A 72089-nucleotide genomic window follows, 5' to 3' on the forward strand; every position below is an offset into this window, starting at 1 on the left:
GTGCCGATCTGAATCAACGGAGTCGCGAACAGGCTCCGAAGTGCCGATTTGAATCAACGGAGTCGCGAACAGGCTCCGAAGTGCCGATCTGAATCAACGGAGTCGCGAACAGGCTCCGAAGTGCCGATCTGAATCAACGGAGTCGCGAACAGGCTCCGAAGTGCCGATCTGAATCAACGGAGTCGCGAACAGGCTCCGAAGTGCCGATCTGAATCAACAGAGTCGCGAACAGGCTCCGAAGTGCCGATCTGAATCAACAGAGTCGCGAAAAGGCTCCGAAGTGCCGATCTGAATCAAACGAGTCGCGAACATGCTTCGAAGTGCCGATGTGAATCAACCGAGTCGCTAACAGGCTCCGAAGTCCCGATTTGAAAACTTCGAGCAAAGAATTTAAAAAATACATTTATTTTAACATATTAAAAATAATTAAGAATGGTCTTTCTCTATATTATATTAACAGCCTAACTTTTAACGAGCAATGCACCATAAGATCACATTTAAACTATAAAAAACACTATGTATTATTATTTCAGCCTATATTAATAACCTCTTTGTATAAAAACAGAATACATTTCTTACCAAATTCATTCAACACGTTATTAAATCATAATTAGTTTTTAAACACTGACAGCAACTTTCAGAGCTGATTTCAAAATTACTGCGTTTATAAAACAACTCTATGAAAGACTCAGATCACGTATCTAAAAATAAATCGCTATAGTAAAAGAGAAATAATAAGAGGAGTGAAGTTTCCTACCGTTCTGCTGTGTTTGGTCATCACGCGCATCTGCTGTCGACACGCGGTTATTGATAATGATGCTACAGTCAAAAATCAGAAATAATTCAAACTTATCAAAATAAAATATATAAAATAACGGTTTCTATTTTAATATCATGTGACACTGAAGACTGGAGGAATGATGCCGAAAATACAGCTGCACATCACATGAATAAATTACACTTTCATGTATATTAAAAAAGAAAAAAATTAATAATATTTCAAAATAAATTCCTGTAAAAAAACATTAAAAATCATTCTGATCCCAAACTCTGACCGGTAGTGTGTGTGTGTGTGTGTGTGTGTATAAGCCCACTAACACATAGGCAAGGCAAGGCAAGTTTATTTATATAGCACATTTCATACACAATGGTAATTCAAAGTGCTTTACATAAAAGAAGGTAAAATAATGGGCTTATGTTATTGATTTACGTGATCAGTCAATCTACTGATATAGTTAGGAATTAACATGATTTCCTGCTCATCTCAGATTAGGCAGAATACAGTATATAATATAATATAATATACACTCACCTAAAGGATTATTAGGAACACCATACTAATACTGTGTTTGACCCCCCTTCGCCTTCAGAACTGCCTTAATTCTATGTGGCATTGATTCAACAAGGTGCTGAAAGCATTCTTTAGAAATGATGGCCTATATTGATAGGATAGCATCTTGCAGTTGATGGAGATTTGTGGGATGCACATCCAGGGGCATGAAGCTCCAGTTCCACCACATCCCAAAGATGCTCTATTGGGTTGAGATCTTGTGACTGTGGAGGCCATTTTAGTACGGTGAACTCAATGTCATGTTCAACAAACCGATTTGAAATGATTCAAGCTTTGTGACATGGTGCATTATCCTGCTGGAAGTAGCCATCAGAGGATGGGTATATGGTGGTCATAAAGGGATGGACATGGTCAGAAACAATGCTCAGGAAGGCTGTGGCATTTAAACGATGCCCAATTGGCACTAAGGGGCCTAAAGTGTGCCAAGAAAACATCCCCCACACCATTACACCACCACCACCAGCCTGCACAGTGGTAACAAGGCATGATGGATGCATGTTCTCATTCGGTTTACGCCAAATTCTGACTCTACCATATGAATGTCTCAACAGAAACAGAGACTCATCAGACCAGGCAAAATTTTACCAGTCTTCAACTGTCCAATTTTGGTGAGCTCGTGCAAATTGTAGCCTCTTTTTCATATTTGTAGTAGAGATGAGTGGTGCCCGGTGGGGTTTTCTGCTGTTGTAGCCCATCCGCCTCAAGGTTGTGTGTGTTGTGGCTTCACAAATGCTTTGCTGCATACCTCGGTTGCAACGAAGTGGTTATTTCAGTCAAAGTTACTCTTCGATCAGCTTGAATCAGTCGGCCCATTCTCCTCTGATCTCTAGCATCAACAAGCCATTTTCACCCACAGGACTGCCGCATACTGGATGTTTTTCCCTTTTCACACCATTCTTTGTAAACCCTAGAAATGGTTGTGTGTGAAAATACCAGTAACTGAGCCGATTGTGGAAAAACTCCGACCAGTCCGTCTGGCACCAAAATCAAAATTGCTTAAATCACCTTTCTTTCCCATTCTGACATTCAGTTTGGAGTTCAGGAGATTGTCTTGATCAGGACCACACCCCTAAATACATTGAAGCAACTGCCATGTGATTGGTTGATTAGATAATTGCATTAATGAGAAATTGAGAGAATGATCACATGAGTGCATTCCTCTAGACACACTTTATAATGTCAGTGAATTATTCAGAAATCACAAGTACTCTGCTTGACATTGTTCATCAGACATTTCATCTTCAAGAAATGAAGATAATTTAAACCAAAGACAAAAAGCAAAACGAGTCGGGTCAGTTGGGAATCCCATTCACATGTTTATTTTCACATATATTTTTAATACTACATGGAATCATGTGCTTGAAGTTGGTACAAAAAAGGTACAAAACACTATAAAATAAAATAAATATATAACAACATCCTGCTACAGTTGGAAAAAGGTCTACATTTAAGATCATCTCACAAAAGTTTATCAGAAGAATGAGACAGAATATCATTAATCTTGTCATATATACAGTAACACCATCTCAGAAGTCAATGTGCATCAATAAACATCTCACAGAGAATGAAAATTCAGATTAGAACATGTTTCATAGAAAAATATCAGTGAAAGAGAAACAAGATAAGACCACATTAATATTATACATTCAACTCTGGATCCACTTTGGAGCTTATTCTAGCCAGGAACATAACCTGACCTTACAGTTACAGTGAATATTTATATTTCTCAATACCCGTTTTGGTACTACAGTAAAAAATAATGTGCTTTGAAAGAAAAGTCAGCTATAAATAAAGACAAAGATTACATTAAATGAAATATGTTACATATTACATGGAAATTATTTAAATGCATACAAATATAAAAATAAATTGTATTTTTTGATCACTTCAAGTACCGTACTTGATTCACTTAAAAGTGGACATCAGCATAGTTTGACAACCATAAACAACATACCACAATATCAATGGCACAACATCACAGATATAAAAATACATCCAGCTCTACCCGTGAAAATGTGCACCAGTCTCTGCTGCTAATAATTACACAGACAAAGAAATGGCCATCAGAAATGATTCATACCATGAAAACCTGCCCAAAGAGAAAAGTTGAGTCAGATCTTTAAAACAGTGCAGTTCAATGTTAGTTGATCTCTTCTTCTTGATGGTCCTCATTGTTCTCAGCTACGTTTCTCAGAGTTTCCATTTCATGGGATTCTCCAGTTTTCTGGGTCATATCTATACTTGTATGAGTTGTACCAGGAGTCCCATTATCTGTCGACATCTGCAATAAGAAGAAAACATGTATCTCAAACATTATTTATGTTACATCTTTCTATTTCTTTACTTTGTCCAGTTTAAAATGTCAGTGTATTTAAAATGATTGTATTAATAAACTAAATTCATATGTAATCATACAAACTCACATGAGAAGCCTTCTGAGACTCCGTTCTGGCAGCTTTCCCTGAGATGTGAGAGAGAAAAGGATTTGAGGATCAGTCTCAACTGATCACCCTCACTACAAAACAGCATGATGGATGATTCATACATAGTGATAAAATCCACTTCAGGTCATACTCACAAACAGACAAAACCAGCAGTGTTACAGTAAAGAGCCACTCAGACGGAAGGACAACGATTCTCAAATCTCCCAGCAGACGCACACCATGAACTGTGGAAGGAGATTCGTTTTCAACAAACAGTATGTTTTGATCCTACATGACTTAATGAATCTCGTTCAAATGTTTTGTTCTCTCACCTGCTTTCATTATCAGTTCTGTCATCAGTGCAGCCGAGTTCACTAAAACAAGACCAGCTGATCCATACAGCAACAATATCTTCCTCATCTGAAGCTCTGTAGGGCAGAGGGAAACATTTTTGTAGTTCATTAAGGAATTGTTTATGAGTGAACAAGTCAACAAATTCAGACTAATTATTCTTAGTTTGTCTGAAACTATTGCTGGGTATAATAAACCCCGGCAGAATCACAACACTCATCCAGACCTTGGGCTTTGTGGATGAGAATGAAACAAGAAGACTGAAAAAACAACAGATGAAAAAGAAAGAAGCTGATCGGTAGTTTACTTTCATAATAGTCTGGGACTTCAGAAAATGCAAGCACCCACAAGGCTTGAACAAATCCTGCCACACAGACCGGTCCTGCATCAACTGTAAATCAAAGAAAAGGTCTTTATTAAAAAGAAGCAAAGTCTTATTTATTGCTCATGTTTATTATAAAAAGAACTACAAATGATTTCATATTCAACAACCAATGTTTAAAATTAATAATTGAAAAAAATTGATTAAACTGTTTACATGTTGTCATATTTGAAATTTTAGAAATATATATGCGTACCTTTTTCATTTCTCAAGAGCATAATGTAAAAACACCCCATTACTCCACTCATCACAATCATCATCAGCCATATTATTATATATAGACAATGTAGAGCTGAAAAGACGAAAGAAACCGTGAAAACATGCTAAGAATCAAAATAGTTAATAATTGAGTAAAACCAAAAACTGTGCTTGTGAAACATCTGATACAGATGGAAACACTGATTTTCTATTGAGGACCACGCCTTGAGAAACACAAATCATTTTTGACTCGTTATTGATGTACAGACAGAGACAGAACCAGCTCTGAAACTTTTAGGTGTATATTCAACATTACTTGAAAAAAAAAAACCTTAAAAAATGTAATATGCATATAGTTAATCTTTTATTGTACACCCATCTACTTATTAATTTCTGCAGTTGTAATACAGCAAAACTTTGATTCTCATACTTACAGCGTTGAACTGCAGTACGTCCAAAACAAAAGAGATAAAGCAACCAATGAAGTGCTGGAAGAGCCGTAATGATGAAGACTAAAAGAGAGAGAGTCAGATAGAGTAAAGAATTAAACTGTCACAATAACTGTATGACTGTCATCTTCTTTCTTTTCTATTTATGGTGAAGTGTGTGTAAGAAGCAGACAAATCTGAATCTTCCTCAAGCATGTCAGTTAATTCTCAATCAGTCTTTGCTGAAGTCTAAAATGATCTTGCTCACCTGCACCGGAGGCAAAATGAGTGTAGAGCAGGAGGGCGAGCTGTAATGAAGGCAGCCCTGAAAAGCCACAAGTACCCACAAACTGTTGATCTTTACTGAACATCTTTCTGCTTGACTCTCCAGAGCATGACATCACCTTCTCTTTAGCTAACTCTATTAAAAACAAAATTATAAAAACAAATATGTGAGTTCAATAACACTGCATATCACCAATAAACAAAAGTCTTAAAAGTCTAGTGATGCTTGTCAATTTTGAACAAATGTAAAATAATCTTATATGGACGTAAATCATCAAGAACTATGCTGTGAATTACTTTTTATGATCATAAATTGTTGTTTAAATGATGGTAAAAATATTTTTGTTATTTTAAAAAGTGTACTAGATTGTACTGAAAATAATTGAGAGTTAAAACTTAAGTTTCCTTTAAAAAACAATGTTCTGTTTTCAAGAGTGCATTACTACAAGATGAGGATGATGGATAATGCTCCACAGTGGATGATCACTCACGTGTAATGAAGAGGAGACACATCAGGACAAGCAAACCAAAGCTGGATGAGCTGAAGACTGTGCTGATGTTTGGAAAATGTTCAGCTAAAAGTACTGACAAAGATAGATATTGATTTAAATAAATATTCATTCCAACACATGACAATTAGCTTGCAGGATGAACAATAACCAATAACAAATACACTACTTCAGTACTCCAACTGACAGACACACAACACTCTTTGGAGTCATTTCAGAAACAATACAGCAATGAATGAAGGGACCTTATTTAAGAAAACTGCTGTAAAATGTTTAGTATATTACTATAGTATATTTTACTGTTCTATATTATATTTAAACTTAATCAACGTGCAGTGTAAAAAAAAAAGAAAAAGTCAAAATAATTTTTACTTAATCTCAATAGTTAAGATAATTTTTTTCTTCTTCATAATTTGATCAATTCAAATACATTAGATAAATCAACTGGATAAACTAAGGATAAATTAAGTTTAGTTTTCTGGATTATTTACAGTGTGGATTTACCTGAATACATCGCTGCCATGAATGCTGGATGATCGACATGTGAAATCATGATATACTTCAAGATTTTATCTGCAAGAAAAGTTGTAAAATCATGTAAAGCACTAAAACAAATAATAATAATAATTTTTGTCTAATCCTTTTAGTTTAATGTATAGATATGACAAATCTCAGTAGACACAGGTATTATGTAGAATCTGATTAGCAGAGTGTTACACAGCATTTTATAAAAAAAAACCTACCTGGCAAAGCTGTGGCTAATGGTTTCACCCAAAACAACCTCAGAGGCCCCAGAACATAGAGCATACAGCAAGAGACGGTCTCATACAGAGAACCTGAAACACATTGTTTTGGTGATGAAAAAGAACTCCGAAACGTACAAATATATTTAGTGTAATCATCTTAAATCAATTATCTCTTAAGTTCAGTTCTTAAGACAGAGCTGAAATAACTTGTACAGTCTATGCTAGATTTGCTGTAGATAAAGTCCTGATGAAATACCTTCAATAACAGACCATATGATTGAAGCCAACAGCATAGTTATAGCCGGGCAAAGGAAAAGACAAAATTGAAGACAAAGCCTTCTGTCTACAGTGGAGATACATACGGATTCCAGTTAGAAATTACAATTATGTATAAATAATAGTAATAATATTAATAATAATAACTGCATGCATTTTTGAAGCCTATTTCTCCCAAAAAAAAAATCATTTTTAAAAAAACATACCTGTATTTCCTGTTGTGGAATAAACGAGCCAGGAGAGAAGTGCAGATCCAGACGCAACAATACAGAGAATCAACACAGTTATGTGTAGCCAAGAGAAACCTGTTAAACACACATCAGTTACACAAAAGTGTATGTAAGTTGACACTGAACGGCTAACTGGATCCCAGGCACTGAATTCTGGGTAATATATTTAGAATGTGTTGCTGCGGTTACACTCTAGAAAACAAGGTCTGATTAGGTTTCTAGAGTGTTCTCCACTCAACTCAACAGGACATTTTGTGGCAAAAAAAAAAAAGTGCTACAAAAAGAAAAGAGCAGCAAAGAACCTTTCTGGCGTAAAGAGGTGATTGAAAAAGAAATCCCTTGAGGACACTGGTTTACATTGGTCTTTTTGTCCATTTATCAAGTGATACAACAAAGTTTCCAAAATTATTGATTGTACAAAATTATTTTTATCAAATAAACTTTTTTTCCTACATTATCATAAAATCCCTTTATGATGTATCCCTTTAGATTTAGGAATAAACATTTCTTCAAACAGTAAAGAAAAATGTTTAAAGCACAAGCTTGTCATGTTTACGCCGTTTTCTTATTTATCAGTTACTCACCCAGTCTCTCCAGTTCTACAGTTGCATTGGCTGAAAGTCCTCCAGCAAACACTTGACACATGTAAACTCCTTTATCCTCAGTTCTGACACTCTTCAGTCTGAGAGAGAAGTTTCCTTTGGGGATTTCAGCAGTGAAGAGCTCAACTCTGTCTCTGTATCGCTCATGTGAAGAATCTGATAAAGTCTTATTGTTTTGGAAGAGCAGAACCAGAATATCTTCATCTTCATCTGTTTTCTTCCATGAAACTTCTTCAATGTGTTCAGGTGTGATGTGAGAGTCTACAGAGCAGTTCAGAGTGACTTCCTCACCGTCATATGAAGATACAGACCGATCTGATCCTGATGCTAGCAAACGCTCTGAAAGAAAAACAGTAGAGATATTACACAATGAATAGCCTAGGTTTATTTTAAATTCTGATGTAGGATTGAAATGATTCACTCACCAACATCTTTTATTTCAACTAAAGTTTTGTCAGCGAGCTGCTGACTGTAAACTTTACATCTGTAAACCCCTTTGTCTTCAGCTGTCAGATCATCCAGACGGAGAGAGAAGTTTCCATGTTGAATCTGATCAGTGAAGAAATGAGCTCTATGTTGATAATCTTTGTGCTGTTCCTCTGGTCGACTCTCACCATCTTGATACAGATGAACCAGAGTCTCCGAGTCTGTTCTTTTCCACACAACTTTCACTTTCTCTAAAGGCGTCTCAACATAACAAGGTAAAATGGCTGAACCTCTCAGAGGAACAAACAGAGGACCAGAGGGACCTCGAACCTTAAACCCCAGGGTATCTGCATGTTTGAGAGAGAAAAATAAATATAATCGTTGTTAAAGATAAAAAAACAATATACCTCAATATAATTAGTAACATTAATTGTGTTACAATAGGCTAATAATTTAGTATAGAAATACTGGTGTATATGTCAGCGCATTTAAGACTTTAAGTGGTTAAAGGGGTCTTAATAAATTCTTATGCCTATAAATTCTTCCCCCAAAAGGACAATAAAAAACATCTGACATCTCAAACGTACGACATCATTTAACAACAACACACGCGCTACCAAAACCCGGAAATATGACGCAGAGGCATTTAAAACATTTAAACGTTGAATTGTTCTTTTTAATGTTGAAATGTTAATAAAGGACACGTAATTACCGTGGAAAAAGCATTTTGTTTTAAAATGCCATATGACTGTAAAGAGAGTGATGAAAAAATACAATATACATTTTAACAACCTGTTGCAGTGAATAAACAAATAAGTACATACCGTCAGATATTACGAAGATGAGCATCAAAACACAATGAAAGAACATCTTAAAATGTATTCTGAAGAAACTCCCATTAGGAATATTTTGGTGTAAATGATAAAGAAATGACTAACGTTACTTCGGACCTAACTCGACGTTCGTAACTATTCTGCTTTCTGTTTTGCAATCTGATCTGATGCAACCTGGGGAGAAGGAGTGGCATAAAAGAGCAAAACAATGTCGCGTGATCACGAGGAAGTGTGATGTCAAAGAAGAATCTGTGCAGTTTTTAAAAAATGTTTTTAGTAAGATTAAAAAGTATCTTTAAAACTATGCCGTTAGATTTTATTAGTCTATTACCACCAAAATAAATATAAACATAATTCTTTATATTGTATATCTGTGATGTTATTATATTGACAAAGTCATTACAATCGGTAACTTATAATATGGAACAACATTCGATTGACTTCAATTTTAGTCCATCTAGTGTTCTAGTGGTTCTAGTGGTTCCAATGTGTAAAAAAGGCCACCCCTTGAAAGTGAACTCTTCCGAACCCTCCCGCCTGTGTTCATGATTTGGACTGTTCCTAATCTTTCCGCGGAGTGAGAACCAAGACATTATAGAGGCTGGATGTGTTGATATGTTTATAGTTAATATTTCATAGTTAAATTAGTTAGAAGTGGCCCGTTTAAGGATTGTGTGGATATATGTGTGCGTGCAACTAATCGTAAGTACATTTACATAATTAAATGTATGATAAGTTCACAAGCGAGATTAATGACCGCTACCGCGGCATTCCGCCTAAATGTTTACATTTGTTTATTATATTTGCACATTTTCTTGTTGACAAAATGTTATATTTCCCCTGTGTTTTTGTTTGATAGAATATTTAATGTTATTGCATATTAGGCTATAATGCATAGACTTAAGACGCATCTCAGGGAACATGTTCGGGCTTGTTCACCGGACGAGCTAGGCACGTGAGCTAGACGCACAGTGCAGTAGTGCGATCATTTAATAGAACTTTGAGTTGTGTTTGTATATATATATATATATTATATTTAGATAATTTACAATGCTGTTACTTATGAGTATTTAAGTACTGCTGTAAAGATCTGTTAATTTGTATTTATTCATTTATTCATATTTGTATACTGTTTTATATTTACAGAACCACACACATCTTTGCACAATAAATCACCCTGAAGTACATTCCTGGTGTGAGACCTAATGTTCTGACCGGACACCCTGTAGCCGTTCTATAAATCCGAACCAAGAGTAGTCAGCAGTTTTTTCATGGTCCTTCGAGCCGGATTTGTGGATTGCTACAGACATGTCTCAACCAGAAAGAGAAGCCCCTGCTGTGCGGCCGAGGAGACGAGTTAACCCTCCAGCCTACTTAGAAGACTTTGAGCTCAGTGGACCTGGGTCTCATCAACAGCAATCACGGTCACTTACCTGCCAGGGAGTACTGGAGAATGAACCAAGTGTTACAGGTCATTCTAGATCCACTTCACCAGTGAGCCAAGCATCAGAACATTCTGAGTGGATACTGACTGACCAATGGGACTACACTTCTGAGAAGCTGAGAGAGGAGAATGCAGCATTGCAAAGGCAAGTGAAACAGCTGCCAGAGCTTACAGCCTTGTTAGAGGAGATGAAGAGGGAGAACGCAGCCTTGCAACGACAATCCAGCCAACTCCCTGAGATCATTTCAGCATTCCAAGAGATGCGTCAACAGAATGCTGCGTTATGGCATGAGCTTCAAAGCTTGAAATCGAAGCAGAGCTCTCCACCCGAGTCGGTCACTCCACAGATGCCATCACCACTCTCTCACTCTCCAGCAGTTAACTTTCAGACTCCACAGCCATACCGCCCAATACCAGCTCCACGCTCTAGGTTGCCACCATCTGCCACTAAGAGACTGCCACACCCAGCTGTGCCAGAGGAAAGCTCAGAGTTTACTGAAGATCTGAGAAACATGAACATTTCTTCCTCCCCTCGTGAGAGACCCTCCTTTACAGCACATTATAGTGACTCAGCTCAGTTCAGGTATCCCAACACTTCCTCATATTCCCAGCCACCTCAGCTGCCTGAGTCCGTGGTCCCATCACAGGAAAGGAGGAGGTCAGCCCATGCAGAATACAGCTCAGATCATGTCTTACCCTCAAGTACCCAAGAGAAAATCTACAGAGGACCAGCCCCTACCATCCCCTGCCTAACGTCTTCTGATCCTAGGGAGTTTTCAAGACTGAGAATTGCATTAGAGAATATCCTGCCTGAAGATGCCACCGAACGTTTCAAATTTCAAATCCTCACAGACCATCTGAAACTGGAGGAGGCCCTCCTTGTGGCAGACTCTTACAGCAATTCCAGATTTCCCTTCACCAACACTATGAAAGCTCTGGATAAGATGTATGGTCAACCCCACCAATTAGCACTGCAACGAATCGCTGAGCTGATGGATGGAGCTAATATACGCAGTGGAGATGTAAAGGCCTTCAGGATGTTCGGACTGCAGGTGCGTTCGCTTGTCAGTATGTTGCAGCAGCTTGGCCACAAAGGTACTGTAGAGCTGGAATGTGGATCACATGTGTCTCGACTCCTGAGTAAACTGCCACATGACCTCAGATCAAGTTTCAAGCGGTACACCCACCCTTTGCAAGTCTCTATTCCTACTTTGCTGGACTTCGCTGATTGGTTGGAATATGAGCTTCAAGTACAGGAAGACAATAGCCAGTATGCTTGTTATACAAGGCAGGAATCTTCAGTGCGTGGCCGAGAGGTGAGAAGAGAGTCTAAGCAGCTTCGCAGACCAACTACCATTCTACTTGGTACCGACAAGTCATATTCATCATCAATGTCGTCAGCCACGTCTAAACCAGCTTCAGTCAGAGAAGAGAAGGTGAGAGCTTATTGTCCATACTGTGATAATAATAAACACTATCTGAATGGCTGTGACAACTTCAAGCTTCTTAGCAAAGACCTGAAAATAGACTGGATAAAGACAAAGAACCGATGCTGGCGTTGTGGTCGTGGACATCAAGCAGCTAACTGCACACTAAAGACTTTCTGCCCAACCTGCAACAAGAAGCACCTTATGGTACTACATGATGTCAATGACCAGGTCAAGCCATCTCAGCCAAGTGCAGCTCCTTCCAGTGCAGTTTTATATGTTGACCGACCAACCTCCGGAAGTAAAGTACTGCTCAAAGTGACTAAGGTTCTGATCAAGAATGGCAACGTGGCAATGGAAGCTTACGCCATATTAGACGATGGATCTGAGCGGACCATCATTCTGCATGATGCAGTGCAGAAATTAAGACTTGTGGGGGAGCCAGAGGACCTTGTACTTCGTACAGTAAGACAGGATACCCAGGTCATTCACGGGGCGGCAGTGACTTTTACTGTGTCCCAAACTGTTAACCCCAGGAAAGCTTACAAGATCCGTAATGCCTTCACAGCCAAAGCACTCGGTCTGGCAGAACATACACACCCAGTTAGTGTCCTGCAACAGAAATTTAAGCATCTTGCAGGGTTTCCTCTACAACAGCTGGACAAGGTACATCCTGTTCTTCTCATTGGCTCTGATTGCCCCCACCTCCTCACACCCATAGAACCAGTCCGACTGGGGCCCCCTGGTGGGCCAGCAGCAGTAAGAACACGTCTGGGATGGACACTGCAGGGTCCAACTGAAGAATTGAGCAGTCATCTTTCCCCTGACCAATGCTTCTTCACCTCGCTGCAGCCTGTCAATGATCTTTATGCAAATGTGGAGAGACTGTGGCAAATGGATGTTCTACCCTACCAGAGTGAAAAGGTGATTACCAGATCACGCCAAGACAAAGAGTCCATTCAGCTTCTGCAAGAAAACACAGTGAGAGTGGATGTTAATGGTATCCAGCGATACGCTACTCCTCTGCTCCGTGTCAAGAACATGCCTCGCCTCTGTGCTCCAAAGGAAGCAGTCCTGCCACAGTTGAGAGGAATCGAGAAACGGCTGGAAAGGGACCCTGTTCTAACTGCAGCATACCAAGAGGAGCTGGCCAGGTTAGTGCAAGCTGGTTACGTTGTCAAACTTAGTCAGGAGCAAGTGGACAAAACAAAGGAAGCCTGGTACATCCCGCACCACATGGTGCAGCATAATGGGAAGAACAGGGTGGTTTTTAACTGTTCATTCTCATATCAAGGACACAACCTGAACGAGCTACTGTTACCTGGACCAACACTTGGTCCATCTCTCCTGGCAGTCCTTCTGCGTTTCCGGGAGCACTCTGTTGCCATCAGTAGTGACATCCGCGGCATGTTCCATCAGGTACGCCTCTTGCCACAAGATAAACCTCTGCTGAGATACATCTGGAGAGACATGCAAAGAGACAGAACCCCAGATGTCTATGAATGGCAGGTACTGCCTTTCGGGACCACTTGCAGTCCGTGTTGTGCATCGTTTGCTTTACAGAAGCATGTTCTAGATCACAGCCAGCCTGGAGAGGACACACAAGTTTCAGTGGAGAAGTCATTCTATGTGGACAATTGCCTCCAGAGCTTCGCTTCCCGTGACATGGCCAAGAATCTGGTAGACAAACTCTGCAACCTTCTAGCATCTGGTGGCTTTGAGTTACGACAGTGGGCAAGCAATGACCCTTCAGTTATCAGCCATCTGCCAGCTGACATTCAGTCACCGAGTAGCATCCTCTGGCTCAGCGAAGGCCACCAAGGAGCTCAGGAATCAACACTTGGCCTGCACTGGAATTGCCAATCAGATACCCTCTCTTACAAACGACGCAAACCAGACAATGAAGTGCCCACAATGCGAAGCATCTACCAGATCCTTGCCAGCCAGTATGATCCCCTTGGCTATATTGTACCCTTCACCACTCGAGCCAAGGTGATAGTGCAGAGGTTGTGGGACAAACAAAGGGAGTGGGATGACCCCAGACTGCCAGAGGACCTATTAGACTCTTGGAAACACTGGGAGAGTGAATTGGAAGATCTGCAGAATATCAGTTTGCCCAGATGTTACTGCAGCAAGGAACTAGACTGCTCTAGTAGCATTAGGCAACTTCACATATTTTGTGATGCCTCAGAGAAGGCGTATGGATCTGTGGCATACTTAAGAACAGAGAACCCTCAAGGTGAAGTGGAGGTGGCCTTTGTAACAGCTAGGTCTCGTGTTGCTCCCAAGAAACAGCAGAGCATCCCTCGTCTTGAGCTGTGTGCAGCACTCACAGGTGCACAGCTTGCTAAAGTCCTGAAGGCAGAGCTAACGTTACCACTCAGTAGTGTCACACTGTGGTCTGATTCCACCACAGTGCTAATTTGGCTTTTGTCAGATTCCTGTCGCTTTAAGGTGTTTGTGGGGACCAGAGTGGCAGAAGTACAGGACTTGACTGAATCTGACACCTGGCGTTACGTACAGTCATCCGACAACCCAGCAGATGCAATTACAAGAGGAAAGTCTCCCTCTGATCTCAACAAAGACAGCAGATGGAACCAAGGCCCAGCATTCCTCAGACAAAGACCAGACAGCTGGCCAGAAATGCCACCACTAGCTCACATAAGTGAAGACGGTGAGCTGAAAAGGTCAACTTTCTGTGGACTGTTAACCTCTGATCTGTCACTGCCAGATCCTCATAAATTTTGCACATTCACAGACTACTTAAAAGCTCTTATACAGCCATCATCAGAAAGCTCTCCCTTCATTGCAACTGCAGAAAACTACATAGAAGCTGAGCTCACAGCCCTCCGACAGATCCAGGCAGAATCATTCCCAGATGAGATATTGCACTTGAAATCTGGTAAACCTCTACCAAGCAATAGTCGACTGCTTTGCCTAGCCCCAGAACTAGATATCAGAACCAATCTCATTCGTGTTGGCGGTCGCCTATGACAAATCAGTCAACTAGACGAGGATACCATTCACCCCATTGTCCTTGATCCACATCACCCACTCACCAAACTAATTATCAAAGACTATGATGACTGTTTGCATCACCCTGGACCAGAGAGGGTGTTTGCGGAGCTCAGGAGAAAATACTGGGTGTTAAGAGGACGAGCAGCAGTTAAACACCACCAACGCCAATGCGCTGAATGCCAAAAATGGCGGGCTAAACCGCATCCCCCCAGGATGGCAGATCTCCCACCTGCCAGGTTAAGAATTCACCAGCCAGTTTTCTATTCAACAGGTATAGATTGCTTTGGTCCCTATCTCATAAAGTTTGGACGCCGAAATGAGAAGCGTTGGGGGATCATCTTCAAGTGTATGACCACCCGTGCAGTGCATATTGATCTCCTCACAAGTATGGACAGTGACTCATTCCTGATGGCCCTTCGTCGCTTCATTGCTCGACGAGGGAAACCCTTCGAAATCCTGTCAGATCAGGGAACGAATTTCAAAGGTGGTGAAAGGGAACTTCGGGATGCCTACACTGCTCTTCAACCTGAGCTCCAAGCTCAACTGGCAAGCCAGCAAATTAGGTTTACATTCAATCCACCTAATGCCCCACATTTTGGTGGATGCTGGGAACGGGAAATTCGATCCTTGAAAACAGCCCTACAAGTGACACTCGGAGCACAGACAGTCACTGAAGAAGTATTGCGGACTGTTCTCATTGAAATTGAGGGGATCCTCAATGCCAAACCTCTTGGTTACATATCTTCAGACATTGCTGACCCTGACCCAGTTACACCCAACATTCTGCTGATGGGGCGGCGGGACGCCTCACTTCCCCAAGTGACATACCAGGATTCTGAGCTTCTGAGTCGACGGAGATGGAGGCATAGTCAACTGTTAGCTGATCACTTTTGGAGGCAATTCATCCATAACTACCTACCCAGCCTTCAAACCAGACAGAAATGGATGTCAGAAACAGACAACCTACAGATAGGTGAAACTGTTATGATTGTGGATCCACAGCTACCTCGTGCACTTTGGCCTGTTGGAAGGATTGTTCAAGTTTTCCCTGGGAAGGATAACAGAGTCAGATCAGCTGAGATCAAAGTGAAAGACCGAACTTACCTAAGGCCAGTGACCAAGATCATCTGTCTACCTCCTTTGGCTGAATGACATTGCAATACTTAGTAAGGCCCTTGTTGTTCAAATTCACCTTGTGAATTTGGGGGCGGCTGTAAAAAAGGCCACCCCTTGAAAGTGAACTCTTCCGAACCCTCCCGCCTGTGTTCATGATTTGGACTGTTCCTAATCTTTCCGCGGAGTGAGAACCAAGACATTATAGAGGCTGGATGTGTTGATATGTTTATAGTTAATATTTCATAGTTAAATTAGTTAGAAGTGGCCCGTTTAAGGATTGTGTGGATATATGTGTGCGTGCAACTAATCGTAAGTACATTTACATAATTAAATGTATGATAAGTTCACAAGCGAGATTAATGACCGCTACCGCGGCATTCCGCCTAAATGTTTACATTTGTTTATTATATTTGCACATTTTCTTGTTGACAAAATGTTATATTTCCCCTGTGTTTTTGTTTGATAGAATATTTAATGTTATTGCATATTAGGCTATAATGCATAGACTTAAGACGCATCTCAGGGAACATGTTCGGGCTTGTTCACCGGACGAGCTAGGCACGTGAGCTAGACGCACAGTGCAGTAGTGCGATCATTTAATAGAACTTTGAGTTGTGTTTGTATATATATATATATATATATATATATATTTAGATAATTTACAATGCTGTTACTTATGAGTATTTAAGTACTGCTGTAAAGATCTGTTAATTTGTATTTATTCATTTATTCATATTTGTATACTGTTTTATATTTACAGAACCACACACATCTTTGCACAATAAATCACCCTGAAGTACATTCCTGGTGTGAGACCTAATGTTCTGACCGGACACCCTGTAGCCGTTCTATAAATCCGAACCAAGAGTAGTCAGCAGTTTTTTCACAATGTTATAGTGTTATAGTGGGTCATAAGAATGCCTTGTCTTCAGGAAGATCAGGCCGAGAAGATCTTTATGTTTATGAGGACACAAATGTTTGTATGACACAGGTATTACAATATGAAGGTGGTTTATGAGGACACATTCAAAAGTCTTAAAACTAAATTAATTTTTTGATGAAAATCTAAAAATACACAATGTTTTCTGTGAGGGGTAGGTTTAGGTGTAGGGAGATAGAAAATACAGTTTTCAGTACAGTATAAAAACCAGAATGCATATGGAGAGTTCACGTAAACCACCAATCCTAACATGTGTGTGTGTGTGTGTGTGTGTGTGTGTGTGTGTGTGTGTGTGTGTGTGTGTGCGTGAGTGAGAGAGAGAGAGAGAGAGAGAGAGATCCTGGTATTCACTACAATAAGGGGACCAAAGTCCCCACAAACATAATAATACCAGTAAATTTTGAGCTCGTGGGGACTTTTAGGAAAACAGCTTATAGAATGAAGTTTTGTGTGCGTTTCAGGGTTAGGGGATAGAAAATACATTTTGTACAGTAGAAAACCCATTAGGCCTGAATGTCCCCATAAAACATGGAAACTAGTGTGTTTGTCTTCTCTTCAACAGTATAAAAGCTGAGGAGGTGAGGAGAAATAAGACACAGATTCAGAACTGGATGGAGCTTCTGGCTTTTCATGTCATTCAGCACTTCACAGATCTTTACCATGGTACACCTGAACAGTAGACTATAATGCTGTTTGGACTATTGTAATACTTTACTGAAATCTGAAAACACTTTTCAAATAGTTATGTTATATAATCTGTGATGAAATAAACCATTTTCCTTTAAATTCAGCAACATGAGTTGAAAAATGAAAGATAAAAAAAAAAAAAGTATTTATGCAGATGGCAGATGTTTATATCCAAAGTGACTTGCATTGCATTCATTGTGTACATATAACAGTTCATGCATCAAATGCTGTTGAGCTACAGAAATGAACACTGTTATGCAATTGCTTTTATTACTTTAGGGAAAATAAATGAAAAAGGGAGTTGTGGGTCCCTCTGTTGACCATCAACATTATTTCAATAAAATAAGCATGATCTTAAGAAGGCAGCATCATTTTTGTGCAGGGGTAGACTGTACCATATAGAAAATCTGGTTTCATTGCAGATTGTATATTATTGCACAGCTTTAATGAAGTTAGATAATATAGCAAATCATGCTGTATTACTAATGCTTTGCTAATGATTGCTTATTTTGTCGTGAGATTTAACTTATCACCCAAGTCTAAACTTGGAGATGTCCACCAAAGCAAAGACTAACTTTCCCATTAAGTTGAATATTCTCTGACTGTTTAAAACACCCAATGTTTTATTTATTTAGTTTTAAAAACATTTAAAATTGTGTGGACATACATGAGACATTCTTTTAAAACATCTGACATCTCAAACGTACGACATCATTTAACAACAAAGGAGTCACGCGCTACCAAACCCGGAAATGTGACGCAGAAGACATTTAAAACATTTTAACGTTGAATTGTTCTCTTTAATGTTGAAATGTTAATAAAGGATACGTAATTACGGTGGAAAATGCATTTCGTTTTAAAATGTCATATGACTGTAAAGAGAGTGATGAAAAAATACAATATACATTTTAACAACCTGTTGCAGTGAATAAACAAATAATAGGTACATACCGTAAGATATTACGAAGATGAGCATCAAAATACACTGAAAGAACATTTTAAAATGTATTCTGAAGAAACTCCCATTAGGAATATGATGATAAAAAAACTTCTACAATCGGACCTCACACAATGTGCCTAACTATTTTACTTTCTTTTTTGCAAACTAAAACAATCTGATGCAACCTGGAGAGAAAGAGTGGCATAAAAGAGCAAAACAATGTCGCGTGATCACGAGGAAGTGTGATGTCAGCGAAAAGATCTGTGCAGTTTAAAAAAATAAATAAAAATGTTTTTAGTAGGATTAAAAATCTTTCTAAAACTCATTTTAAACTGTGCCGTTAGATTTAAATGACTTTTAAACTATTACCACCAAAAGAAATACAAATATAATTCTTGATATTGTATGTACATCTGTGACGTTATTATATTGATAAGGTCATTACAAACAGTAACTTATTATATGGATTAACTTTTTTATTTTATTAAGGATTTTCAAATAATACAAACACTTAACAATCAAAACAATCAGACAAACACACAGACAAACAAAAAACAACAACAAAGTGCTGAGAATTAAATAACACATAAATAATATTCATCTCCACCATCTTAATTCAAACAAAAGTACGTCAGGAAAGGAAGAGGCAAAGCTCTCTTAAAATAAAAGTTCACAGTTTTTGTTAAAAAAAAGAGTGAAGGGGTTCCCAAAGTCTCCTTAATTTGTCTGACTTGTGATTGGGATCATAAGTTATTTTCTCCAGAGGAAGAAAGGCAGACAGCTGGGATATCCACATAATAATCAACAGTTGGAAACTGTGGCGTAGACCACTTCAGTAGAATACATTTTTTAGCCAAAAATAAGAGGACTGTAAACAAAGGTTTAGAATCAGAGTCAAAAAGATCCTTAGGAGTGTCATTCAACAAATAAAGTGAAGGAGATGAAATAAAAAGTTTCCCTGTTATCTCCTGGGATGCAGAATGAACCCCTTTCCAGAATAGTTGAATGTGATATATGGATTAACATTTGATTGACTTAAATTTTAGTCAACTAAAAAAAAGGTGTTGTTATCGAGCCATAGTGTTCTAGTAGTGGGTGATGGGAATGTCTTTAGAAAGATCAGGCCGAGAAGGTCTCCCTTTCGTATTACAGAAAGTCTCAGGCAAGAGAATTGTAAGCCACAAGAAATGGCCAATAGTGATATAATATGTTTAAAAGAAATGTTCCCTTTGAAATGAACATTTAGCGTGCATTAGTGAAATGCCAATGACTTAGGAAAGTTCAGAGATTCATATATATGAGATGAGCACTTTATCTGAAGTATTATATTAGACAAAGAGCTCCCTCATATAGTTTATCAACATTTGACAAGTGTTTTGCAGGACTTTTTTCAGTTGTTGTGCATTTTAATTACAGTGCTGAGCATACTCTTATCAGCAGAAATTGAAGAATAACTGAGGTGTGAGCTTGATGACTGCAATCACACTTACTGTCATAGTAATGTTAAAAAATGGTTTTCTGAATTCATTTAACCAACATTAGCAGCAGCCAGAGTCCAGAGATTTGAATGATGTCAAGAGAAAAGTAGTGCAGTATCCAGTATGTGATACCATAAAAACTCATAAAAATGTGTGTGTCAACATGGCCAAAAACTTGCCTGTTGTCACATTGGAGTAGATAGTCAGAGAAGAATTGTGCACTGGTTTGGGTGGTTTATAAATTTGCATAATGGCATGAATGGTATGACACAGGTTTATTACAATATGGAGGTGGTTTATGAGGACACATTCAAAAGTCTTAAAAACATATATATATATATATATATATATATATATATATATATATATATTTTTTTTATCTAAAAATGCACAATGATTTCTGTGAGGGGTAAGTTTAGGTGTAGGGCGATAGACAATTAAGTTAGATACATATAATACATATAATATAGCAAATCTTGCTTTCTATGAATGTTAGTAAAAGAAAGTTGGTGCATAAATTAAAGAAAACCTTGCCAGAATGTTCTGAGAACAATCACTATTATCTGGGTATATAGCAAATTTCAGTTACTTGATAGTTTGCATCACTGCAATGTGAACTATCAGGATGATGTTGGTATGGATCCTCTGTCAGTTTGACCTTTCTCAAAGCCCTGCTTTTCTTCTTCTTCCTGTATCTTCTGCTCAGATCATCCTGCACTTTATTTGGCCATCTTTATGATGCCTTTTCTCCATTGATCTGTGGAAACTCCACAGTTGTTGTCATGAGTCTGGGCCCTGCATTTCTCCCTCACATCACCAGAGGTCAACATCTCCCGTCCTCCCAGACGCCACACACCTGTCACTTATTACACCATCAGCTGTTCCTCATTGTCATGGACAATTTAAACACCACACTCCCTGGCTGAATTGTAACTGTAAATATAGCTGCAAGCAGCAATTACGGGGTTCAAGCACTTTAAGGACTTTGAGGTGGTCTTGGCCAACCTGGATGGCAGGGTGGTGGGAGTGTGGTGTATGACTAGTCCATGACAATGAGGAACAGATGAGGGTGTAATGAGTGACAGGTGTGTGGAGTCCGGGTGGTGACCTCTGCTGGTGAGAGGGAGAAATGCAGGACCCAGACTCATGACAGATGTGTTGGCCTGTATTTCATAATAATCAAAACATAATCCCTATGCTGACCTATTAGAGAGGATAATAAAAGTAAAATATTACTTTGATAATGCAGCTCTGATAAAAAGGGGTTGTTATTTTTAAACGTAAAATTAATTATGCCATAAAAAGCCATAATTATAAAATAAGTTTAATTAATGACAGAAAAAGTTGAAATTATGAGATACTAATTCATAAATAATAAAACATTACTTTGTAATAATTGTGACTTTTTGTCTCATAATTATTGAACTTATACAATGAGTAGGCCTTCAAAATTGGATATGAGGCACCAAAAAAGTGGGCTCCATCAGTGTAAGAAACCAAAATCTTATTTTTTAATCCACATTGTCCAGATGAACACATTCCTGGTGCAAGGAGAGTGTGCATTTTAGATGCACATAACACTGCAAGTTTATGCACATTCATGAACAGTAGTTTGTTTTCAAAGGCGTAGGGGTAATAAAAAGACCATAACATTTTACAATTTATGATCCGTCACTTGGTTCAGCTGGGAATGATACCATGACACATTAATACACTTAAATGGTAATAATTTTGACTATTTATCTCATAAATTATATTTTTTTTCAATCAAATTTTATTTTCTCGTATCTTATGATTTGATAACTATGGCATAATTTAATTGTATTAACTTTTTCATTTTTTTTTTTACTTTAAGGGAAAAAAGTAAATCTAGTACTAATTACATAGTCAGATTTTTGACATTATTTTATAATCTTGACATTTATATCATAATTTAAACTTTTTATCTCATGTTGTCTCATCTCATAAAGTTAACCTCTTAATCTCATAAATAACTTTTTTTTATATATCATATATGATTTACTAAGGCATTTTATTATGTGGTGGAAATGTACATCCATTCTTGTTGAATGAATAAATACATTTAAAAATAAAAGCAGAAAAGCTGTGTGAGTGATTCTTACGCAAACCAGCACATGGATCTTTCTTAAAAGTCTAAATATACATCCTCAGACGCATCCACTTTAGTCAATCAGCACCTCTGAAACTCATTATTATGCTGTAAAATGTTCTCTGCCTCACAAATGTTTCTTGCCTTCCGGGGTTTGAGTTCAGTGTGTGACATTTATTATAGCTACCTGGCCAAGCTACCACTTATGTAATTTGTGCAATTTCGTGTAAGTCTTAAGAAAGTGTCTGCAAGGATCACTGATGAAACTGGGCTTTCAGATTCTCACAGACACAGAGACGTCATGGCGTTCAAATTGAACATTAGTGAACAACATGCTCTCATAAAGCCTGCCAGTCACAAACCCCACACATCAACCTGTTCATTACTGAAGAAAGAAACCGTTTTGAACTAAAACCTGACTTACTATCAGTTATCAGAAGAACATTTGCATTTCACTATGTATAAGGCAACCAAAAATATCCATGACTGTTTTTACAAAAAAGCACATTCTCAATACCAGCCATACAACAGAATCAGATGCATTGTTTTAATTTGGTCTCGGACTACAGTAATTAAAGATCAAGCTTCTACCTTGAAAATGCTGAAAACCATTCAGAATGGGCACAGATTAAAATAATTACATTGCTTTTGATCTTAACTGACATTGGAGCTATGTGAACTAATAAAAGAAAAGATAAAGCATTCCTCTTTAACCTCATTTGCTATAGGACTCTGCAGGTCTATATTGTGCACCTGAAATGCAGGAATACACACCCTTGTCAACCAGTAAAATATGCCTTTAAAATACACAAGCAATAGAGTTTTTTAGTTTGGCACACTGGGTCATTCATCCCGGCAGTAAAGATTTACAATTGAGCCATTTGACCCTTTTAAAAAAAGAATCACTGAAGAACTTATACAATGAGTAGAACTTCACAATTGGATATGAGGCACCAAAAAAGTTCTTTGGGTTCCAAAGAAACCATAATCTTTTTCTGTAATGTATTAATTTTGGTACAAATTGCAAAGAGAATGTTCATTTTAGATGCACATAACACTGCAAGTTTATGCACATTCATGAACAGTAGTGTGTTTTCAAAGGGGTTATAAAACGACCATAACATTTTACAATTTATGATCTGTCACTTGGTTCAGCTGGGAATGATACCATGACACATTAATATACTTCCATATATCAATAAGTTCACCATCAGGGGCAGATCCATGCATGATTGGAAGCTTAGGTCAGAAAACAGACTTGTAAGTGCGTGTGACGTATAAAGTCCTCTGCTTTTATTTGGTCCTGTATGCGCGGACGACCAGCCAAACCCATTTCAGCGCGCGCGCGCGGACAGAGCAACACCTCTCCACCTGAACCCAGCTGCATTAGTCAACCGATTTATGAAGGAAAACACTGCTAGTGTTTTTGGACATTTATTAGATGCTTAAAAACACATAGCTGTTTAAATAGTTGGCCCAATAGTTGGATGTTTTAGTCATACAAAGTTGTGTTTTCTCAAGAAAAAAGAAAAAAAAAAGAAAAGAAAAGAGGATTGTTTGCTCACCGCAACATAACGCTTTATAGTGAACCCGTTTAAACAGGAGGATGAAGATGATGTGCTGGCTCCTGATGTTGGATCTTAGACAGAGACATCCAGTCATTCATCACTGAAACGGAGGAGAGTCTGATCAGTTAGTGAACGCGCTCCTGAAACCAGAGGACCATGCACTGCGTTTGAGGTAGGACTGTACACATACTTTCACTAAACAATGAGGGAACATATTCATAGTTTAATCTTGTGGCTTCGCTTGACATTGTTGGTGGTCATGTTATCAACATTGAATCCAGTCGATTTTTTTTTTTTTTTCCTGAAAACTTTAGCTAATGCAACAGCATCATGTGCTTTGGTTGGTGTGACCATCTCAAACAACTGCAAATAGAATTAGCATTTTGTTAATTTAAATATTGTAAACATTCTGTTAATTTGTGCATAAACTCTGTGAATTACAGTGCCATTTCCATATATTATAATATAATTATATTATTCTACAATTAAATATTTTATTCGATTCAGGCTATATCTCCTAATACAGAATTTCTGTAAGGAATTTCCATGGGCAATTTATTGGGCGCAACGTCTCGTGCATTGGAAGTTGTCATGGAATTATTATAAAGTTTCATATATATTTTGTACTAATTTACTGTGATCAATAATGCATTTATGATATGCAAAACTATAATAAAGTGACAATCCTTGCCATATTTTTGTCGACGTATCGCCGAATACGCGCTCGATGGTTACTCTACAAGCGAACGCGATTCACTGCGTGTCCAGTGAAAATTCGCGCGCTGAATCATTCATAGTTATGGAAGCGTTTAAAACCGTATACCTATAAACGAATTTGACCTTTTGAGAATTATTAGAAGATCAAACCAATTTGCAAAAAGAGATCTGCTCACCGGAGATGATTGATAAGCTGAGCAAGAGAGAACACGGGCTCGTGATTAAATAAACTGTCATATAAGCAATAGAAATAGAAGATGGAAAATTAGTGGATGTTCCGTGCACATCAACACAGCCTGTCGCGAGCACGCACTTGTTTAATGAGAGCTCGAGGCGTAGAAGGCAAGTTAAATATTCACCGCAGCGGAGAAAATGCGACTGTTCAATAAGAATCAGTGTCCACTGAACTGTTTGTACTCATAACACTGACATCGTTACCCTTTATTTCGATTTATGGTTGGGCGCATTTCTGAGGGAGCGCTTTATTTGTGCAACACACTGTGTCGTTCTGCTCACTTTGCACGTCTCATAACCAGCGCGAGAACTTAAAGTCAAGGTCATGCAGAACAAACACAGTTTAAACAATGATTTCATGCTTCATGGAACGACAATGCGATATGAATATGCATGTTTTTGAAACAATAAAATACCAGTTAACTGGAAAAAAAAAAAAAAAAAATCCTTTCACTTTTAGTATTGGGAATAAAGGGTACTTGTCCAAAGTAGTATGGTATAAACTCTCTGAAAGGCAAGCCCTACACCAACTATGCACTCTATAAATAAATAAACGTTTTACCCCAAATAACCATTTTTTTATTTATTTATATTAACTATTCTGAATTGGGAAGGTATTGATATTTAATACTTAATATTTAATACAGAGTTGTTTAGTTCATTTTAAATATGACAATCTTGTTTTAAATACATTGTTAAGGCATTTCTATGCACTAAGAAAAGCTGTAAAAATAAAATTTATATCCATATTGATTTTTGCCATATTTTGAATTCAGCATTGCATTGTGTTAAAGGAATGTCCAATAAACTTAGCAGACAATGTTAGATGAAATCATTATTCTATAGATTTTTATCCTTCAGTATGTGCATAAGAATCAAGCATGCAAGTTTAATTTCACATTTTAAAAGTCATGCTGCTGAGATAAAGCTCTATTTTGCATTCTCATTTTCTTCTTTTTAGGCCTTTGGTGACACAAAAATCAACGGTTCCTTGTCAAATCAGTGCCTGCATTCAAATATGGCGACCCAGGGGCCCATGTGCAACACCTCAATCCCAGACTATACAAACCAGTCCAATGAAACCACAAATTTTTCCCTTCAACAGAATGGGGACTCGATGTCCGAGGAAGACAGCACGAAGGTCCTGGCCGTAATCTACGTCGTGGTGTTCATCGTGGGTTTGACGGGAAACTCTCTGGCCATTTTCGTGGTCCTGCGCTACACCAAAATGAAGACGGTCACCAACATGTACATCTTAAACCTGGCAGTGGCCGACGAGCTGTACATCCTGGGAATTCCATTTCTCACCACCCACAACGTGCTCGGTTACTGGCCCTTTGGCAACTTCCTCTGTCGTATTGTGATGTGGGCAGACTCCATCAGTCAGTTTACCAGCACATTCTGTCTGACAGTAATGAGCATTGATCGCTATTTGGCTGTGGTGCATCCCATCCGCAGCACGAGGTGGCGGCGGCCCAGTGTTGCCAGGGTGATAAATAGCATGGTGTGGGCCCTGTCCTGTCTGCTGACACTGCCAGTCATCATTTACTGTGACGTTCAGCCGGAGCTCAACACCTGCAACCTGAGCTGGCCTGAACCGCGTGACATGTGGTCAACCGCTTTCATCCTCTACACCGCCATACTGGGTTTCTTCTGCCCACTTCTAATCATCTGCCTGTGTTACCTGCTCATTGTGATCAAGGTAAAGTCTGCTGGTGTACGAGCGGGACTCTCCAAACGCCGTAGTTCTGAGAAGAAAGTGACAAGAATGGTGGTGATCATCGTGGTGGTGTTCGCCCTCTGCTGGCTGCCGTTTTTCTTTCTTAACATCTTCAACCTGATCAGCACCCTCCCGGAGAACGGCCTCGTCTCCGGCATCTACTTTCTCACCGTCATCCTGACCTACGTCAACAGCTGCGCCAATCCGCTGCTCTACGGGTTTCTGTCGGACAACTTCAAGCGGAGCTTCAAGCAAGTGCTGTGCATCCACAGGGTCAACGGGGTCAGCGAGGTTCACCCTGTTCACGCCCGACTCAGCAGGTCCCAGCAGAATGAGCCCTTCTTCTCTCCAAGGAGCTCTGATTTCAACGAAAATGTGCAGAGCGGTCATGTAAGGGCCTTTCATTCTATATATTTTCATGACCAGGTTTATGAATCACGTGCTTAATTTGCAAAATACAAGACTGAAGCTTAAAAAAGTTATAATAATTGAGGGGAACAATAGCAAGTGCACAGAGCCCAGACGCCACTGTAAAACAACATTTATTCATTTTAACAGTTATTATTGAGAGCATATGACTAAAGAGGGAAGGATGATCATCAGTTATGGTCATAAATGTCAGGCTTATCAGAACAAACAGCAGAGAACACCAGCAGTAGAACATCACTAAATCTTCTCGATTCAAACAGGTCTGACTCATCACACCTTAGTCATCAGATTATGAAACATTATCCTCGAAGAAGAGATACAGAACCATAAACACAAAACAACCAGGTGCATGTTCTTTTCTCAGGCCGCACCAAACACTCCAAACATTCAGATTAGTGCACAGTTAGATGGCTGGGAAACATGGAAGCTCGAGCCTTTGAATGTTGGTGATTTATAGGGCCTTAATAAACAACATTTCTGAGAAATGGTCAGTATTGCATACTGAAGGCATGATTTCACCTGGCTTTTCTGTACATATACATACCTGTCAAGCTCCAGTATCCCTTACATTTTAAGACAGGTGTTATAGCCCAAATGAAAACACAAAAGGGTATATATCAAGAGTATTTATTTAAAGGCTTATTTGCATATTTTCTGTTAATTTAACATTGCCTGTCTTTACATTTTATTTTCATTCCACACATTATTTTCATTTCATATTGCTTTTCTTTTACAGTTTATCTTTTCATTTCACATAACTTTTCTTTTACTCTTTTAGTGAGTTGTTGAACAAATTTGTTGCAGACTTTGCATTCTTTAAAAAAGTAAATACGCTGTCCCATTTATCACGGTATTTACACAAGGGTTTTGGTTTTTTGGCAGGTGTGCCTTCACTCTCTATTGTAGCATCCCTCATCCGTCTCTGTTTTTCCTTGTTGTTGTTGTTTTTCCCGCGTTATAACTCATGTCATCTGACCTCACACACCCCTCGCGACAGGCTACTACAGGTGGCAGTTATCGCGAGACTAGTGATAGAGCTCAGATTGGGAATGTTTTTTTTTATTATTATTTTATTAATAACGCAGGTTAAAATAAAAAAAAATAAAAATTACAATGCGGGAGATTTACGGGAAAATACTGATACGGGAGGACGGCGGGAAAGAAGGGTAAAATACGTAACTTTCCCGGCCAAAACGGGATACTTGACAGGTATGCACATATGCACATTAAAAGCAGATAAGAAGACAATTGAATACTTCTATTAAATCTGAACTGTTAAGGCTTTATTCTTTCTGTGGTTTTTGGTTTCTGAAATCCTACACCTATACCTCTTCCTTTACAGTCCATTGGTTTGGAGACCGAGGCCAGTGCCAAAACAGAAATCCACCAACTTGGACCAGAAGTGAGCAGCCAGTCCATATAAACGTTGACAGTTGGATGGGTTTCATTTTTATTTTTTACCTTTTTGTTCTGTTTGAGTCAGCTGTCCAATTAAGTCAATACGATTGGACTTGTGGTAAAAAAATACGGCTTTATAAAAAGTTCTTCTTGTCTATGCCTAGATCAAACACTCTCTGGAGCAGAAAGACAATACATTTTCATATAAATATCAATCTGTGATGAGAAGATATCAGTGATGTTATATATATGACTGTAAATATGTATTATAATGGTATTTTGTTCAGCATGACTGAACGAACCTGGGAAACTGTTCATCCACGACCTTTGGACCAATCTGGAGAGAGGAAGTGGTTTCTGCTGTTACATTGTGATTTATCATTGGTCACTTGGTGGTGGTTCTGACTATTTTCACTCTCGAACAAGCTCTCATGGTGGATTTCTGGATTTCAATGCAGAGTGATACACAAAATCCCAGACTTACATTTCACCAGGGATTTGGTGGAAATTCCAAACAGCTGATTTATTACAGGCAGAATGTCTTATGATGGATGAAGATAGCTGCAGCTGAAGCAATGGTCAACACATCCTGAGAGCAGGAAGGAGCTGCACAGGCAGAAATCAACATGTTTTTCTTTAGTCGAGGTTGATATAATGCACCTGTATTATGTTACCTTTGTCTTTATGTTGTTTGTATCATTCCTAATAAACCTGAACTACAGGATTACAATACATTGCAAATCAAAACACGGGAGTCTTGTGATATTACTGTAGTTAAAGACATGCATGTTATTTGATTTATGTATACAGTAAACAATACTTTAAAGTTAATTGCTTTAAACAGAGGTCCAGACAAAATGGTAGGAGGGGGTTAGTACATAAACAGAGCTAACCTTACAAGGATAAAAAAGAAACAAACACCTAAATCTTTCTTGGTTTAAACAATAACATCTCATGACTTGTTTGAGATGGGGTTTTTTTTAAATCATGGAGAAACTGTTTTATTCTTGACTCACCTCAACATCATCTGATCCTATATTTGTGTCCAGAACCAAAAGGTCAGACTTTTCCATACTTAATTGGCTTTAGATTTACAGAGACTGTACTCATTAATAGACACTTGTGTATATGGGCCAGTTTAGCCAATTTTCAACTATAGCCCCCGGCAGGTACAGTGAAAAACAAAGAGGCACGCAGAGGGGAGAGTACTCGAAACAAGATCAATATACAGACCGAGTGTTACATGGACAAGAAAGAAAAATGATGTTTCTTTATCAGAACAAATTTGGAGTAATTCAGCATCAACGTCATGCAGAGTCCAAACAGCTGATAAAAACATCACAATAATCTACAAGTAATCCACATCTCTCCAGTCCATCAATTAACATCTTGCAAAGTGAAAAGTTGCATATTTGAAAAAATAATTAAATACATGATTTTAAATTTAAGAAACCGCTTCTTGTTCAGAACTGTTTCCGCATGTAAATAGTGCTTGATCTGTGAATATTCATCTCCTGATTCAGATTTGAGGACACAAATTTTTCAATGAAGAAACAAATATTACAGATAATGTTAAAATGCCTTAATGATAGATTAGTTTTTTCACTGCAGATGATCCATTGGTGAGCAAGTGATGGCATGCTATTTGACCAAATCTGGTCTGATAAAGTAACAAAGTCACTTTAAAAAGTTTTTTTTGTGTGAACTATTTCTTTAAGAGTGGCTCAGGAGATGTACTTTTTCAGACTAAAGAAATTGATTCCAATTGATACATTGTGTGTTTCTAAAAAAGCACACAGACCAGATCCCTTTCACTGCTTTTATTAAATACTATGCTGAAGTGTTTCAGAAAGAAAGAAATAAAAAAGAAGGTTCAACAACTGCGAGCCATTTCTATTAAATGATTTCTGTTGCACTTTGGACTCTATAACTCTACTGAAGGCATGCAAATCTATAAATCATACCGTCTTTACAAGTGCACATTTTAATCTTCTCTTTTTTTCTTCCCTTCTCTTAAATGTTTCATAATGCCAAACAATGATCCTCAAAATCACTGTTTATTGTTCATGTATTATCAACAGGCTCTGGAGGTTAGGTGTTTCTCTTTCTCTCTCTCTCTGGTCATATGCATTCTAGTGTTTGTTTTGAGTTCAGTCACTCATTTGCCACAAGCTTTGGTGGATTGGCTAAGTAAAAAAAAAAAAAAAAAAAAAGCCAAAGCCTTGCCAAACCAGTTTGTAAGTTTAAACAGCGTGTCATTCCACTCTCTCTCTCTTTGTCAACATGACCCCCCACCACCTTTCTCTCAAATTTGCCGTCTCTACCTGTATTTACATGTTTACTGACAGTCCTTCTCTCAGGGTGTAGGAGGTCACCAGTCCTTTTTTATATGTCCAAGCACAGGACAAGGCCCAGCATGCACTGAAAAAAGTGCTTTAAATTGACACAGTTTACATCAATCCCACAAATCAGTAATTCAACATCTTTTCTCCTTTTGGTTTTAGTACAATAAGTCTTCGTTTCCATACACTTCATGTAATTAAATAAATTATTTGATGTGACCAAGTTATTTTCACATAACCCCCACAAGCCTGCTAGCGTATATCACACAGGCGCATGCTAAATAGGCATTTCCTAACAATTAAATTAGAAAATGTCATACTGTTCATGTCGCCCCTCTCTAAAACACATAACATGACATTTACATTCAAGGTTGAATTTACATTCAACATTCACTCTCCCAATTAAGCTGCATGCAAGGCATGCTGGGAGTTATAGATCCCCTGCCCCGGTCAGTTCAAATAAAATAAAATAAAATAAAATACTCCAAAATATGAATTTATTTAGATATACCTAGTAAGAAAAAAAGAAGAAGAAAAAAAATCTAAATATAGGAGGATTTTCCTCTTACATAATCTCTGTGTGAGGTGTTGTTGTTGGTTCGTCCCATGGTGAGGTAATATGTGAATTAAGACTTGCTGAGTGAAGCAAAACAGTTGTAGACATGCAAACAGCCTGAGAGGAGACTGTGTTGTTCACACACCTAATGAATAAGTAGTATATAAGTATGAAAAGCCAGGAATAGTTTTCTCAAAAATGAAAATCTTCTGAAATTTTACTCACCCACAGGACATCTAAGGCACGTTTGTGAGTTTGTTTCTTCATCAGATTTGAAAATATTTAGCATTTTATCACTTGCTCACCAATGGATCCTCTGCAGTGAATGGGTGCCGTCAGAGTCCGAACAGCAGATTAAAGCAGTTTGTTTCTAAAAACATGCAGCTTCTTGCTTCACAAGATGGAGTACAACATGGACCGGTAGGGTGTGGTTTACTGTTTTATCTGTTTGGACTCTCATTCTGACGGCACCCATTCACTGCAGAGGATCTATTGGTGAGCAAGTGATGTAATGCTACATTTCTCCAAATCTGATTAAGAAACACATCTACATCTTGGATGGCCTGAAGGTGAGTGAATTTCACCCATTTTTATTTAAATTTTTGTGTGAACTATTCCTTCAAGCATGTTTAGGAATGATGAGTTAATGCAAACATAAAATGCTTGTTTTATTTGTCATGCTTGATTTTTAAGAATTTTTTTTACATGAAGAAAGGAAGAAAAATCTGAAGCTTACAGACACAGTAAGGCTGGTGAATTCAGACTCTCTTTAAAGTGGAAGAGGAAACGCCCTGCATGAGAAAACTGTTTTGTCACCTGAACCCTCTTGCACACAAAGACAGGTATGTGAGTGAAACAGCATTGCACAGACTCCTTTAAGTTCAGTTGTATTTAAATTGGCTAATTTGGTGTTAAGCCCCGCTGAAACAGCATTTTCAAGTTCCATTCAACATTAAAGACATTTTACCATCCCTTCATTTCACTTGAGCAGAAATGGGACTGTAGGTTATTTTGGGAAGCTGTTAGTAAATTGCATTTGCCTGAATGGATTGAATCGGAAAACCAGTTGAGCGGTCTAGTAACTGGCCTTTCCCAAAATCACATTTGGCATTCATTCTCATGCTGCAGAATTCACCGTGAACTTTACCGAAAGGTCAGAAGACCGTATGTGTATGTGTCTCAGGTTTCTGTCTATTGTATACAACGTGATACTGACTCCACTAATCAAAGTAAAAGATCAAAGTGGTTTAAAGACCGTTTATGCAAATTGTTCTGAGAAAACTTAGCTATTTTCCAAGCAGTATTAGTACACATTATTAATAAAGTGGCAAATACCAGAAGGTCATAAATCAATATGCAGGTCCAGTGAGAGCTGTGGCACTTCCTGGAAACAATTTCCCCCTCAAAGGAAATAATCCTATTATACTTTGTCTGAACTATTTGGCCAGTGCATTAAGGTCTACACACAGGTGATTAAATTGTTACGGAAAATGACAGCTATAAATTCAGGGCTGGAAAGGTTTGCAACAGAGCATTAGAGAAGCACAAAAAATAACTAAATTACTGACTGCAGCAAGAGGTGGGCCCACTTAAAATGATTTAATCCTGGACTGAATGGTCTGATGTGAAAAACAATGAACTGTTGAGTTTCCATCTCAACAAGAACTGAAAGATCATATGCCACTGTTTTTCCTCTCAAAAATGTATTCAAGCAAGCAAATGTGTTAACAAACAAAAGCAATTCTAAATATATTTCTGTTTACCACACTTACTATTTACACTGTAATGGAGTCTATACAAATGTAAGCAGAATAAAAATGTGTTTTATGTAAACATTACTGTCTTTCCATGAACTTGAATATGCAATATCAGTATCATGTTTGTTTCGCTTGTAAGAAGTGTATTGCATTATAACCATTTTATCAATAATAAAAAAATATTATAATAATTCTGTGGCTTTCCTGTGGGCCTTTATATTATTAATAATTTAATTTAATTTAATTTAATTTAAGCTAAATATTTAATTAATAACTAATGCTTTTTAATTAAATAATTTAATTTAAGAATTTCAAGTATGCATTTAAATTAAATTAAATTAAATTAAATTAAATTAAATTAAATTTCTAGTGAACATTGTGAACATAAAAAAAGTTAACCTTGGAGGCTGACAGTAACTATCTGACAGTGACATCTAGTGGCCATCAAAAGATACATATACATAGACATAATGTACATAAACATACATAATACATAAACTGTAAATTAAAATATATTATATTTTGTTGTTTTGTATTGGCAATTTACTGGAAGATAAAGAATTGTAATTGTCAGTTACTGATTTAGTTTCCACAGTTACTCTTTATTTTAAGGACCACTTCTCACTATTAACAAGTTGCTTATTAGTATGCATATTATTAGTTGGCAGTTTATTAGTAAAGCACATAATGCATTATTCTGCATGACCATATTTTAGATCCCTTCATCTACCGCATACCTACATTTAACAACCACCTTACTATTAATAAGCAGCAAATTATGAGTTTGCGAGAAGACAATTAAAAAAAAAGAGTTTTTTAGTCTTATCTCTGACTTCACAACACAAAAATCATTTAAAATCATTCAAAGTGGAAGGGAAACAAAATATCTACATATCTACAAATATAGACTGATTATTCTCATCTGCTCATAGCACAGACATAATATTCATGCACATTATACAATACTGGTATAATACTGGAATAGATAATGTCAAACAATGTGAATATTGTAAACAATATAAATTCTGTTTCATCTTAGAGTAGGCTTTGTAAAATGCCATGACAAGGCTGGAAAGCATTAATTATCTGTTTGTTGGTTTTTACTGAAGAGGAACTCTTTTGCAGACAGACAGAGCAGTCCGAGTACAGGATAAACGTTAAAGACTGTTTCTCGTGTCTGTGTCTGTGAAACATCAGGATCAGCTGCAGACAGATTCTTCATTTCACGAGTCTCTGGTGTATTCTGTGTTTAAAACAAGACGTTATTTGTTACAAATCATTACTTCACGCTAAAATGTCTAAGCTTATATTGCAGATCAGCCGATAAATAATATATAATTATTACATTACCATGAGCTGAACTCTTTGATGTGAGCTCTTCTGGTTGTGTTTAGATCTGTATTTAGACAGAATTACAGATAAATGGATACATACACAGCTGAATGAACTTCATATATACACATACAGCACAAACTGTGTTGAATAAAAATCTGAACTTACCCAGCTATAACAATCCTCCCTATGTGACAGTAGACATTAATAAAATGTTAATAACTGACAATCATAATAATGAATCAAATCAGAATCACAGCAAATAAATCATATTCTGTAAGTATTTTGTACAGATTCGATGGCTTTTTGAATCAAATGTTCCTAAAAACCTAAAAATGCATACAAATCCTACTAATGTTTCACTATTTGTAAAATAGTGCTCACTGCTGGGAAATTTGAAAGAATTTAATCTTTCTCTGTGACACTATACTGACACTTTTGCCTTGCATCATTGGCTTATAATCACAGTGCAAAAGCAAAATAATAATAAAATATAGCTGCAAGCAGCGATGGCGGGCTCAAGCCGTCAGTGCAACGCCACCCCGGTGGCATCGGGAAAACTGTGCCCAGCGGGCATAAGCATTTACAGTAACCCTCTGGCAATCAAATTTTAAGGGATATGGCAGTTAAAGGGTTAATCCGACCCGTCTAGACTTTGAAATCACATACACAGAACAATATATATAACTTTAGTAACACTTTATTTTAATATATATATAAATGTATAAGGTGTACATTGTAGCTGACACCTAAATTAACACATTAAAATTGTTTTATGACTGCAAGTCTTTCTCCTCAAATGCTATTGAGCTTCAAATTTGCTTTTGAGCCCATGTGAAAAAGTAGCATAATTTACATATGACTTACAGTTTGTTTTAATAAATATCAAACATTCAATTTAATGGTGCATTATAGCTGTCACCTAGATGAACAATTACAGTTGTTTTTATGACTGTAAGTCATCCTCTTCAAATGCTACTGACGTTAGAAAATTGTATAACAATATCACATGTAACTTAAGAGACGGTCCCTAAATTTGAGACTCTCGAATGTCCAATGTCAAGCCAAATTTATGCCTGTTTTTGTTTTGTTTTTTACTTTATTTTTCTTTTCTCTGTGCCGGATTGCTGATGACTTTTACCCGGGCATAGATGTCCATCCATCAATTACGAACATTCATCCGCAAATGTCCGAGCGGTCGCGAGCGCGGATGGGAGAATGGCGCATGTTTTATTTTACTGGGATGGTGCCTCCTCTGGGAGTTGGTGCCCTACGAAGACTGCGTATTCTGCATATAGGGAGCGGCGGTACTATCTGGAAGATATATTCCTCAAACCGTCGTACAAGAGGAGGTGATGCTAGTACTTCAAGCATCTCTCAAAACCTATCTGTTCATAAAGCCTATATATAAAGTCTTAATATAGTATTCCACAATATGTTGTGCTATTCTAATATTATTGTGGTTTTTTATTGACATTGTTATTTGCTGTTATTTTTTGTTTTAATATTGTTACTGTTGTTACTTGTTGTACGGTGACCTTGAGTGGTTTGAAAGGCGCCTTAAATAAAATGCATTATTATTATTATTATTATTATTATTATTATTATTATTATTATTATTATTATTATTATTATTATTATTATTAGCTGTACACTTGATAAAAAAAATTAAATATAAACTTATGCAATTGTATATATATGTATATATAGTGTACAGTTTTCTTTTATTGCATCTTGAAATAAATGTTTCTGAGTTCTGTGTTTGTTTATTTTTTTATTTTTATTTGTTTATTTTTTTTAGGAAGATTACAGCCTTTAATCTCCTCAAAATAAATGTGCATATAAACCATGAACAATTTAATTATAGCTGTATTTATAAAATGCTTACTAATGACTATTAATTTTGGGAGATGGCTATATAAAGCAGCAACAGTTGATGTTGAGGCCTAAGATATTTCTTAAGCTGTAATGATGAAAAAACAACAACAACACAAAATTGCTTTTTTTTTCTGCTGGTGATTAAAGAGATGATTAAGTCTCCCTCCCTCTCTCTCTCTCTCTCTCTCTCTCTCTCTCTCTCTGACACCAAGCCCATCCCCTCTCCCACACATTCACACAAACTCAGCACACACACTTAACACACAAACACACACACACACACACACATTACCCACAGTGACAGAGGGACAGAGTGACATCAGATGTATGGTAGTTTTTTAATTTTCTATCATCCATATAGTGTTGTATAGTCATGAAACTATGCATATTTCCTCAGCATGACTTCTATGTGTACATTTTGTTGAAGTGTTTAGAAGCTGCACTTTAAAAAAATAAAAGACATTTACTGGTTACTTTTTTACTGTTATTTCAAAAAATCACCACGACAAAACCATTCAAGCTATCCAAAATTAATTTGCATCTGTTCTGTAAGATAAATTCTTTAAACAGTGGTAAAAGAGGATGTGGTGCTGATCCTTCAAGAGTCACTCAAAACGTGTCTGTCCATAAAGCCTATAAAGAATTATTCTTAATATACAGTTCACAATATTTCAGCTTGTTATTCTAATAAAGTGAGGGTCATTTTATCAGTAAATACATAAAATTCATATTATTTTTCTTTGAAAGATTTCTATAAATGATTTAAATCATACTTGTTTCTACAATAATTATTTAAAAGTAATCCTATACCTCCATCTGGTGGCCATTATTGGTACTAAGAATTGCAAGCTTCATTTATAAGTTATGATAGTTTTAATTTTATGCTGGCTCTTGAAAATGATAAAGCTATTAAACTTACTGTGCTTCCTTCAAATGATAACTTCTACGTATATAAAAAAATATGAAGAGTTTGGAATGAAAAAAATTAAAGATATAGTAAAATAACTATTGTATTTTTTTTATGTTACTTTAATAAATCGCTATGGCCACACCATTTAAGCTATCCTAAACCCATTCGCAATTTAACATCTCAGTATATTGGCTTCATGTTAAAAAAAGTTTGGTGTGAACTACTTGTGTCTTCTTGGAGGAGTATGAAATCATTTACAGGCTGATTTTATCATAAATCCACAATAGAATTTCTGAGTTCTGTATCAATCAGTGTTGTTGTTTGTTTATTTTTATTTTTTTATTTTTCATAGGAAGATAACTGACCCTTTACTCTCCTTTTTAACAAATGTGCTTATAAACCAAAAACAAGCTATTTATAGCTGTATTTATGAACTGCTTACTACTGACTATTAATATTGGGACAAGGCTTTATAAAGCATGAACTGACTATTTACTTTTTGAGTTTGAAATTATTATTTGCAGCACAAATAAGGTTTTTTAGGATTTTTAAAAATCCCTAAAACTGTCAGAAAAGGATAAGGCCTATTTCTATGTGAGTGGCTACATTTATTTGTTTTTATAACTATAATGCATAAACTATGAAATTATACAAAATGTATAAAAAAAGTACAACAGTTATTGTTTTCCAATGTTTTTTATTAATTTTTTTTTTTTTTTTTTTTTTGGATTTACATTTAAAAAAATTAGCCTACTGCAATCATTCTAAACAGCTTGAATAAAACCTGTCAATATTTATTATAGACCACTGTAACTGTGTATAATCTAACAAACAAGTTTATTATGAAAATAAAAGTGTGTACACCAGAAAAATTGGACGATAAAGAAATTGCTAACAATAGTATAATAGATCATGTTTTATGTTTTTAGGCGTTTAGATGCAGAAATGGACAAATAAAATGTAAAATAAAATGTAATTGATTTAATTAAATATAGATTAATTCTTGTTAGAGCAAAATAATAAATACATACGTACACACATTAAAAAAGCAGCCAAGATGAATGAGTTTCATTTTTTTTATAGATTCAAATTGAAGACAGAAGCAGCTGGTATATGCGGTCACTTAATATTCAAATCCAGTAGATCCACTTCAGATTTATTTCTCAACAGTTTATGTTCAATTGGCTGTTTTCGTTCATATTCGCCAAGCTATTTTGAAATAATCTTGTCCGTGATGTGTTCGTTCGTACGACGAAAGGCAGAATCCTGCAGCTCGAGAGATACATGTTATTCTGCCAGTGGCGGTGTCAAATAGTCTTTCACACTTAAACGAGTCACAAACACCTGCATTTAGCTCTTGCAGTGTTACAATGGGTTTATTGTGTGCATTTGTGGTAATATTTTATTTAAAAAAGCTCTTAAACAAGAATAAATTCGTTTGTTTTGAGCTCGACACTGTAAGCGCTGATCGGAGCGGTGATTTCAGATAGGCAGCCACAAATATTTAATTTTCACACAAACAGTTCAAAAACATCTGAATTTAGCTCTTGGTGTGTTCTAATTGGTTGATTGTGTGATATCGCTGTAATAATTTATTTTTAAAAGCTTTAAAACAGGAATAAATTCGTTTTTTCTGAGCTCTTTACTCCAGACGCTCGTGATCACAGCGGTGATTCATCTCTCCTATTTCTCACGTATCTCTGGCCAGAAATTATTTATCCATGAGCCCTGAACCGGTAATAATCAGATATGTTGGTTTAGCTTGTCAGTGTGAATTAAATCTAAGTATGTATTTGTATTTTTAACCGATTTAAAAGTGAAAGTAAAAGTCCGGTAATTGCACCTGTAGGGGCGCTATTTCTCTCAGACAATGGAAGTCTGAAGCACATATACTCAAACAGAGGGACAGAGTGAGATGAGATGTCTGACAGTTTTTTAATTTTCTGTTATCCATACAGTGTTGTAAAGTCGTGAAACTATCCATATTTACTCAGAATGACTTTTTTTCTGTATGAAAAAAGGTTTTGAAGTGTTTGGAATTTAAAAATGCAGGACAATTAATAATTCCATTTTTATTGTCATTTAAAAAAATCACCATGACAAAACCGTTCAAGCTATCCAAAATCCATTGGCAATTTAAGTTGTTTAAAATGTTTTGGCATCATGTAGACAAAGTTTGGTGTGTATAGTGTTACTCTCCTCTGAGCAGTATGCATTAATTCACAGCTAAATGTAAAAAAAAAATCCACATTCAAATCAAAATAGCTGACTTCCTGTTGATCGTAGCTGATGACTGTGAATTAGAAAGTTGTCCGTGTTGATAAGAACAATTTTTGTACCGAGTTTGGTGTCTGTAGCTAAAACTAACCCCCCCACTTTTGACAAAAGGTGGCGCTATAGAGTGCCTCTTCCACGCCCTTTTAAAAGCTTTTTCCATTGTCTAGCTATCAAGAATACTGATATGTGTTTTGAGTTTCATGTAAATCTGAGGTTGTTATCTGCCTCAAAATCACCATAACAGAATATTCAAGTTTGACACGTTGCCATGGCAACAATATATAAGATATCAATATCCCCACAACAGATTTACATCGGCCATGTTTTGTCATTATTCTGATGAAGTTTGAAGCAAATCGAGTAAAAATAAGATGCTGAATTCAAAGCATTTTGAAAATGACTCACTTCCTGCTGCCAGTTGGTGGCGCTATAACGTTGACTCTTAATAATCACATATATACGATCGGTATCATACATCGAACAAACCGATGAAGTTTGATCAAACTCAGGCAATGTATGTGGATGTTATTAGGCATTTCCTGTTTCTCACTTTTTGCCCTAATTTCAACGCCTCGCCACGGGCAAACCGTTCGAGATATAAAAAATCCCCTCGCAATTTTTCATCCCCAATGTCTTGAGATCATGTTCACCGAGTTTGGTGGCAATCATGTAAAAAACCTATGACAAGTATATCAAATTCCAGAACATGCTTTTTTTAAACAGCCATGAATAGCTGACTTCCTGTTGGGCGGAGCCTTTGACATAGAGCGCGAAAGTTGTTCAGCTCAATGAGATCTACAAGTGTACTGAGTTTCATATAAATATATGCAAGTGTGTGTGAGCTATGGTTCAAGATTTCTGACTGTGTTCCAGGGGGCGCTGTAGAGCCCCTGTGCCACGCCCGGGTCCCAGTCTCTGTGGCGTCCTGATGGCCGCAGATTCCAATGTGTGTGCCAATTTTCAAGAGTTTTTGAGCATGTTAAGGCCCCCAAAAACCCCCGGAAGGTTTAATAAAAAATAAAAAAAATAATAATAATAATAATAAGAAAAAGAATAATCCTTAGGGGAACAATAGGGCTCTTCGCCCCTTCGGGCTTGAGCCCTAAAAAAATATATATAAATACACTTACAGTAAGCATGCATTTGTAAAATCAGCCAACACAAGACAAAAACACTTTCAGAAGGGAAGACAATGAATCTCATATCCTTCATGACACGCTCACCATTCCCTAAGAATTAAAAGAATAACAGAAGAGAAAAGAAAGAAACAGGACATTTGAGAGCAAGTTGGTTAAGCAATATTTAATATTTGTCATATGTTATCCTGCTGTGCTCTGTTCATTTTAAGCATTTGTTTTTGCATTATATAAAATGGTGTGATGTTAAAAGATGTATATGATATCTATAAATGACCATACACACATACACAAATGCATATATACAAATATGGAAATACAAACATAATTGTTTGCAGAAATGATAGATATTGACTTACGTGCTTTCAGGATCAGTTCTGCTGTCAGTGTAACAGAGTTCAACAAAACAAGACCAACTGCTCCAAACATGAACATGATTTCATTACAGAGAGGCACTAGAACACACAGATACAAAAAAAACAAACATCAAACAGAGTGTTTTATTTAACAGTCAATAACTAGTAGAATTTAGCAGTCAATAACTACATGCATTTGTTCCTTGTTGACGCGTCTCAGTCTGTCGTCGTCGTCTCTGAACTCTTGAATGTTCTGCCTCTGATAAAACAAAACACAAATATGATTTGAAAGTCAAATGGATGAGCAGAGAATACGGATTAAGTAATAAAAAATACAGTGACAACATGTTTCTTATCTAAAAACAAACAAAAAATTACCACTGTATTTACAGAAATCATTGCACTTTTAAGGTGATATATGGCAAAAACATTGGAAACACTTTATAATAACTGCGCACTATTAATCATTAGTTAAGCATTAAGAAACAGTTAATTCATCATTTATAAAGCATTAATAGACATTAATAAGTAGTTTACAAATACAGATATAAATGCTTTACTGTTGATTTAAAAGCATATCTATAATGCATTTAATACTTGTTTTTTCATACTTTATTAATGATCAATTTATAATTTCTAAATGAAGTATAGCATTATTTACACACCAGTTATTAAGAAGTTGTCAGTGGTTCATAAGATCACTTAGAAATTGTAAGTAAATGATTAATAAACTATTTAAATGTGCATTCCTACATCTTATTATTCAGACATATAGTAATAGTTACTTAGAGTGTTAATAAATGGTTTATTAACATGTATTTCTACTGTAATTCAGGGTTAATTCAGGTAGCTATAATACATATGTAGTTGTTAGTTAACTATTTTTGTGAGCTCATCTGAAGTGATGACTATTTATGCCTTGTAAAGCTTTTAGAAATGAGATTTAAAGGCTATTAATATTTCATATTTAAGACATATCACAGTTTTCAAATTTTTACATCTTAATACCATATTGTCATGCTCTTTTATAATTATAGTATGGAGTAATAAAATACAATACAAGTCACAAGCATTGTAACGGTGATATGATAATACCTTTCAACATACGTTTCAGCACACGGTTTTCAAAGACCACGGTTATCTTTAGCACTTCGAGAAATAAAATTACAAAGATCCATTCCACGTTATCTGTAAATAAAAACAGCACCTGACATGTCTTACAATGTTTTGACACTTGTCAGTGACTTACAAAACAACATTTCATATGTAATCATTCCCACAACAAATCTACCAAAAAAAAAAAAAAAAAAAAAAAAAAAAAAAAAAAAAATATTAATAATAATAATAATAAATAATAAAAAATAAAATAAAATAAAATAAAATAAAATAAAATAAAGATTAAATTAAATTAAATTAAATTAAATTAAATTAAATTAAATTAAATTAAATTAAATTAAATTAAATTAAATTAAATTAAGACAAAATACCTTTCTCCCAATCAAATATGACTAGATGAGCATAAATCACTAGAATGATATCCAGGAGTGTTATTATTATTGTCCCCAATATTGTCATCCATCTGTGGTGAAGACCTGTGAATGAAAATATGACCTTCTACTTTAGCTTTCACAAATCACATACAACAACTCAGATCTGACACGGATCAATTAAGAAAAGTCAGCATGAAATCAAAATGTAACTTTTATAATGTTCTTAGTTAATGTTCTGCATGTTATTTGTTTTCACTCTGAACAATTAATTCACTCAGTTTTCACAAGACAACCAACAACCAATAGATAAAATCAAGTCATGTCCAGTATCTATCTATCTATCTATCTATCTATCTATCTATCTATCTATCTATCTATCTATCTATCTATCTATCTATCTATCTATCTATCTATCTATCTATCTATCTATCTATCTATCTAAATATATGCTTTTCTGTCTGTCTATCTGTCTATCTGTCTATCTGTCTGTCTGTCTGTCTGTCTGTCTATCTGTCTGTACACCCTGCAAACACCCAGAACACAAGCAATATAAATAATTATATCTGAAGTGTATTTTGCAGTACTTTATTTGGTTGTGTTGTGATCATTTGCAGTGCAGTAATTTGCAGGTGTTTTTTTTCAATTTGCAGTGCATTTCTTTTTTTGGTTGTGTTGCAGCACACATGTTGTCAATTTGATGAAGTAGTTTAATTGATGTGCAGGTGCTTTATTTATTTGCAGCATGTTTCTTTTTTTGTTTGTGTTTTGAGCATTTACAGCACACTTGTTGTCAAATTGATGAAAGTGTTTTTCTTAAATTGCAGGTGTTTTTTCTTTTTGCATCTGTCATGCCACACACCTGGATCACGGAACATAACAACGATCAGAACGTACTTTAAAATGTACTTACATTTAAATCTTGCTTGCGGAAGAGATAAATGTGGTATACAGAACAGCATCGGTTGAACAAATACCACAATAAAAAACACTATCATGAGAAAATAGCAGTCCATTAGTTTCCCATTCAAACAAAACAGTCAATAATCTGTCATTAAGACACATCATTTTATTGATCTGAATGTTTAAATGTTAAAATCACTGAAATAAGAGTCTCAGATTTGTTTTACTTGGGGATCTCTTATTGACTTAATTTACATAACAATCTACATGTCAAAGAGAAATTTATTAAAAAATATATATATATTTATTTTTTAAAATGTTTATTAATTATAAAGAGATCAATATTCAGGTGTTACCTAAAGAGGGAAATCCAAATATGAACATCAACTGGAAAAATTGGGAAAAGGACAAAAAAAATGACAACAAAAAAAATATAAAATCATCAAAGCCTATAAAAAGAAAGAATGAAAGCAAGTATGAAAATAAGATTTTGATATACAGGATACAGACTAACATGATGTGGGATAACTGTGATCTGCTGATTGGTCAACTTTAATGTCTGCCGTCTCTTTGGGCTTAGTCACATGATGTTAAACACCATTTCTATTCTCATGACACTGGAAACATTTTTATCAGAGTGGACACGACAATTGTCAACTCAAGGCTAAAATTCATGCATCAAAACTTAACCTGCAGCAGCTTTGAATGCTTTTATAACTCATTTTCATGTTCAAGAAACCAGTCTGAGATGATTTGAGCTTTGTGACATGGTGCATTATCCTGCTGGAAGTAGCCATCAGAGGATGGATACACTGTAGTCATAAAGGGATGGACATGGTCAGAAACAATGCTCAGGTATGCTGTGGAATTTAAACGATGCTCAATTGGTACTAAATGGCCCAAAGTGTGCCAAGAAAATATCCCACACACCATTACACCACCAGCAGCCTGAAGTGTTTAGACGAGGCAATATGGATCCATGCTTTCATGTTCTTTATGCCAAATTCTGACCCTGTCATCTGAATGGCGCAGCAAAAAAAATTGAGTCTCATCAGACCAGGCACTGTTTTTCCAATCTTCTATTGTCCAATTCTGGTGATCCTGTGTGAACTTCCTGTTTCCTGTTCTTATCTGACAGGAGCAGCACCTGGGTTGGTCTTCTGCTGATGAAGCTCATCTGTTTCAGGATTCGACATGTTGTGTGTTCAGAGATGATATTCTGCATACCTTGGTTGTAACGAGTGGTTATTTGAGTTACTGTTCTTTTCTATCATCTCTAACCAGTCTGCCCATTCTCCTCTGACATCAACAAGGCATTTTCATCCACACAACTGCTGCTCACTGGATATTTTCTCTTTTTCTGACCATGTAAACCCTAGAGATGGTTGTGTGAGAAAATCCCAGTAGATCAGCAGTTTTTGAAACACTCAGGCCAGCCCGTCTGGCACCAACAACCATTCCTCATTCAAAGTCACTTAAATCCCCTTTCTTCCTCATTCGGATGCTCGGTTTGAACTTCAGCAAGTCGTCTTCACCACATCTAGATGCCTAAATGCATTGAGTTGCTGCCATGTGATTGGCCGATTAGCAGTTTGTGTCACCAAACAATTAAACAGGTGTACCTAATAAAGTGGCCAGTGAGTGTATATATTATCTATAGCTAATTTACATTTATTAATGTAATAAATCTGTGCTTACTTAGCCTGCCATTCTAATCAAACACAAACTCTTACCTTCACTCAGGAAGAGACTAGACAGCACAACAAATCCAAAGCATATTCCTGAGGATATACTGCTTTTATTGTTTGTATCATGTTCATGAATTTTCCAGCCATGAGCAAAAAAAACTTTAGAAACAGATAAAAAAAAAAAAAAAAAAAATGTCACACAAGATACATGATGTCCTGGGCAAGAACAAAACACATGGTGTACACATGGTGAACTGAATAGTGTTTGTCAGTCAATTGTCATTGAAGCCATACTAACTTAATCTGAACCAGAGAAAGAGGAGATCATATCATATATACTATAATAATTAATGAAAGTTGCATGCAATAAAGTATAAATTATAGAAGGATGTAATCTGATGATTTGGAAATGAAGAATGTATTAGACACTTGTGAGCTCTGTGTGTCCTTCAGTTAGTTTGAGTAATCAGGGTTGCTTCAGGATTCATGTTTACAGGGTTTTAAAGACAGAGTGGGGTAAGATTTAATGACTGGATTCTGGACAAATCTACTGACGTTAGTAAAACAGGTAATAATTCATAACGCATTTTATGTGTCAGAATAATTAATATGGTTTCTATCGTGTGAAATGTGAATTTACGCACCTGAATAAACAATGACTGTAAGAACAGTAAATTCTCTTTTTATTCTGAAAAACCTGACCCATGATTTATGATTGTCTGTGGAAAGAAAAGTTGATTTTTTTTAAGAGCACTAATGAACTGCCATTTTATTATATTATGTTAGTTCTGTCCTGATTGACTAAATTATGCTGTTTTCTGTTGACAGATATATAACATATTCTTATACGAAAACATGTTTGTGCATCACTGTGCAGATGACAAATGAATCCCACAGATACTTTAGAGCTAAATTGTTTAGACATGCTTTCAAAAATAAAATAAATAAAACCATGTTAAATTTAAATACTTCTCAACATACTCACACTTTACACTTTACAAAAGCATATTTTTAGAACCTTGTTATTATTATTATTATTATTATTTTCTAAAAAGACTCATGGCTTTACTGAATGTAGTCTGCCACAAATATTTTCTACTGCTTATACTCTTCATTTTGGGTTAGGTCGGGGGTTGAACAAACTGTTAAAAAACTAAAACAATAATAAATAATTGCTCTTCAGTTGCTCTTTGATCCTTTGATCCTTTACTGTATTTAACTGCAATACAATTTATCACTAAAAATATTGTAATATTGTAATACTAAGACTTAATATGTTGCCAACAATATACATTTACTAATCTTCTTAAAATAAATAAATAAAAGAATAAACTTTAAATCCTAACATACCTTGATGATTCTTCAAATAGTGCAAAGCCCACATCAACATTAAAGGCCTCAGAATATAAAGAGCACAGCAGGTGACCGTCTCATGCAGAGATCCTGGAACAGAATATTAAATTATGGACTTTAGATGATAAATGACAAAAACTGTGTGATAAAAAGTGTTGAAGAGTGCCATCATTAAATATTACACACAAACACAACACACCGACGTGTGAGTCAAGGATGAGAAAAATCTGTACATTATTATGAACAGAAGACAAACAAAATCTACCATATTATTAAGATTAAATTAATATTATTTAACACATTTACAAACATAACTAAGAACACTAAACTACTGCACTCACCTTCAGTAAAGCCCCAAAGCATGAAGGCAAAGAACAGACAGATGTTTGGACAAAAGACCAGAGAAACCTGAAGTTTCCAGATTATGCTGCTGGTGACTGGAGAGAAGTTGCAGAATAAAACACAGTTAAATTAATAAAACACTGAAACATAGAGATTTAAATCATAAAAATAAGAACAATTAATAAGAACGAGCACAGTTCTACCAGTGTTTTTATATCTGTAGTAGATCAGAGAGCAGAGCAGAAGTACAGCTCCAGATCCAGCAGCAAAACAGAAAAATAACACAGCTATGTGCCAAGAAGAGAAACCTGTGAAACACAAACATCAGGAATAACTGAACTGAATCAACTTGGTGTATTTAGTCATTGTTTCTTATAGAGAAATAATCAGGAGGTTTGCAATGTATTCTTTAAATTAATTCCTAAAACTATCAGGAGCAGCTACTTTAATGTTAAAAGATATTGATTCCTTTTAAATAGAAACTCTTTTAAGCTAGTATAAATATCAATAAATAGCAACTTATAAACACTCAAATGCAAATAACTAATGACACACAGGTTCATACCATATCAAAAGCAGAATATTCAAATGATTTTTGGGTAGAGTTAATAAAAATTGTCACAACAAATGTGTACATTTAAATTGAGTGGAAACAGACATAGTTTACTATTGGTTTTGTTGGTCGACTCACCCAGTTTCTCCAGTACCAGAGTTGCATTGGCTGAAAGTCCTCCAGCAAACACTTGACACATGTAAACTCCTTTATCCTCAGATCTGACACTCTTCAGTCTGAGAGAGAAGTTTCCTTTGGGGATTTCAGCAGGGAAGAGCTCAACTCTGCTTCTGTATTGCTCATCTGATGAATCTGGTAAAGTCTTATTGTTTTGGAAGAACAGAACCAGAATATCTCCATCTGTTTTCCTCCATAAAATCTCTTCAATGTGTTCAGGTTTGATGTGAGAGTCTATAGAGCAGTTCAGAGTGACATCCTCACCATCATGTGCAGATACAGCCCGATCTGATCCTGATACTATCAAACACTCTGAGAGAATAAAAATTATTTAAATTCCATTACACAAAATACATCCAATGTCATTTATATTTTCTACAGAATTCAGGTGACTCTCACTCACCATGTTTTATCTGAACCACAGTCTCTCCAGAATCCTGCTGACTGTAAACTCTACATGTGTATCGTCCCTCATCTTCAGCTCTCAGATTGTCCAGACGGAGAGAGAAGTTTCCATGTTGAATCTGATCAGTAAAGAAATTAGCTCTATCATGATAATCCTGCTCCTGAGACTCTGGTCGACTCTCACCATCTTGATACAGATGAACCAGAGTCTCTGAGTCTGTTCTTCTCCATTCAACCCTCAGATCCTTCATTAGCAAGAGTTCATCAACATAACAGGGCAAAACCACTGAAGATCCCAGATGAGCAAACATAAGAGCAGAGGGACCGTGCACAGTGAATGCTGAAAACAGAGAGAGAAATGACAGCTTGTTTTACAATTTCATTTTAATGTATATGGATGCAAACTTACTGAGATCATAGTGACATATAAAAGCATTTATGGTGGTGCTCCTTACAAAAAAAGATTATGAGATGATGTCAAATGTACTTTCACTTTCTTTTTGAAAATTTTTGTTCAGCTGGTCAAATCATGTAACAAGGAAATACAACCTGAGTAAAACAGAATGCATCGTAGCAAACCAGAGAGGTAGTTTAAATCATGTTCTGTAAAGCTAAAGTACTAGTATAAGAACTTTAATTTCCATAACATACGGGTAATTTATAAGGGGTCTGGAATTGTGAAAGGCCAGAGTCTAATGAAACTTATCTGCTTTCTAACATTTTAGTTTACTAAAATTATAAATTTCTGAAAATCTTCCACTATATGAAATGAGAAATACACCAGAATAAGAGATGTGGATACAAATCTAAATCAACTGCTGAAAGCTAAAAACATCAAGCAGAATCATGTAGAAAATCATTAGTTAAACAGGAAAGATTCAGTTTAAGCTGCTCTTAATGTTAACACTACATTACAAATACTACATTAAAGATATCCATATGTAGGCACAAACTCATTTTAAGCACTTTAGCAGAAGCCTCTATAGCAAACAAACAAACAAACAAAAAAAGATCAAAACAAAATACTTTTTATTTCCAAAACATTAAATGATAATGTTGTAGAGATTAAAATGGAACATAATTAGTCATAAGATTTGTATGCTGTGTTATTTGAATAAAATAATCAGAGAAAATAATATACATACCTTCAGATATTACTGGAATTATACCCACACATATACACATAAACAGGTCCATGTTCATTTGAAATTAGAAATATTTATTTGGACTGTCAAAGGTTTGCTAGCGATAATGAGCATGAAGGTAATGTTTAAACCTGTATTTTTTTTTTCTTCTTGTGACTGACAAAGATTTTTGAACTGCGAAACTTCAGCTTATCCAGAAAAACCAGTTGGTTTGGAAAGTACATCATGGAGAAAAAACAAATATGAAAAGCATCTGTAAAAAGAGCAATCTGAAACTGTACACAATTCTCAGATGATTTTAGAGCAGAAGTTTCACACTACATTAAAGTGTGTTCCTGAATTAGTCACATTCATCTGCTGTTGGATGCTTTACCACAAGTTTAGAACATATTTGCTTCTTAAAACAATCAGACCACTTTCTGTACATACAATATTCTGTACAATATAATTATAGGGGGGAAATGTGTTAAGTCTTTCATGTAGGCAGTAGGCAAGAAGCACAAAACTGTGTATTCCACTTAATAAACTTTAATAACCACCATGAACAAGCAGGATAACATGCATGCACATGTTCTGCATACTTTCTTACTCTTCTCACTTATTTCCTATGTATATATCTAACTCAAGAAGCTTGAGTGCCATCTACTGGTGCACTAATGTAAGGACATCACAAAAGGATACAGTTAATTTAAAGGGGTAATTTAAAGGGGGCATGTTGCCTTGACTATATAAGTGGTTAGGTTGGCTAAGACATTAAATAGTCTTTTGGTGGCTTTTCAGCTGAATTGAAACAGTAACAGAGATTCTGAGGTGTGTGTTCGATGAATACTTTACTGCCCATAGGCCTCAGGAAAGGATTGGTAAATAACAAAGTTAAAGAGAATTAACAAATCACAGACTCTAGGTTTAATTGCCTTTTACGAAACATCCCAACTTTTTTTTTTTTTTTTTTTTTTTTTTTAGGGTCGTATTAGAAGTTTTTTTTTTTAATGTTTTAATGTTCAGAAATCTTACTTTACTAAGTTTTGATCAATTTATTAAATGAAAACATCCCAATATTTTTCAGGTTCAAATTTACTCGCTAATCTCTCAAGGATAATCTTTGGTATCTGCATTAGTTTTGTTCGTTATCTGGCTCGGCTCTGTGTTCATCTTCAGTTCTCTCTTCACAGCAGTTCAGTCAGTGTACTGTTTGAGTACATGAATTACTCCGGGATATTGGTTTGTTTGAACTCAGAGGGAGTGTCAGCCACATTAAAAAAGTTAACAGCTAAAGTCATTTGTGGATTAATGCGTATTGGAGACGCGAACCGGTTTAAACGATTCAGTTCGATTTGGTGAACTATCTATCTATCTATCTAGACAGAAAGGCACATAAGGTGTGAAAATAGCCATACTAATACATATGAAGGCTATAAAAAATTCAAATTGTAAGATCACTGATCACTTCTTTTAGTAATTCTTTCAGCAACTAGTTTGTGAATGCAAAGAAATTCAAACAACTCTTGCACGCAGCAAATCTAATGGCACGACAAGGCTCAAGAAAACCAAACGAATGCATATAAGCATGAAAACAACCTCAGAGCACAAGAAGATCATCTATAGTCAATTTAAAAAAAAGTCAGTGATGTGCAGGACAGAAAGAGCACAAAATAAATGACAAACAAGCCAAAAAGCAGATGACACACACTATGAAGTCATGTGTGATAGAGTCCCTCTGGATAAAGTTCACTTATACTGTATATGCATTTCAACACTTAACCTAAATCAGGTCTGACTGATTGAATAAGTCTTTTCAGCAACCAAAAAGTAATCTCAGAAATAGAAGTCATTATCAGAAGCATATTTGGTTTGAATCTGGTTTAAAATCTCCTCCCTTATTGCTTCCTTTCTTCACCCTCCTTTAGAACTCATTCACACCCATTTCTTCTGTTTCTGAACTCAGTTTCATCGGGTCTCCAAGGAAATACAACACCCAGCCTCAAATCTCACTGACCTCGTGTTTCTGTAGGTAAATTGATCTGGAAGCAGATTGAATCAGTGTGAGAGAGAGAAAGATGAAGCTCCAGAAGAGAGATATCTGTGAAAACTTACGTGGTTTTGAGCCAAGGCAATAAGATATAATCTAATGAGTTCACAGATAAGACAGTTAGACGATATTCATTTCAATGATTCAGTGGTGCATTGTCAGTTATTCCTCATATAATTATACACAGTTTTATGTTAAAATTAAAAATGCATTCAGTGGCTGAGATCTTTGTTTGTATATTGTTTGTGTGAATGGTCAAAGACTCATGAAGCTTATTAGTCTATAACATTGCCCTGCATCATATTTGCTGTATAAAATTCAATACATGTTTCTTACTCATTTTCTGTGTGCTTCAGTTCAGTTTTATTTTTTAAGGAACTAAGAATGGATAAGACCGGAGAAGCTGATATGGATGATCTGGAAACGGTGGAATATCTGGAGGATATGGAGGACATGGAGGATATAGAGGCTGTGAAAGCCACTGAAGCTCTTGAATCTGCTCCAGCTTACCCAGGCCATCCAGCAGATTACACAGGACAAGAAATGACCCACAACCAAGGATACAGTTCATCTCCATATCCCAATATTCATATGGGATACACCTCATACCCAGAGCCGGGAGTTATTACAAACTTTCAGGGAGGTAAGTTTCTTTCGATAAACTGGGTTCATTTCATAACCCCTCGTGTAGTATACTGCAGTCACTCTGACCCAGAGATGATTTTTTAATAGGAGGATATGACAGCTTCTCCCCAAAAACGATATATATATTTTTTTACATTATGAGTCCCCCCCCCCCACCTTGTTACATTTGAGGTGTTACTGCTGACAAGAAATTGCTTGTAAATGTCTCATAATGCAATGTTTTTACCAGATATTGAATACATTAGACATAATATTTAATAAATCACGCATTAAAATAATACTAATACAACCATGTCCCCTTATTGAGAAGAAAATAATCTGTGGTGTCTGTGAATAAAAGCCAGTTGTACACATAATAGATCTGAACTGAGTTTAAACACACACATTGTGGTAACTTATTATTATTCATGAGGAGGCGTGGCCATTACATTCTAAAAACAAGCACTTGATTCATCACTTGATCATATCAGACACACAAAAATGTGAACCTTCATGCTCTACTGATGTTAAAGACTAGTTCACACACTAAATCTAAAAACTGCTTTGTAATGTTTGAAATGTTGGCTTTTGTTGCGGAAATAGCTTTTAAGATCTGAATATGAAAGTCATCTTTTTCTTGTTTCTACTCTTACCTTCATACAGTTTGTTGATGAGTAATGTCTAGTGAGAACAATATATATGACTTCATTGTTTTCTATGATCATTATAATCATGTCTTTTCACAAATTACCCTGTAATTTAAATTATCATTCTGGGCAGATGATATTCAAGCCCATTTTGACAAATGAGTTTTATTATTGATAAAATTAGGTAAACCAAATTTCATGTACTGTCAGTGACAACTTTGACTTTTTTGAAAATCTGTTTCTAAAGCTCCAAATCAAGGGATGTATCCTCAGGTTAACAGTAAGTTAAAGCTCCTTATGAATACTATATTTATAGTCAATCAGTGCACTGACAATCTTTATAAATGTTTTTCTAAAGGTCCAAACCCTGGGATGTATCCTCAAGCTAACAGTACGTTACAGTTCTTAACTATCAATCTCAAACAGTTATTTCAGTAGATAATATTAAAAATGACTGTCTATTATCAATGACTAATATCGGTGCAATAACACTCTTTATAAATCTTTTTTTATAGCTCCAAACCCTGGGATGTATCCTAAAACTACCAGTAAGTTACAATTTTCAACTATTGAGCTTACCCAGTAGACAAGCATTCAAAAACATGATAGGTAAAAATTGATAGCCTTGAATGCACTGTAAGTCACATCTGCCAAATGCATAAATTTAATTTTTTTAATTATGAAGTGATTGTATCTCTTCCCGAAGACTTACAGTAGATTAAACCACTTCATTATGTGTGTAACTTTATGTGCCCTTATGACTTTTTTTTTTTTTTGGATCTTGTTTTATTTACCTGTTTTTGTTTACATGTTTTGTTATTACTTTGTGTTTGTTTGGAACAACAAGTAAATGATGCCAGAATGTTCATTTTGGGGTGAACTAACCCTTTAATACTAATAAAACACTTCATTGGTTATATGAGGAATTCAACTTTATATCTCAGTCTTCCAAAAGCCATTATTCTGCCTTATATTCAAATAATGACATATAAAGAAAGAAATCAGCTTTTCATTTTATCTGGATCATGCATTGTGTTTCTGTGCATTACAGCTGTAACCACCACAGTGATGCACCCCAGCCTGCGTGATTTACCCGCTCAAACCATGTGTCCTCACTGTAAGCACCAGGTGATCACTATTACAGATCACTACTCCGGTCTCATGGCCTGGACGGCCTGTGGCTGCCTCGCCCTCATCGGGTAAAACTCCTCTTTACACCTTGATCATTTCATTGAACTTACTACACACTCTTGAAAATAGAAGATCTTTATTGGCATCAACTGTTTCATGAAGAACCTTTAACATCCATGGAACCTTTTCATTGCACAAAAGGTTCTTTACAGTAGAAAAAAGTCTATCAAAATGTCAAGTTTAATTCAGTTGGTTACTTGTTGCTTCTTTGTTAAGTAATTGTACATTTTACTACTGAGTTAAAAATGCTTCTATGCCAATTTTAAATTTTGCAGTGTAGGATAGTTGAGAGTTTCAATGGGACATGTAAATGTACATAGAAAGTGATGCAAATCCTATCTTTTGTCTGACACTAAGAAGCAGTAAGTGAAAGTCTACAGGACAGACAGTGATCGACTGATCCTCATGTCTTCTTCGCAGGTGCTGGCCCTGTTGTCTAGCACCTTTCTGGATGGATTCGTGTAAAGATGTGGAGCATCGCTGCCCAAACTGCAACAACATCTTGTCTTTCTACAAGCGTCTGTGAACTCAAACCCTCTTGGTCTTTGATTTTAATGGGATCTAATGGGTATAAGATATAGGAATGTGTCTGAATTTTATTTCACACTATACTAATTCCAACACAGGTTTCTAATATATATATATATTTTTCAAATAATTATGCCACTATTACGACACATGTAGTAGGAATATATGGTAAGTATACATTGTATGAAATATTTATGAATATATATATATTGTATGAAATAGAATATTTAAAACTGTTGTAAAAAAGTCTGTCAGAACTCATGCCTGTAAATGTAGATCACAGTTATGTCAGAGATGTTGTAGAGTATTAATATTTTAATGTATCTTTAATATGACAGAGTTTTGATGTCAGTCTGATGTTAAGGTCAATAAATGTTTAACATTTTCAAGCTCTAATGCAACATTATATTACTATGGTAAATCATTCTACTAAACACATTTTATCCTCAACATTTCATAATTAGCCTCACTTAAATGAAGGCTTTCAGGGTTAACAGCTGTTATTATCATTAAATGAAGTTAGCTATGGTTTGAGAAATCAGACTTAGAATTTTGGAACAACTGTTTCAGTGAGGATTCATTTGTAAATCTTAATCTTATTTGTACATCATTTGCTCCTGTAATTTATTGACCGGTGACAATAATATGTCAGCAATGTAGTATCTAAAATCCATACTATATAATGTAATAATATATAAATTATAATAATCAATCTAAAATATATCAATTATACAGCTGTGTGCCTGCAATCTGTATAAGAACCAATAGAGTGTGTAGTAGGCCACCTTAAAAAGATTTTCCATCTGTTGTGTGTCTGTGTGTGTGTGTGTGTGTGTGTGTGTGTGAGAGACACATTTTATTTCAATTGCACTGCTAAAAATTTTATGTCTCATCTTGCTAACTGTTGTTATTAAATTAGTTATTTAACTAATAATCTAAATAAAATTACAAAAGCACATAACAAAATGGAAAAAAAAAATCAAAAAGAAAGCTGTTTGTAAATATTAATATATATGGCAATAGTTAATAACAAAAGCAAAGCAGCAACTCTTATATTAAACAGGGTTTGTGAAAATGACACACATGCAAAGCACTGATTTTTCATTTAGCAATGTCATATTAAACCAGGTTTTGCTCAAATTCAGATCATAATCATAATATTCCATATTGTAATTTCAGTTCTATTTCAATTAACTGACTGTCAAGAATGTACGTACTATTGCAAAATAAATGATTACGATTTCAATACTGGCTCTGTAGTAGAACTGTGTTAGTCTGGACTTTAAAATGAGCTTCACATCATCAGCTTTGAATTTAACCTGCTGACTAAAAAAGTCTTTAAATCCCCCAAAAATCAAGTATTGTCTTTATTATTATCACTCTTCTATTTTCATTATTGCTCTGCCATTTTGGTAACCCATAAAACCATTATGATGGAAGGAGAAAAATAAAATGGCGGGGAGAGACTGTGTGTGTTTGAGCCATAAGGGGAATGGTGGCCACTACTCTGCCGCTTGCAATACTAATTAATCAAACTGTCTCGGGCAGAGAGGTGTAGAAAGGCGTGAGGTGAGAGAGATTATTGTGCCAGCAGACTCACATTGCTGAACCGCATGAACCCAGTGAACCAGACTCACTGCGACTGAAGCCCAACGAGCTGAAGATGGAGCGCAGGTGGCATTAAAGCAGATAAACAGGAACGTTTAATGCCCTAACACACTTAAGAGGTACTGTATCCCAAGTGAGAACAACAAAGACTTCTAAGTTTCCCTATAGAAGATCCTTTCTGAACATATTTAAAATCTATACTTTTAAAAAATAAAAAATCTTCATCCGTATTGATGGTTAAAGATTATTTGTGTAGTTGTAAAGATTATTAGAATATTAAAAAGTTGTTAAAAAATGATTCTTTCAAGAACAGTTAAATGAAAGGTTCTCTGAGGAACAAAGAATGCTTCTTCTCTGGCATCCTTTTAGAACCTTTATTTGTTTTGTTTTTTTTAAAGTACACAGACAACAGCAACCTCTCACATTTTCAGAGGCTTTTGCTCTAGAAGTTATTCCTTTCATTTATTTTCTCCACACGGTTTTCAAAAAGTCCTACTTCTCCTGAGAAATATATTCCAGTAATCTGACGTGCCTCTCATAGAGAACAAATCTCCAAATGTGCTCAGATTTGCCATGACGAAATGTCAGAGATCTTAGTATGAACCCAAATACTTCTCATCAAATTTATGCACTATTTAAATTTCTTCAAAGAGTAAGTTGTAGTAACTCAATTAAACTGTCTGGTTAACTGGAATAGGAGAGTTTGTGGTGAACCAAGTAAACAAAATTAGAGGACAGTTACCACGGTATATTACAAAAGAAGTTCAGATTAAATTTTGGATTTAATCTGATTTAATCTAATTTCTGGTCTCATTTCTGATCTTGGTCCACTCTTCTTCCTGTAGTGGATTTCTTAGCCAAAACTTTGCAACCAAGGATTTTCCAGAGATTTTCAGTAGTGTTTAGATCAGGACTCTGGGCACGCCATTTCATTATTTCAGTGTTTTCAGCTTCAAGGAACTGCTTTACCTGTTTTGCATACAGAGACACAACTATACCCTGTTCACTGCTGAACTGATGAGCAATTCCAGCTGCAGTGCTGAACCGATTCCCCATTGAGATTCTCAGCATCAACCTGCCTTCTATTGCATTTGCCTCATGTGGACGACCAGCCTTTTTGGCAGTCTAGAATGGATTAGTGTCATCTTAGAGACGCACGCCATCTTGCAATCTCAGTAAAAAATTAGAGGAATGCTGCCAGTTAAACAGGGCTTGTCATACGATCAAGGAAATTAGTACCAGGTGCCAGATTAAGATTAACACCAATAACTTGGAGGTATCTTCAAAGTTTTTTATACTGCGTTTCGGAATACAATTATTTGATGAAATATGCTTTAAAAAACTGTCCTTCTACTCCTGTTAGGATAACTTAAAATAAGACAGTGTCCTTGAAATTTTTAGATTGTTCTTTAATTTTGATCTCCATATGGACAATGACTGCACTAATGCCAGTGACTTAGTATTCATGCTACTTGTTCATTAAGCGTTAAATAAGTCACATTTAGCCTGTTCTGTGACAGCTGTGGATTTGATTTTAAAAAGATCAAGTGAACTGGTTGCTGGCACACAAATCCACTAGTTTCAGCAACTTCATAATGTTTAATGTGTTTGTTACAAATTATTATAGGGGTCCTATTATGCTGAATCACAAAGAAACAGCAAAAAAAAAAAAAAAAAAAAAAAAAAAGGTAGAAAGGCTGAATTGGCATTTTCTTGCAAAACATGCTCAAATAATCTTTTGTTTACTTCTTCTTCTTCTTCAATAAATAAATAAATATTGTGTACTTCTGGCCAGATCTGAGGAAAAACATCTAAGGCAAAAGTACCTCAATGAATCAGAACCGTTAAGTCTCCTAAGCTATGAAAGGTGAACATATGAGAAATAAATGTTCGTCCAGGCGAGCTCACAGGTGTCCATGCATCTGCTGCAAATGTTCATTCAGACAGGTGCTGAGGACTCACCACAGGGAACAGAAGGGGAAGGCTACCCTTCTGAATGATATCCCGTCAATGAACATCCATTTGTGTCTCCCGATTCAGAAAATGAATCACAGGAAAAGCTGGAGGGGGAGACATTCAGGGCTCTGTTTCGAGCTCCAAATCTGTCTGACAAACCCCACCGCACTTGTAGGAAAGACAAAAGCAAAAATGGCCCATTTGTCTTTCATTAGTGATGTTTGCCGAGTTAACCATCACTATCAATATTGCTCATAGCAAGAATTTGAACATAACCATTTAGAGAAATATGCATTTTGCACCAATATACCAAGCTTGATTGGATGTGCAAGCTAAAACGTCAACAACAGAAGACATGTGATGTGTCAGAACATTATTATTATAAGTAAAAACATTGTTTTTCATGCCCTAGTCCATTTTGACAATTTGTGCTGTTTTGCTACCATAACTTGTCGTCTTTTCAGACTAGTGGAAAAAATATATAAAATGCACTTTTAATTGTTTATTTTATAAAAATGTTTGTGTCTGTAAATTTAAATTACAATACATACCTTTAAAGGTAATTTATCAAATTAAGCTTTTTTAAACTTTAATTAATATATCAACAAAATGTAACACGAATTTTGAACCTGGCTTTATCAAACGTTCCGATTTTTGTTCTGGAATTCTATGCAAATTAGCACACATTAAATGAGATAATGTCATATTTGTGTCTATTGATTTCAAATGTAATACATATCTTTAAAGGAGGAAACTGAGTTTTTTTTCTCATACATTACCTGTTAAATCTAAAAACTTTTAACTCTGATGTAAACAAAATGAAAACAAAAAAGTTAGGATTTATCAAAGGCTTCTGTCCTGAAAATTCATGCAAATTAGTGCATATTTACATAGATAACACCCAATTTGCATATATAAACATAACATTTCAGAAAACTTGTAATACAAATCAATTGTTTTAATCTACTGCGATTAAGGAACTGGAGAAAGCTGATATCTATTCATTTTTTTATTATTATTTATTTATTTATACCATGTAGGGTCTTGAGTTAAGCATTGATTGGCTTATTTATTTTGCTTATACTACATATAGTTTAATATTTGCATGCAGTGTTGGGTGATAAGAAAGGAAGATAAGAAAGTAAAGTGAGGTGAGACAGAATATGCCATACAGTAAGGAAATGAAAGTGACCTGCCACTGCTCTCTTCCCTTTTAATAAATAACACGTCCTCTTATTCCTCCATCCCTCACTCTATCTTTGATGTTAAACCGGACCTCGAAAACAAGGATCCTTTAAAAAAAAAAGCCTTTCATGCCTGGCAAGTGTCAGATATAATCACTCTATAATAAAGCCTTATCATTTCATCCCTCAAAGTGTTGCATTGCTGGGGCCTCGCGTGTGGCCAGAGGGGCCCGTGGCTCAAAGAAAGCCCCCCGGGGGACATGAAACACTGCATACAGAGCTGCACTGTTTTAACTGTAACATCCTCACTTGTGGGAGGCAGTGACCTTTAGCTTGTTCCTTTCATAGAGAGGGATGAGGGGCAACACAGAGGTCTACTGCAACTGAAAACAACCACCACATGAAAACACACACACACACACACACACACAATACTAATACCTTCACATACTGTACTGTACTCGTGCTGAGATAATATTATGCATGACGGAAATGACATTCAGATCCAACTATCTATTAGCCTACTGCTTAAGGAGCCAAATAACAAAGAAACTACAAGTGGTTATAAGACCAGAACTTCAAAATATGAGTCCAAAAACACAACACAAACATTTCAGCAAGCTCAATTCTCTATTTAGGCTCTCTAGTCTAGATGATGGTTTCAGAACCACATTCAATATCAGTCTGTGGGATTTTACACCTGCTACTGAATAACACTAGCAGGTAGTAAATCATCCAGCCATTTCATTCTGAGGCAATCTGACCATCCAAACCGAGAGAGATCAAGTTTAAGGGTTTGAAAATAAGATATAATCAGAGGAGAGCACTGCAAAGTAAATAAAGCTGCTTATAACCTTGCGGCTCTGACCTCTTTAATGCCTCATTCTGAACACCATTAAAGCAGACGGTCTGATGTGAAAGACAACGGCAAATAGAAGAAGTGAGAGAAGAGATTAGTCAAAGATGAATGCAAATACAGCTTGTAATTAAGGGATAATGTGGACTTTGAGATAATATTTGCCTGCGATTAGATCTGATTTACAGACTTAAATTACATAAAAGTTTTACCTACTAGAGTTGCTTACGGTTTTCCCGTGTTGGGTTACTTTAACACTATTGCCCAATGTTGTTGTTTTTTAATCTGGGGTTAAAGTGAGGGGGATAGGGGCATGATAGCTAGTTTTAATCAGCAATTGGGCTTGTCTTTTTCCGCAGACCTGGCAATCCTGTTACTAACATTTCACAAATACTAAGCAGCAACAGAATTTTCGTCCTTTCACACTGCACATGGCCCTTTTTTATTTTATTATTATTATTTATTTTTATTTTTTTTTACTTCAGATAAAGCAATGTTACGCATTTTTTAATTTCTGTTTGTCATAATTTGTCATAATTTTTTAACCCTTGTATTTTGGGACATTATATTGTTTATAGTTTGAAATAATGAGGTATTAGGGGACATTCACACCTAATAATGCTGCTTTGCAAATAAAAACGCGAGACACAGCATTCAAGAATGCTATTTTTTAAAAGAGCACAGAACAGAATGCCTAAAAATTATTTTCAGTGGTACAGTGGGAAACCTGAATACGCAGGATTAACAAACAGAGTGAAACATGGAAAAAAAGAACCCATAACACAGGGTTTAGAATGACTTGGGGTAAACATGCACATAAGAAAGCCTGTCAAATGCACTCGGTTTAGTCTCTCTTTGAAGGTTTTGGTGCCCTACGCTCAGGTTCAGTAAATGTCAGCTTTACTCTGTTGTCTTGTTGTTTTGTAGTTTTGTAAATACATCCTCAGATTAAGCAGTTTCTGTCCAAGGTGTTAAAACACTGTGTTTATTCAGTCACAGCTCTCACAGATCAAGGCTGCAGGGAGAGAGACGAGCAAGACAGATCCCGAGAGAGACAGAATACATTAAATAGTCATTAATATCGCACTAGCTAGCATTAAAGGGAGATGTGAGGAGATAAATGGTTTTATAAACACTTTTGAAGGTTTAGGGATTAAGGTTTGATGCTCCTCCTTTTTAATAAAGGGAAATAAAAGCTGTCAGCCTTCCTGAGGTTTTTGATGCTTTTGAAAGACTGGTATTAATGAGAGAAGCAGATGGGAAAGTGTTTGAAGTGCAAAGCTCGTCGTGATCATGTCACATGGACTCAACAAAACCGAGCTCTTAATTTCTCTCTGCATATTCATGGAGTGTTTTGCTTTTGAAATTGATATGTGAATCAGGAAGAGCCCTGGAAATCCCTAAATATGCACTGGCACAACCATGAGGAGGTTGAGGAATTGGTGTGCAGTTGCTATGTCTGACAAATGCCTAATGTGTCTTTTGAAACAACATCTCTGGTCACTGTCATGATGACGTTGCATTAAAGAAGACAAAGTCCCAACAAATGCAGGCTATGTGCTCAACTCATTATAAATATTCATTAAAATCCCGGTCATCTCACAATGCGAAACAAAAATCAATTCCATGAGTTCACATTATCTATCCATTTCTTTCTTTATTAATCAAGTAGTCCAGCAGGGGCTTGAAAAACCTTCATTATTTACATTGACATCTATGCATTTGGCAAATGCGTTTATCCAAAGCAGGGATAGGCAACTGGCGGCAGTGTCATTTAGTACGACCCGCTGGATCATATTAGAAACAAATTATCAATTTTAAAACATTTGAAAATCAAGTCACGTTAAGATTGCTTTCAGTTTATGATGTTAATACTACCTCCAACCAGGAGAGGTCACTAGTTTCTAGCTGCTCCCCGTATTATTCTCAGCATAGTAGGACATGCACTCTAAACATACACTAACATTAGCAAATAGTAAATTAAAAACTGACAATGTAAACAGCATTTTCCAGTCAAGATAGTTAACAGATGATCTTTTTTTTTTACCAAGTTCAAAGGGGTTTGGATTGTTTGGAAATCTGTATCTTATTTAAATCGCCATCACACCACTTGCCTCAGATTTCGAAGGTATAATTCATAGTCAGCAGAAGCTTTTTGCCAAATGCATTACAGAAACATTTGCACTGAACAATGTTCTTATTATGATTTACGTGGGTCCTTAAAACATTTTCAGTTAAATTGTTTACGTTTAAGGTCATGAAAACTCTTAAATGGTACAAAAATTCTTTGGGGACAGAAAGACAATAATTTGCTAAATGGATTAATATGATGATTAAACTTCAAAAGGCTACGAAACTTGAGTGCTGCGTGTCAGCTTTCTATTAGTCTAAGCCTCAGACTTCACATCCACGGACCATTGGCTGAACATCTGATGCATATGGCACACAAAAGTGGAAACGCTTCAGGAATTTCAGTCGTTATCGGATTGGTTGAATTCTACAGGATTTCCGCAATACGTGTGTGTCGCGTTCTTTAATGTTCCACCTGGAAACAAAGATACCATGGTGCTAAACCCCCTCACGAAAGAAGAAAGCCATTGTGTTTACAACTGTGACAATGAATGCTTATCTGGATAAACTAAATGCTGGATTTTCAAAAGTATATGAAATATTTTATTTTAGTTCCTATCATAGAATTTTTAAAATATGTTGAAGAGTTTAACACACCGGTCTGTTATTGTGGCGACATTTCCACAGCTCGAAACATGACGATGAATGAAACGACCTGTGATTGGTTGTTTCACATGTCAGTCAAACAGCCTCATGGGTGGGACTTGTATAGACTGCAGTTACCGGGGAAACTTCTATATTTCTAGAGTTCCGAAAGTGAAACCTGCTGACAGAGAATGAATTAGCTTTTTCAATAAGTCCACCTGCTAATTTTGCTACATATTTTTAAATAATGAGCCAGTGGATCGACAAAAAGCTAATGCATTTTTAAAATCTAAAAAAATTAAGACACTAATATATATTTATATGTTATTTTATAGAATAATTAATTGATAATAATTGTTTCAATTACTATAATAATTTATACTTTTGATCCCTTTTGCTTAAAAAATGTTTAAAGGCTGAAATGTGAAGTGCAAATCTTTAAAAGGTCTTACATTTGTATCCAAAGTTAGCTTTACTTCCTGCCTCCTGAGATACTTTCATCTGATTGATGTTTGAAGGAAGCATAGATGTATCCTTTGCTGCCTTTAATAGCCCACAATCCTGTGTTTCATTCCGCAATGTTAAAAAATAAATAAAGATTTAATCCGAAAGTTGCATATGGTGGTCAGTTTGTGTGTAAAGGGTGTAAATGGTGGCTCACTAGGTTTTGCAGCAGAGCACAAGTATCACTCTCATTCTGACAGGTTCAGACACGTGTCTGTTTTTTGAGCGATTAAACTTGAGATATTGAGTGAGAAAGTCTTCACTCTGCTGAATCTTCACACTACTTTAACACAGTAACAGGTGTGATGCTGTTCTCAATTCAATTCAATTCAATTCAAGTTTATTTGTATAGCGCTTTTTACAAAATAAATCGTTACAAAGCAACTTTACAGAAAATTATGTTTCTACAATATTTAGTAGTAGCTAGTAATTTGTGCACATTTGACAGGATTTTAGAAAAAATAATAATAATAATACAAGACGTAGTCAGCTAGACGATGAACTATCAATATTATTAATTAAGTTATTATATGATTCAGTCACACATTTAGCAATAATTGTTAGTTCTGTTTGTTGATTCAAGGTTAGCATCATCTGGGGTCCTCTGAGGGTCAGCATCATCTCTTCTCAGGTGTTCTGGATCCAGACTGGAGCTTGTGTAAATCCTAGTTACCACGGGATGTGAATCCCGTGGCAAAACATAGAAACAAAATACAGACATCATTAGCATAGCTGCTGATCCAACAAAGTAAAATTAGTTTAACCCAAGCTAATGAATAAAAATGAAACTTTGAACAGATGCAACTACACTCACAATTAAAAAGAAACATTATTCGAATGCTTGGCTTCTCCTAACTTTCTAGTTCAGATTCACCCACTTTTGTCCTATTCTACATGCAGGAATTCTAGTTTATTTCTATACTGAATCTTTTCAATCCACACCTTTTACTTACAAGGATGAACACAGCTGAAGGAGAGAGACGGCAGGGAACTGAAGCGCTATGTGTGAACTCCTTCACCCCTTTACCAAAATCAAACATCTAATTGAACAGTTATGCTATGCATACCAGGCTGCTATTAAAGCTTGTGATTGATTATTAATAAAAAAATGAACTCGTGCCATAAACGTGAAGCTTCATTAGAGTGATCCAATATGGTCCCATCTAGTGATTAATAGTCAAATCACTGTTAAATTAATAAATTCATACCAGTTATTATTATTTTTAAAGATCTGTTCTGCATTCAAAGAAGCAAGGGACATCAGTAAAGTAGATCACTGAGTGCAGAGCGTTTTGTGTGTGTGTGTGTGTGTGTGTGTGTGTGTGTGCTTTATAGCCTCAGGCCTGTGTGTGAGCTTGAGGAAAGACCTGCCATTCTGTCACTCTCAGTAATCAATGCAAGTCACTGAGCTATATTTTATTAAACCGCCGTATTCTTTCTATCACTTCACACTCATTTACTGGGCTGTAGGAAAATGACTTTACGAGAAGGACGGCATGGAGAAAATCAGGCATTCCCTTCCACATCACACATATGACTGATCAAGTATGCTAAGTAAACAGGTGCCGCAGAAATGCACCCTGTGACCCATAGCAATGGAGAGCATGTGCTTTCCATCAATGTCATACAATCACTGCTGTGTTTGACTGGTATCTTAATGATTATTTATGCAAAAAGAATCATAGGAAATGAAGGTACTGTGAAATTGCTTTGAGCTTATGTTTTACAACAATAAGGTTATTAATATACGTTGAACATTTAACTTGTTGTTCATATAATTATTGTGTATCATTGATGATGTTACACTGTGCTAAAGACATAAATGAGTCCTCAAATCATGCATCATGTTGAGGAGAGGTGTGATGCAACTTTGTTGTGTGATCAGATTGCTCTTGTTTTAGGTGGACAGTAAAATGTGAAAAATACATATCTAGAAAAAAAGTAAAGTAAAAAAATACATATAAAGAAATAAAAGTACAGTAAGGAACCACCCAGAAAACCCTAAAAATGCATAGCACTGCACTGAAACCATATACTGTAGCATCACTCACACTTAGATAAAGAAAAACTGAAACCTCAACATAATTCCAACATTATCGTTGTAAATACACAGTGCACAAACTAGATTTTTAATTTATAATAATAATAATATTTTTGTGAAGAAAAAAAACAATTTACATTTTTTTCAATAATGGCCTATCTCTACCTAATGTTTATTTTATGCAATTAATGCATTTAAAATACTGGTATTCATATCGGTAAGAAAAAAATAAATAAAAAAGTAAAAATCTGCAAATTAACACAGCAAGTTAATCATTCTTGAAAAGTGGCATCTGGACATTAATTTGGTGATTACTGTACTGTACTGTGCTGTTCTGTAGCAGCAAATGTGAACTGTATCATTAAAACATAACATTAAATTACATAAAATATACCTGACAATAAAATGAGCAGTGAAAATCTCAAAATCTCTTACAATACATTTTAACATTTATATATATATATATATATATATAATTAAATAATTAATTTACTCATTTATATATATTTATATCTGATATCTGTTTCAGAAAGTACAACATTTTTAAATACTTATTTTTAATACTCGTTTTTTTTTTAAAGTGGTATCATTCATAATTATTATAAAAATATAAATTAAAATGAACAACAAAAGCATCCTAGATATTTTGTATTATTAATAATTGTTTAAATTATTGTTACTCGATGATACTGATTACCGATAACTGTATTTTCATTGCATTTGTATATATATATAATATTGGATAGAAAGCAAAGAGTATGAAAACATCAGCTGTTTTCAATTTTTTTAGTAGATAGATTTTCCTTTAGTCATTTTCATGATTTATTAAGCCTATTAAAATGTATTTTATGAGCTTCTGCTACTTTCAATTTTTCCTAATATAATGACAAAATTCACAAGTTGCAAAATGCAACCATGTCCCCCAGGTGCGGTGTGGACTTACTGTATGTGTTACTGGTGTGAACTAGTCGAGTCATGCTAGAGCTCTTATTTACATCTGGGTCGCCGAGTGTGTCAGCTCAGAAATTACCTCTCAGTGGTGTCAACACCAATCGTCTCGTCCTCACTTAACGCCTCTCGCTGTCCCTATATTCCCTTCCTTCACGCCCCCCTCCCCACCGTCACTTACTTTCACCCCTTTTGTGCTCATGTCAACCCCCCAAACACACACACCTCTCTCTCCCTCCCTCCCTCTCTCTCTCTCCATTTCTCCCATACACAATCTTCCTCACATCCTGCCTCTCTTCCCATCACATCGCTGGCTCCATCGCCTTTCATCGTCTGTGTCTCTCTGCTGCGCAGTCATCCTCCGGCTCCCACACGTGTCAGCTGGTTATTCCTCTGAATGTCCAGCGGTTTGGCTGTGGTTTGTCTCCTCTCTGGATCTTGAAGGAGAGCATAGAGGCCATGGAGCACAGTCACATCTTCACCGTGTTGTCCACCAACTCCAGTTCGTGGAGTCCTCGTGGTTGCCCTCTTGGACAGTTTCCCGTCATCTACTACAGTTCCTTGCTGTGCCTCGGCCTGCCTGGTAAGAAATATGCAAGAAAGATTTTCTGTATTAATAGTCTGACAATGCATGTGTTCATGCATGACTTTGTGTATTCATGACGTGCATGGGGTGAGATGAGTGCATTGTCACTAATATTCACATTCGTACCCGTCAATACAGGTTTTTCACATTGAATCTTAAAATCTAGATTTCTTTTTTTTTTTTTGTGTGCATAAACCATGTTTGTCTGTTTGTCTGTGCATATATGAAGTGCATAGGGGTGAGAGGAGTGCATTGTCCCCAAAATTCACATTTGTGGTCGATCAGTGGAGATTATTCATGCAGATTCTTAAAAGTTGTATCATTTAGTGCACAATGAAGTGCACAGGGCTGAGGCAAATGCATCATCCCCAGAATTCACATTTGTGGTCAATCGATGCAAGTTTTTCACTATGATATTATTTTTTTGGTCCAACGTTATCTGGACTGTTTAGTGCACAATGGATGTTTTTTATGCATAATTTTGCATATGAATGTGTGAAGAGCAAAGGGGTGAGAGAAGTGCATCACCCTAAAAATTCACATTTGTATCTGTAATGAAGGTTTTTCATCGAGATTCTTAAACTTATGATTATTAAGTGCACAATGCATGTTTTTTTATCTGAATTTGTTTTTATGTGCATTTGTGAAGTACAATATATAAGATGAATGCATGGTTCCAAAAATGTACATCTGTGGCCAATCAGCACAGGTTTTTCAAGCAGATTCTTAAAATATTGATTAATTAGATACAATACGTTATTGCATGACGTTGTCTGTGTATTTATTATCGCACTTTGCTTTTGCTCCCACTTAATCTTGATTATATAGTAGCATCCTTGACCAAATGGTTTGTAACCTTGTGAGATACAACCATATTGGCATCAGAACTGAGGAGAAACACTGTTTCCAAAGGTCATCGATGACATTCAGTGTCTCACATTAAATATCAGCAAGAACAATTCCTGTTATTCCACAGATGCACAAATTAGATTCGGCTCTAACTGGAGTGACCTGGAGAGCAAGACCGATGATGCATTAGACGTCTTGAGTAGTCTTCATATTAATTGGCCTCAAGCTTAATATTCATCCTCCTGGACACTAAAATTACATTTTGTCCCTGCACAATTGGAGGTTGATTGCTCATTTATGACTAATGGTATTATTTGAAGGTGTGCTGATCGTTTTAATCGAAGCTTCTCTTTCAGGTCGGACGCCATGTGGCACAGTTTCAGTGGGATGATTCGTAGTCAGATTGAGATAAATCGCCGTGCCCTTGAGCACAGCACTCAGCCTGAGCAGTTTACACAAATATTTTCATTTGCTTTAGAAGGCAGGCAGTCTTCCTGTTACTTGATTGCTAAATAGCAGCTTGAATGTCGACTCCGACACGGGTTGGTGGGACAAATAGGGATGTGATGAGATGAGATGAGATTTGAGTCTTTATTCAACACTGTGTGAAAGTCATCACACCTGGCAGTGATTTGAGTAGATGGAGGAGATAAAACAAGCAGAAACAGAGAGGAGGTGAAGAAGAAAAACCTCTTAAAAGCATTGTACACAGAAAGTGAGAAAAGCATAGATACCATATGGAAAGGGAATGAAAAAGAAAGAGAGGCTGACTAAAATAGGTGTGATTAAAGATGAAAGTGATGAAGAGTGATAGTTTTTGTTAGCAGTTGACGGATAACTATATATATATATATATATACATACACACACACACACACACACACACACACACACATATATTTATATATATATATATATATATATATATATATATATATATATATATATAGATGTTGTTTAACAGTAGAAGTATAGCAGTAGGTATGTTGTGTGCAAATAATAAAATTAAATTACTTGTGCAGAGTTGGAACAGCTAAATACAGTAAATAGGCTTTTATGTCAAAAATTGTTCAACAATGTTCAGCTGTCAGTTAGAAGCTATTTAATTAGACACATGCCAACAGGGGCAGGTTGCTTGACATACTTTACCCAAAAAATAAAAAAATAAAAATAAAGGCCAGATATTAAAACCAAAAAAAATAAAAAAATAATAAAAAACCTTGAATAACATATATAAGACACATTAATTTTAATTTATTACTGTGACATTTCATGTTCAACTTCACAGCTGTGAAGTGCATGGCAACTTGTTAAAATGAAATGTAAAGACTAAAAAAGAAAATAATAGTAGAACCCAGTGCGGTCGGATGAGCTCATGTCTGTTCGATTGATCGCTAGAGGTCGAGGCTCATTAAGGTCACTAATTGGAAGAGGTTGGTCTTATTTCATTGCCTTTTTCGCACTGAAGGCTCGACTTTGAAGGACTGTTTGATTTATGTGTTTTGGTTCTGTTGAAGATGAAGGGTTTTCATCCAGAAGCTGACTATAACATCACCTTTGCAGGAAGGTCACAGATCCGCAGTAACGATCCTCTCACCGGCTCTACATCACCCTGGTGGTGTTATACTCCAGTTAAGAGGTAGAGCAAATGATTTTCAATTTAGGTAAATGATCCAGGGCGCTCTGAGAGCTCAACTTCTCGGAGAGGAAAGTGTTTGTGTCCGGACGATCAGCAAGTCAGGCCAAACTTTTAGGGTGAGAGTTTAATATGAACTCAGAGGAAAACTTTGTGCAGGCTTCATTGCAGTATCTTTTCAGATTTTGAGACACTGCTAAGATCTCTTCGCAAACTCTAGGAGAGACACATGTGAGTTTATTGGGGGCTCAATTCACCAACCATCATTGGTGAGGTTGACTGATAAAAAATGTTTCAAAACTTCCAAAACAGTAAGGTCATGTGGCAACAATGTAGTATACTGTTTCAACTGTTTCAAATGGCTACTAAATACTGTATATACTACATTATGAAAAATAGCATGCAGAATGCAGTATGTACTGTAAGCAATACTCTATTATTCTAGTCTGACACAGACGAGCATGTGGATTAAAAGCAAACTGAGCCATTACAATTTTCTGGGCCTCAGAATCCTGTACAAAGAGTCAAGTGAAATCAATATGCTTACGGTGTTGACCACAGCTAAATCGAAATGTCAGGAAATGTACAACCTCCAGGTCGCAAAGGATTCCTTTTGTTTGTCTAAATAAAGTACGTTCTCTGCGGGGCATCTGGAGAGATTAATCCAGCGAAAGAGAAATCCACAAACAAAAGCTGAATGGACAGTGGAGATGAAAAAGAAGAATAAAGAGGATAAGGAAAGAAAAAAAAAGGAGCAGAGAGCTGGATTTGGTGAATCTGGATTTTATGTTGGATCGCAGTCTTAGTGACACTCTGATTCACATGAACACACTTAGATAAAGATGTCTGCGAGAATTAAAACTGATCCACACAATCGAGATCAGACACAATTTGTTAGAGACCACCAATAACTTTAAGACTCAAAACAAAACAAATGTTCACAATTAAACGAACACTCAACATTACAATTATTAAGCCCCATTCACACCAAGAACGATAACAATAAAGATAACGTTATTAGCATCCACACCAGCAAACAATATCATATGTTTATTCTAAGCACCTGTGCGTCTGCCCCTTTAAATTTTCAAGATCGTTATAGCAGGATGGATTCTGATTGGCTGTGATTTTGTCATTTATCAGCTGGAAAGAATTGTTCTGAAAATGATTTCAACGATATTGTTTCTCTGTGCCTTTATCGTTAGAGTTGTACTGTAATGTGGACTCCACTATTCTTTATACTGAGAATGATTTTTAGAAATATATCTTTATAGGCATAAGATCCTGTGACTCAGTGATAGAGCATTGTGTAGCAGCGCAAAAGGTTGTGGGTTCGATTACCGGAGAACACACATACATGGTAGAAAAACTATAGTCTGAATCTAAGCCGCTTAAAGCGTCTGCTTAATGTAATGTAAATGTAGTCATCATGGTTGGTGTGAACGGCCTTTGAGACTATTAAAAAAAAAAAAAAACTTCTGAAACCAAAACTATAACCTAAAATGTGTAATGTAATATATTACGAAAATAACTATAATAGTGTCATGTAATTTGGAATCAGTAACTAAAATTTGTAAATAATCTTCCCAACACTGGAAACTAAATTTCAAAAACGACATAATTTGATGCAAATGAGAGAGAAATGAGCTATTGAATTTCATTTAAAAAAATATCATTACTATGTCTAGAAACAATCAATAGTAATGTGAAGAAGAAATCAAATAATTCAATTCAGCTGTAATAGAGTTCAGGCTGTTGTCACTGAATTTAGACACACAAATAACCTTCATTGTCCTGTTTGTGATCCAGAACAAAAAATCATTGAGTTTGACGCTGGAAAGCTTGTTTTGTGCAGCCCGTAGGAAAGACAAATCTAAAATGAGATCTTAGTTGTTTCTTTAAGAAAGCAATGACATCAAAAGAAGACATTTGTCTCCTGAATCTAAGGATTTTCTCTTGCTAAAAAGAGCCCAGGTATCTCACACGAATTTCAGAAGAGCTCTCTCAATTATGTTCGGATTTGCTAAGATGCCAAAGTTTGAGATTAAAAGTCAAAGATCTTAAAATGAACTCAAACACATCTCTTTAAATTCTCTCCCAAATAAATGGTTTGACTGGTTCAAATTCATTTTATAGCTCAATCTAGGTCAAGGTTCTGTAAAACCTAATTTATATACCATTAACAGATAGAAAATCAAATTACAGAAATCAAAACATAATATTGACAAACGTGTACAAAAAAGTACAAAATTAATAGTAATAACCTAAAAGATAATCATTCTGAACCCGTTATATGCGTTCATCTTGTCTTCCTGCGGCGATACTAGGCACACACTTCATTGCAGCTGATTGAATCCTCATGAAACCGTTTTTCTGAGCAAGTGCCATTCACTTCTGCTACTTCTGTCTTTCTACCAGTAGGATGGGAAATGTAATGTGGTTAGAACAAATGTTATCGAAGCCAGACAGTTGAAGGCTCATCTCATTACTAAAATGGCCAATTCAAGGTTGTTTGCCGATCAAAAAACATGGCTGAAAATACATTCATGTGTCAACTAACCTGCCTTTAAACACAACCGGTGAGGAGAGTTTATTTTTAATTTAGTTAAAACACAAAATAATGACGCTTCTCCTGAATTTGCCAAGTGGAGGATGCAGTTTATCTATGTATAGATTTTAGAATACATATTGTTAACTCATGATAATTAGCTAGCTAACTAGCTACCTGATGCTAACATGAGGCAATATTTAAATATAATGTCCCAAAAAAACACAAGAAAGAAAGTTCCCAACCACCTAGTTGGAATACATGTAATAGAAAAAGCAGGGACGTATTCCCCACTCTACACATGCAAAAATCACATGTATAAAATGAAAATAAAAAGTCAAACAATTTATTCTGGATCGATATTAATTTACATAACCTCCACGGAAGAAAGACACTCACTTGTGTCTTGATTTCCCTCATGAATTTCGCATTTTTTTTAATCAACCACATTTAGCAGTGGTATATAAATAATGCAGCAAAAACAAGATACATTTTCAGATTCACAGCTGTTATCACTAACTGTTCAGTTCTTACATGAGGCATGACAAGTCAGATTAGCACATTACATGTAGTACAGTAGGTCATTTGTTTATTTCATGCATACAGAAAATTTTCATGTTGTGCACCCTGTTTCTTACATACTTAAAAATAAAAACTACTTTAAGTCTCCTAAGCTATGAAAGACTAACCCCTGTGCATTAAAATGTTTGTGAGTTCAACCAAAAGATTGATGTCTTAGTTAACATTTTTAATATCTGGGTGTGTGTGTTCTAAAT

At 36.0% G+C, this 72089-nt stretch overlaps 6 protein-coding genes and 2 long non-coding RNA genes across 8 annotated transcripts in view; 4 read left to right on the forward strand and 4 right to left on the reverse strand.

The window, feature by feature from the left end:
- Positions 1-2643: 2643 nt before the first annotated feature.
- Positions 2644-9215, reverse strand: LOC113048877 (uncharacterized). Its single transcript, XM_026210814.1, has 16 exons — positions 9032-9215; positions 8207-8554; positions 7764-8120; positions 7156-7254; positions 6930-7016; positions 6671-6763; positions 6432-6500; positions 5910-6002; positions 5402-5554; positions 5140-5217; positions 4704-4799; positions 4433-4516; positions 4107-4202; positions 3930-4019; positions 3775-3812; positions 2644-3632 (listed from the first exon to the last, which is right to left on the reverse strand). Exons 1-16 carry the CDS (start codon positions 9075-9077, stop codon positions 3492-3494), a joined length of 1968 nt encoding a protein of 655 aa, XP_026066599.1. The 5' UTR covers positions 9078-9215; the 3' UTR covers positions 2644-3491.
- A 325-nt stretch (positions 9216-9540) lies between these two features.
- On the forward strand, positions 9541-14905 carry LOC113054292 (uncharacterized). Its single transcript, XM_026219738.1, has 2 exons — positions 9541-9742; positions 10187-14905. The coding sequence occupies exon 2, from the start codon at positions 10349-10351 to the stop codon at positions 14903-14905; it is 4557 nt and encodes a 1518-aa protein (XP_026075523.1). The 5' UTR covers positions 9541-9742; positions 10187-10348.
- Positions 14906-23508: 8603 nt separating this feature from the next.
- Positions 23509-29013, forward strand: LOC113048878 (somatostatin receptor type 5). Its single transcript, XM_026210831.1, has 3 exons — positions 23509-23940; positions 25681-26829; positions 28211-29013. The coding sequence occupies exons 2-3, from the start codon at positions 25738-25740 to the stop codon at positions 28289-28291; spliced, it is 1173 nt and encodes a 390-aa protein (XP_026066616.1). The 5' UTR covers positions 23509-23940; positions 25681-25737; the 3' UTR covers positions 28292-29013.
- A 13288-nt stretch (positions 29014-42301) lies between these two features.
- LOC113048894 (uncharacterized) lies at positions 42302-43916 on the reverse strand. The gene is made up of 3 exons (XR_003276549.1): positions 43557-43916; positions 43211-43288; positions 42302-42402 (listed from the first exon to the last, which is right to left on the reverse strand). It is a non-coding gene; the product is annotated as an uncharacterized LOC113048894 (long non-coding RNA).
- Positions 43917-45532: 1616 nt separating this feature from the next.
- On the reverse strand, positions 45533-46892 carry LOC113048884 (uncharacterized). The gene is made up of 4 exons (XR_003276547.1): positions 46787-46892; positions 46583-46678; positions 46239-46331; positions 45533-45607 (listed from the first exon to the last, which is right to left on the reverse strand). It is a non-coding gene; the product is annotated as an uncharacterized LOC113048884 (long non-coding RNA).
- Positions 46893-46907: 15 nt separating this feature from the next.
- LOC113054297 (butyrophilin-like protein 2) lies at positions 46908-48915 on the reverse strand. The gene is made up of 4 exons (XM_026219748.1): positions 48864-48915; positions 47717-48058; positions 47275-47625; positions 46908-46954 (listed from the first exon to the last, which is right to left on the reverse strand). Exons 1-4 carry the CDS (start codon positions 48913-48915, stop codon positions 46908-46910), a joined length of 792 nt encoding a protein of 263 aa, XP_026075533.1.
- A 2361-nt stretch (positions 48916-51276) lies between these two features.
- Positions 51277-53880, forward strand: LOC113054306 (lipopolysaccharide-induced tumor necrosis factor-alpha factor homolog). The gene is made up of 4 exons (XM_026219758.1): positions 51277-51535; positions 52480-52554; positions 53215-53362; positions 53775-53880. Exons 1-4 carry the CDS (start codon positions 51277-51279, stop codon positions 53878-53880), a joined length of 588 nt encoding a protein of 195 aa, XP_026075543.1.
- Positions 53881-65686: 11806 nt separating this feature from the next.
- Positions 65687-72089, forward strand: part of LOC113048906 (probable G-protein coupled receptor 139) — a 9397-nt gene continuing 2994 nt past the window's right edge. The window contains exon 1 of the mRNA XM_026210872.1: positions 65687-66277. Within this exon, the coding sequence (XP_026066657.1) occupies positions 66154-66277 (124 nt within the window). The 5' untranslated portion in view covers positions 65687-66153. The remainder of the gene's footprint in view (positions 66278-72089) is intronic.

This window comes from Carassius auratus, chromosome 3, assembly GCF_003368295.1.
Source record: "Carassius auratus strain Wakin chromosome 3, ASM336829v1, whole genome shotgun sequence".
In the NCBI taxonomy this organism is placed as follows: Eukaryota; Metazoa; Chordata; class Actinopteri; order Cypriniformes; family Cyprinidae; genus Carassius; species Carassius auratus.

Bases quoted from the DNA above. Each gene is read 5' to 3' on its own strand.
- LOC113048877 (XM_026210814.1), bottom strand. From the start codon at position 9,077: ATGTTCTTTCATTGTGTTTTGATGCTCATCTTCGTAATATCTGACG. The intron at 6,501-6,670 runs GTAGGTTTTTTT...CTTTTCTTGCAG, and splicing joins ATTAGCCACAGCTTTGCCAG to ATAAAATCTTGAAGTATATC. The intron at 6,003-6,431 runs GTAAATCCACAC...TATCTTTGTCAG, and splicing joins CATGGCAGCGATGTATTCAG to TACTTTTAGCTGAACATTTT.
- LOC113054292 (XM_026219738.1), top strand. From the start codon at position 10,349: ATGTCTCAACCAGAAAGAGAAGCCCCTGCTGTGCGGCCGAGGAGACGA.
- LOC113048878 (XM_026210831.1), top strand. From the start codon at position 25,738: ATGGCGACCCAGGGGCCCATGTGCAACACCTCAATCCCAGACTATACA. The intron at 26,830-28,210 runs GTAAGGGCCTTT...CTTCCTTTACAG, and splicing joins AAAATGTGCAGAGCGGTCAT to TCCATTGGTTTGGAGACCGA.
- LOC113054297 (XM_026219748.1), bottom strand. From the start codon at position 48,915: ATGGACCTGTTTATGTGTATATGTGTGGGTATAATTCCAGTAATATCT. The intron at 47,626-47,716 runs GTGAGTGAGAGT...TTATTCTCTCAG, and splicing joins TGTGGTTCAGATAAAACATG to AGTGTTTGATAGTATCAGGA. The intron at 46,955-47,274 runs GTGAGTCGACCA...TTTCTCTATAAG, and splicing joins TCTGGTACTGGAGAAACTGG to AAACAATGACTAAATACACC.
- LOC113054306 (XM_026219758.1), top strand. From the start codon at position 51,277: ATGGATAAGACCGGAGAAGCTGATATGGATGATCTGGAAACGGTGGAA. The intron at 51,536-52,479 runs GTAAGTTTCTTT...CTATATTTATAG, and splicing joins TATTACAAACTTTCAGGGAG to TCAATCAGTGCACTGACAAT. The intron at 53,363-53,774 runs GTAAAACTCCTC...TCTTCTTCGCAG, and splicing joins GGCTGCCTCGCCCTCATCGG to GTGCTGGCCCTGTTGTCTAG.